The following is a 72089-nucleotide window of genomic DNA, read 5'->3' as shown; positions in this document are numbered from 1 at the left end:
TACCTTTTGTCTGCTAAATCGATCCTTGCTAGTCCAATTCCTTAGGGTTGTGGTTCTTACCACTCTATCAACATTTCGTTTCGTATCTTTAATGAATTTGGTGAGGATAATATGGTATGAACAACATAGAAACATATCCGAGAATTCTTGTTAATAGAGTTTCTTCTCTTGGTTTTGGTAGCTATCCTTTATATAAAGCTTAATGTAAAACAAATCCAGATTGTGTCGTTCTTTTATTTTCCTTTTATCAAATTTTTATACGAGCATAAATGCAGATAAAACACTAAATTTATCCGCAGAAGAGGTAACAAGTACAGCGGCAATCAAATTGGTGGTTTCTGCGTTTTCAAAACAAAAGAGCACCACCAACTTGCTACGTTCTAAGTTGTCCAGAACTGCCCCCTCCCCCCAAAAAAAAAAAAATCCCAATTAAACAAACAAGTCATATGTTGATTTTTTTTCAGTTTCATTTTGTTACTGTTAAGCTTGCCATTCATTAACAATTCTCTTACAGAAATGGAGCATCTAATTAAAGTTAATGTATTCATCTAGAATTTCTTGATCTCAAAAACTCTAGGAGAGTGCATAGAGTGCTAAGAAGTTGGACAATGATTCAATCAAGGAAGATGAAAAAATTGAACTCGTTGATTGGTGTTTTAGTTAACAAACTCACGTCAGATGAGATGGCCACCAGGTAGAGCATCAAATGTAATCCTTGCAAATTAAGAGTTTGAACCTCCGGGAGGGTACTCTTCTAATCTAGAGGTTGTAGTTTTCCTCCCTCCAACCAAAAATGTTGTCCTTCTGATTCAAAGGTAGGTTTCTCTTTCTCTAATTCCCTTGAAAGTAACGTGAATGTTGATCAAAGAATCACCGTGCCAATACTAAAAGCATTGGATTGCATGATTAAACCAATTTTAAGCAAGTTATCATTACACTGAGCTCCCAAATAAGCAAACAAATAAAAACTTATATATATATATATATATATATTTTTTTTTTTTTTTTTTTTTTGGTTGCCCGCCCGGTATCCGAAACTTTGCCTCGACTAATCCGGACCCGACCCGCGTCGCGCACCTTGCTATGGTGGGTGAGTCTCCCAACAGGGGTGTCTGCATACACTAGTGTCTAATAAATCTTTGTTACACTGATAGTATATATATTAGCGGGTCTGAATGATGTTACACATACAAAATTTAAAATTCAAATTTAAATTGAGATGAGGTAACATGCATCCAAATCCAATAGCTTATGCGCTGTCAGTATAACAGAGATTAATTTAAAATTTTATCTAGAAAAAAAAATTGTCATTTGCTGATTCTAAATCTGTGTAACTCTTACATTATAGACACAAATTCGTTGGATGAACCTGAAAGATCTAATTTCAATTTAACTACTAATAAACAACTTCTTCGAGTACTGTTGGTCTACACTATTGATGGTCTGTAGTGTGTAGATGTGTGCCAACAGAATTTGAGTTACACGACATTCACTTGTTACAGAAAAGAATGGACCGCTCGATATTATAGAGGCAATACCGCAAACATCTCCATAACCAGACCACCACAAGTAACAAACAGCCAGTATAATCTCTCATAAGCACCACCAAGAGAAATAATCCTCGGTTGGTTAATTCTGTACGATAAATTAAGTAAATTCTTCACTAATTCTATGTCATACGTTGCTTGTTATACAATTTATACGCAGAAAGAAAATCAATTTCCACCATTAACAATGCAAAGTAGCTTAGCTGACACTCGTTTCAAAATGTACAAACATACTCAACTATAAAAGCACCCCTTCTTCCCTCATTCTTTCACCATCTCATTCTTTCAACATCGCCCCAAAAAATAAAAAAAAAAGACAAAATAAAAAAAAAATTTGTTGCTGATTCTCCGAAAATCCCATGTCTGAGATGTCCTTGCTAGTGGTGTTGCTAGGCATCGTGGTCCTAGCCACTCCCTCAACTTCTACTCGGCTGCTGTCTAACAGCCCCGAATTGAGTCCTGTTGAACAACTATATGTGGAAGCTCAGGCTGTAATTGATACCTTGAAAGAAGAGGCAATCAAGCGCCATCTCGCCCCATTAGCTTCCAAAGTAGGGGAAGGTCAGGCCGCTGAGATACAAGAAGACGTAAAGAACTATATCGATGAAGCCCTATCTCCTTCAGGATTGCTGGAAATTGACAATGAGGTGCAGAGACTTTTTGATGCAGGCCTGCCACCTTCAGAAATGTGGGACACGGAAGAGAAGCCAGAGAACTATGGCGATTTCGCCGCATCACCTTTAGGCAAGATGGATGCCGAAGAAATAAAGTCCATCGATGAATTGGCGGAGAAGTCTTCTGGTTCCGCCCTGTCACCTTCCGGAGGCGAAGAGAACCAAGATGAAAACTCCCTGGCACCTTCAAGAACAGGGAATTTTGACGTAGATCAAGAAGTAGAAAACTATCACAATTTCGCCCTATCACCTTCAGATAGATTAGAAGAAATAGCCGTTGAGATGTCGAACGAGGTGCAGGAAACTTATAGCACCACCCCATAATCATCTGCACTCTGCAGAAATTAGCATGGAAGGTCGAGGAAGAGGCGTAGAACTAAGAGGAAGAGGCAAAAGCCTTGTACCTCAGCAATTTTTACATGATCAATGTAGCTGGATGATTCATTGCTGCTTTTGGGGTCTTTCTTACATATGTAGTCATAATTGAAGAAAATACTCAATTTCTTTCGTATGTATACGAAATCCTTGTTTGGGGGTATTTTCAAGATTTTGCAAAATAATCCTTATCTCAATAGCTCTTAAATAATGTATTTTATCTTTAGAAAATATTCATATTCCTTCCTTTGAGGATAGACCTTTATCTCCAACTCATCAAATTTCATATTGAGTTTATTGAGACTAACGTAATGTAGTATTAAGGAAAAACATGTAATGTAGTACCATATTATCCTGAATTAGTGTGAATGTCGGCATTGTTTTTTCCTATTATATTCTTGGTTATCCTCCCAAATACCAACGAACGCATTTCATTGCCAAATTTTCCAAATTGTCTCTATGATCTTTAGTTTTGTGGATGGTTGTAATGGGGGTAATTGATATAGGAGACCAATAGTTCCTTTCCGTTACTTATCTTTGAAATGAGGTAAAAGGATTTACCATCCACATTGTAACTTAACAAAAAAAAAAGTTAAAAAAGTTACCCTTTATAATTTGGCATTTTTCCACATGATCGTAGGAGAAAAATTATAAAAATAGAAAAAAGAAAACACATGTGCTAATATAGAAAAAAAATTTGAAAAAAAAAAGAAATTAAGGAAATAAAGAAAAAGTCAAGTAAGAATGCCATTTGTCAAATATACCCTTTTTTATAGTTAACTTTAGCAGAAGGGGCAACAATGTATTTAGAGGTGTAAATGAATCTAATCAAACGAACACCCTAGTGTTCAAACTTGTTTGATTATTTTAACGTGTTTGAAATTTCGTTCAAACTTGGCTCGATTATTTGTTGAATCGAATTTAAATGAAATTTTTTTTATCAAACTTGAATGTTATTGAACATAAAACATTGTTCAAGTTTGAATTGACTAGTTAGCAAATCAAGTTTGAACGAGTTTTTACCAAACCCAACTCGATTCGAGTATGGAGTAGCTTAGTTCATCTTTCAACCCTAAATATACTTTAGCTCAAAATTCGAGGGTGATGTATAATTTTTATAATTATATGTATATCCGAGACTTATGTGGAAAAATTCTAAACCACAAGGGAATAAAATATAATTTATCCTTAAAAAGACACCAAGTTAATGTTAAAATTTTCCAGACAGTAAAACTAACATGCAGTGTTATTTTAAAAAAAAAAAGTTATTCCAAAAAAATTTTCAAAATAATCTCCCATCCAAGCACACTGTTTTCACTGCTTTTTTGTAGCTGCAATGATTATGGCTTTTTCCGGTCTTTTAACATATTAATTAGCCCGCCCTTAGCACGCAAGGCATATTGATCTTGATCGTTCTTGGAGCTACTTGAGCTTCTTATACCTGTATTCATACATATATGATTTGCCAAAATCATTTTAAGCTTGAAGCCTATTCATTTTCCATGCTCATAGCACAATGCTCTTCCAAACGATTGTGTCACCTTTGCAGCTGCAAGGATGATTTAATTAAAATTAAAAATAATAACCAAATCGGCTGAGTCTAATTCTCTCATCTCTTTGAAATTCAGTTCTAGGCTTGGCAATTCAAATTATCGGGGCATAATTGTAGTTCCAATTGCAATTTTGGTTTGTCAGTCTTGTCTCATGTGCAAAGGTGCTGTTGAATTAGATACTTGACATCCTCTTCGATCATTTTCAAAATACTTCTGATTTTGCATTTGGATTCACCGAAAATTGGAAGCAAGTTACATGGCATTTAAGCTGCACCTAACCATTAGTTACAAAAAACCAAAATCTATAATGGTAAATTAAATCAATTAACTTTTTCTTGGATTATTCTAAGATTTACAGACAAATATGATGTTTTGAGTATGCCATCACAATTTGAAGCGTTACAACAAATTTCTTCAAAAAAGAAAAAAGAAAAAATATACTCGACTTTCTCCACTATAAATCCATCGCCTTTCCTTCTGCAATCTCCACCACCAAACATTCACTAGAAATCAACAAGCCATGTCTGCTAAATTCCTGCTAGTGTTCTGCTTTGCACTTGTATTTTTGACCATTGATTGCTTGGCTGCTCGACCTGAGCCAAGGGATCAAGAAAACGATGGTGATCTGTTTGTTCCGTTTTGTGTTGGCCAAGATTGGCTACAACCCTTAAAAAGAAGCGATCATAATATGCCAAATGTCAACTGCCTCCCTCACAAGCGCCCTAAACCACCACCCCAACCACCTAAAGCACCATCTCCCTCACAAGCTCCGCGACAACCGGAACCACCAGAATCAATACCTCCTCTCGCAGTTGTGATACCACCAATTTCGTCATCACCACCACCTTTGTTCGGAGCAAAACCACCGCAAGGAGAAGATAAACCAGGGTCTCCTGGCAGGCAGCCCGGCGAAAGCTCGGGAGCACCATCTCCATCACAGGCTCCACGACAATCGGAAACATCGGTATCATTTGCTCCTGTCCCAGTTGTGATACCGCCAATTTCGTCATTACCACCAACTTCGCTAGGAGCAAAACCACCACAAGGAGAAAAACTAGTGTTTACGGGCCAGCGGCCTGACAAAAGATAGAGAGCACCTCCGAAATATGCACCAATAACATCACCTATCAGCGTTGAGCATTTTCGAGTGTTTTAGAGTTGTATGACAATTTCTATCCGTGGTTACATTCAAATATAAATGTCAAAATATTCGCGGAATTATATAATCTTATTGTTTTTCGTTTTATAATGTTCAACTTAATTGCAAGATAAAACTTGATTAATTGTCTGATATCCTCCTATCTCTTGAACCAGGTTTCAATATTTTCCTCTTACTTTTATAATTTTCACATAATAGTCTACTATGTCTTCCACAGACCATATGGCTAAGGTTAACCACATCATCCAATTGTACTTCCAAATTAGAGATAAAATTTTACATCTGAGGATGTGATTATTTTGTGATCGCATAGTCAACGGATGATTGATAAATTAAGCTTACATAACTACAATACTAATCTAACTTTCAATGGTTGATCAATCCTGGACGATTATCTACTACTTTATAAGAGATCAAGGATTCGACTATAGAGACATATTTAAAAATATATTAAAAAAGACAAGGAAGAAATTCAGAGACGACAACAATTGAGAAAATGTTGGGGGATAGTTTAGTAATTGTGCAAATGAAATCACAATTTATTAAAAAAAAAAGAAAAAAAACTCAGGTGGTCATAAATACTAACTCAATAACGTGTCGAATAATTCGGACACTATTTTGTCTAAACTAAAATCACATTTAGAATTTACTTTACAATTCAAAATCACAATGATGGATTTATATAGAGTTGCGCTTTTACCCAAACTTGGTCTTATAAGTTATAATATTGCCTATGGGCACTCGCTAAAATATATTTCAAATGTTATATTTTTGAAAATATAATATTAATTAAGTAAAGTGAATAAATACAGGTAGGCAAGATTAAATAAGAAAAGTATATAAATGCAAAAGAGGATAATAATTATTAGTATATGTATGTATATAGTAAATTAGGTAAATATTAGGTGTGTTAATTGTTAGGTGAATATTAGGATAATAGTGGTTAGGTGAATAACCGTTGGAAAAACCCATTAATTAAATTGACCGCCCAAAAAAAAGGAAAGGAATAAAAAAGCTTTATTACTTTCTTTTCTTTTTTGTTGATACGATAGATTATCCTACACTAGGGGGAGGGGAAGGATCTGAAAAGATCTAAGGGTAATTCGGAGGGGATCGAACTACCACCGAATTAGACAGGTGCACTACACACCCGCCTAAATTTTTTAAACAAAACTGCGTTTTTTAATGTGACAAATTGGTGGGAGGCAAGGCACCAAGTTTTAATGCATTGGTGGTGGTCACCGACCTTTGACCCGGTGGTTTTTATTACTTTCCCTAAAGAAGCTTTCTACCATGGCAAGTAATTTCATAATTTTTTTCAAGCGCGTGGCATTTATTACTAAAAGATAAAGGGGAGGCTACAATTGTCAACCAAATCAATTAAATCCCTCCTGTTTTATTGTAGATTAATAAGGAAGGAAATCACTGGATACAAGGAGTTATAGCACAAAGGTCGAGAAATGAATGGGATTCCTGCCAATGTTTTACTATAAAACAATCTGCTCTCTTCAGTCTTGGATACACATTGACAAGAAATTCATCTGCAGCCATGTCTATCAGACACTTGCTAGTGTTCTTCTTAGTTGTGGCACTCATCACCAATTCAAAAGCTCGACCTGAGCCAAATACTGATTCCAAAAATTCACATGAATTTTCAGAATCTGATGATGAACTGTGGCTAGATCCTTCAGAAGAAGGGTCTAATGACGAGCAGTTTAATCTTGATTCATCAGAGCCACCAGCCGCAGATGCACCGAGACCACAACACCACCACCACCATGGCCGCCGCCACCACCACCACGGCCACCGCCATCACGGTCACAAACACCACGGTCACAAAGGCCACCCTCCAAAACCTTCACCATCACCCGTAACAACACCAGTGCCTCCATCAGTACAAGGACCATCAGGTCCATCACCCTGGGGGGTCCAGCCACCGACTCCGGTGGGAGGATCAGATGCAGCACCATCTCCTTATGCAGCAATAGCAAATCCGCCGGCGGAGCACCGTCACAAGGACCAGCAGAATCATTCATTTTCGGATGATCAAATATTTAGCGCTGTAACTGTACAACGTTGTTATCATGTCTAAATAAATTCTAGTCTCAAAATAACAGAGAACTTTTTTGACCAGACAGGTTTTACTATAAATTCTAAATTTGCATGGGAAAAATTTTTTATTTCAAGATTCAATTTGTTGAAGTGTTGAACCGCATATTTATTGATTAAAGTGTCCTTTCCCGTTGCAATTTTCATCATGTTAATGGATTGAAAATACTAGTATTTATTTATATACGACCTCCATAAAATGAGAAAAACAAAATACACAATGGCAAGTTAATTTAACATATGCTTCTTCACAACGGTGTGATCTTTCACAAATACAGGAATTAATTGTTCGATAAATGTGTAATCAAGTGCAGCTCTTTTAATGACTATTGCGTTAAAAAAGAAATTGAATATTTAATGCAGGCCCCAATTACATATGCTTAATTTCTCCTTCTTTAATTGATCCGCGCAGTTCCTTTACAAATTAGCAGAAACACAATCACATATTCACTCCACCTCCGATCAAGTGCACTCACAAACAAATTTATTAACCTGGAAATATAAGGTGGCGCTTAATCAGAGGAGAAAGGGAAGAAAAACGATTCTTATGGTTGGAGCATTAAAGAAAGCCAATTTAGAGGACGGTATCAGTACTATTGTGATGTACATATGTACACTCTAGAGAAGGAGAAAAATTAAATGTGTATGAAAGAATTGATTCCACTTTGCACCCCAAATTTACAATTTATTTCTATTTGTACCTTAAAATTTGATTTTAGACGCTTTACAACCTAACTTCTCATATTTGTTCCACTTAAATTCAATCGATAACAATTGTTAGAAAGCCAAAAGCAATAAAAGACTATGACACTACACTTTATTATTATTATTTTTTGCATGACTGATAGAGATTGTGAGATAATGGACTGAAGAGAAACTCTTTTTCATGTTACGGGATATGAGAGCATTAGCCTCTTTACAATTAAATCTTTACAAATTTGCAATATCCTATGCTATGCTACAGAACATAATTGCCGGTCATGAGAATAGTACGGATTTGTACAGAACCTTTAGTAATCCACAACTATTCTACTTTCCCGTGAACTATTTTTGTGTGTTTTTTTTAAAATATTATTGCATTTTGAAATAAAAAAGTTTAGCCAATCTACCGTAGGTTAGAAAATATTTTATCCATCTTTTTTTAATATATATGTCTGTGTTTATATATATATATATATATATATATATAGACGTGCGCGCACACATATACATATATATGTGTGTGCGTGTGCATGAAAAAGAGAGAGAATAAAATAATAATCCTCAATTGAAGTGACACTACGTTACCTATTGAAAAATCACTACATTAGATGTAAAATTTGACCAATTATTAGACACATTTACGCTGGTCGGGTCAACTCCTCCTTCCCTGAAAACTTTAAACATAAGCGTGATGTGTTATACAAGTGGAAGTTATATAATGGTGTTGTCTTCGTTGATGGTGTAATTTAGTCTGCATTCAGATGAAATTAACATCCAAAAATTCTACGTTTGATATTTTCTAAGTTAAGATTTGGTCTGTCAGTTTTTCCATCCTTTTTTTCTCAAAGATTTGCACGGATTTATAGTTAATCACGGATTTGAGCCTCGCTTACTTATCGATTTCATTCCTCGTATCGTGATTACATGTTAAAGCAGTATTTGCTTATTGTGATTTGAAAACAAATGCATAATTAAACTACGAATCCCAAAGAAACAATTCTGCAACTGCAAGAAGATATGACTTGCAAGAGAAGTACAGATTTCAAATTGGATCAATTCAAATCGTCAATGGATTGAACAATTCATTACGGACCATTTGCGATTAATTGTTAAAACCCTTGTTGCCAATTTCAACTCCCACGGACCCCAAATTCTAATAACTATATGTTGATCAAACTTAAGATACATCCTCAGCCTACGAGCCGGGATCCTCTGTCCAATATTTTGTGTCCACTTTCCTATCCAGTGCAAAACTACGTAGTTCCACTTATTGTATATGCTGATGTAACACATAAAAAAAAAAAAGGCTGTTTGGCTGCACTTTCATTTGCTGATTAGTGATGATTTACACTTGCATTTTCAGCAGTACTAGTACTTTTCTTGCTATATATTTCAATGCGTATGTGTGAAATATGAAGTGTCAAGTTTGTAGCTATGAATAAGAGCTCATATTCCTGCGTGATCAGAGTTTGGTGTAATCTATCTATCATTAAATAATATCGTTCTAATGAGAATAATTCGGATGTAATTGTACGCTTTCCTGGTTGATTAATAAAAATTCATCAGTTTGCTCAAAAAAGAGAATCATGTCCAGGCAGCTAAAGCAATGACAGAAAGAAAGAAATATAGGCTCCTGTTTATATATTGGTAGTCAGTGTATGAGCAAATCATTGAGGTTCCTGATGATTGCCAATATGCTGATTTTTATCAATGACCATGTGAAGCTTTTGTGGTACACAACGGGCCTCTCCAGTTTGGTACACCACTATCTGAAAAGGATCAGAGTCTCTCCAGTTGATTATACCCAGTTCAATTCAGTTGTTATAATACTTACAATTTTTGACTTAAATAATGTAATTGAACCATTCCTTTCTCGAAGTAAAATATACACAAACTAGCTCATCAAGTTTACGCTTCGTTCCTGATAAAAGAGATGCATTTTTTTTTGGATTTTAGACAAATAGACTGCTTTGTAGATTGCTGTTCAATTAACATTAAGGTGTTCCATCTTTTCCCCCCTTTTTGGTTTTGGTAGAAATAGTTATATTATTGGTTTATTCATTATTATGTATGTAGGGAGGAAGATAGTTTTCATGTGACAAATGCAGGGTCTTGGCTAGCCCAAAAGGGGGCAGGTTTATGCTAGGAAGTTTTTTTTATTTGATAATCCTTGTTAAGATGGTGCCACATGCACCAAATATTGAAGGACATGGATTCCAGCCTAAATACAAAAGCTTTGCGAAAAGGCCCACAATATTATCTATACCAAGGGATATAATTAATCAGATACTCAACATGATGGCCAACAAAAGGCTGCTTGCAGGTTTAAGTTTGAAAACCTTTAGCCCTTCTACAAGAAGCAATTGTGTAGTTTTTACTGTTTTTGTGTGTCATTTTCGATTGCATTTTACCAATGTTTCATCTACTTGTTTCAATGTCATAACTTGCGCAAAACACTACATGACCTCAAGTTTCCCTTTGCGTGGACTTAATTTTCTTCCCTGATCAGCTGCAAAATCTCCAAATTGTCAACTGATATAAAACTAACAAGCTTGTTTGTATTAGCACCTGTGCGCAAAACAAATGGAAATCATCAACTTTTTCAACCTTTTTAACTTTGTCAACGTCAGCTTTTTATCCTTTTGTTCAGTGGGCAGCACAATGGTTGTGGTTGACTGGTTTAATTGATGTTCTATTTTCCGTATTTAGTCCTGATACCGTCCTCTAAATTGACTTTGTTTAAAGCACTAACCACATAGAAATCGTTTTTCTTCCAATTTGTTGAAGATCTCTCTTTCTTTCTTTTTTTTAGCGGCAAAGAAGGAGAAATTTAGCATATGTAATTGGGGCCTGCATTAAATATTGGGTAAAATACAAAAAGACCCATGTGGTTAAACTAATTTACAAAAAAATCTCTTATGGTTTTAAATTATACATTTTGGACCTTCATGGTTTGAACTAATTTGAAACATCAACAAAAATCGTCAAAACTAACCGATGCGGACGAAATGACACAATTACCCTAATATATATATATATATATATATATATATATATATATAAGCAATAAAAGATTTTCTAACAACCATCCTATTAAACAAACTTATGGAAATCCCCTGTGGTTAAGCCAACCTACAGAAAATCCCCCTATGGTTACATGTTTCTTTTATTTATTTATGTTGTACATAGGAATAAGATAACTTGTATTTTAAAGTTTTTATTTATTTATTTTATGTATAGAGATAAGGTGATTTTATTTGGGAATTTTTATCTATTTATTTTATGTATAGAAATAAGGTGAGTTGTATTTGGGAGTTTTGGGTTGTTTTTGAAAATTTTATGAGTTTTAAGAGGTTTAATACGTATATCAGCTAAAAATTTGATTTAAAAAATTATTTTCCATGTCAAGCAACCTCAAACTTGTTAATATAAATGATTTTTGTCAAATTTTCACATTAGTTCAAACCACAAGGTATTGAAATACTGGATTGTATGATTTGAAATCATAAGGGACTTTTGTAGGTTTGCCCAATCATAGGGGGCTTTTCTATATTATAAATCTAAAAGTATAATAAGTCTATCAACTAAAAATTTATTTGTTTAAATACTCTTAAAAGAAGCGCGTGTATTTTAAACCTGTTAATTCAGACGATTTCCATTGTTTTTTTAAATTAGTTCAAACCATAAGGTATCTGAGTGTATGTTTTGAAACTATAGGGGGTTTTTCTATATTTTACCCTTAAATATTCAATTTCTTTTTTAACGCAATAGTCATTAAAAGAGCTGCACTTGATTACACATTCATCGAACAATTAATTCCTGTATTTGTGAAAGATCACACCATTGTGAAGAAGCATATGTTAAATTAACTTGCCATTGTGTACTTTGTTTTTCTCATTTTATGGAGGTCGTATATAAATAAATACTAGTATTTTCAATCCATTAACATGATGAAAATTGCAACGGGAAAGGACACTTTAATCGATAAATATGCGGTTCAACACTTCAACAAATTGAATCTTGAAATAAAAAATTTTTCCCATGCAAATTTAGAATTCATAGTAAAACCTGTCTGGTCAAAAAAGTTCTCTGTTATTTTGAGACTAGAATTTATTTAGACATGCGATCAACCAGTGACGGAGCCAGGATTTTTTTTTTGGGGGGGCCAAAATTTTATCCTAATAAAATTATCTTAATATATTATGTTCAAAATAATTTTCTTCTATTTAAATATATAACATCTAAAAATATCAAATATTAAATTTAATTATAAAGGCATGTCTATTCATAAATATACCGTACAGTCATAACAAAAATTAACAAAAAAGATACCCTTTGATTAAATATCTTATAACATCACAAACCATCCAATTTGCACATTATGAGAAGATGCTCTCCAATATGTCACCTATGCAATATATATATATATATATATATATATAACCTTGTAATATAAATGTAACTATTTTCAATTAAAAAAAGATAAAAGTTATGTTAGCATACTTTGAAATTTCAACATCTTTTCTTAGAAGTAAATTGAGCTCTAAGCTCTTTCATAAAACTAAATTCATCTATGATTGAATCACTGCTAAATTTTTCAGCAACCTTCTTTTCTATATACACAGTTAGACAATCATTCAAGAAATTATCTTCCATCTTGTTTTGGAGCTTTGTCTTGATTATTTTCATAATTGAAAATGTCCGCTCTGAAGTTGCAGTTGATACAGGAAGAGTAAGAACAAGTCGAATCAATCTATCAATAACAAGATATATCACTGATTTTCTTGTCTTCACCAAGCCTTGACATAACTCATTAATACCAGATAATTTTGCAATTCAGGATGATTTGGAATGTCGAGCTCAAAATGTTGAAGTTCTATTCTTAGACGTACTAGTTCTTGCTCCATAAAATCATTCGGATAGAACTTCTCTGCAAGTTTACAAATATCATCAATCTTGAACAGCATAAATCCATTTCTAGGATCTAAAGCAGTGCTCAAAATAAGCAATTCCACGGTATGATCATTAAACCTGCTATGTAACTCTTACAATTGATAATCAATTGTTGCAAGAAATATATCCACTCGATAATAATGCCCCACACAGATCTCATCATGATGACTTCGAGATCTACCACGTCTTGCAATATATTGAGCATTCATACATGGGATATCAATTTGATGTTGCTCACAAAATAATTTAACTTTCACCAAGAAATCATCCCATCCCGAATCTCGAAAAGTCTTCAGTAGCTTTGTTGTGCTTGAGACAAGATGCATTGCATTCAAAATATCTTGAGATTTATGTTGTAATGCTATATAAAGAAGATGAGTAATTTCCATAATGTCTTTCATAAGATGCAAAGTGAAAACAAACTTAAAGGATAACAACTGATTCAAAGCAAAATTTGCATCTCCACGTTAAGAGTATGAACCTCCATCTACTGCAATGTTACTTAAAACCACACAAGTAGCATTGAACATTTTCAGTAAACTAGAAATAGAATCCAAATGAGAACCCCAACGAGTATCTCCAGTTCGTTTTAAAGTGCCAATTTGATTAAGCTCCCTTCCAGTTTCAAGTTCACCATTAGCAATCTTAGTAGCAACTTCAATTGCTTGAGCCTCCTTTAATTCATCATTACGTTTGTTAGATGCAGTAACAATGTTGATAATGAAAACTAAATTGGAGAAGAATTGGTGAACAGAAACTACTTCTCTAGAAACTGCAACTAAAGCAAGTTGAAGCCTATGAGCCAAACAATGAATGTAATAGGCATATGGACATTCATGGCAAATTAAAGCTTGCAGGCCATTCCATTCAAAGATGACTAATTCATATATATATATATATATATATATATATATATATATATATCAACTGTCATAATATAAACTAAAATTGAAAAAATTTAGGGGGGGGCCAATTTTATTTTACACACATATTTACATATTATGAATTAAAATTCTCAAAACTTAGGGGGGGCCATGGCCCCTCTGCCCCCCTTTGGCTCCGTCATTGCGATCAACGTTGTACAATTACAGCGCTAAATATTTGATCATCCGAAGATGAATGATTCTGCTGGTCCATGTGATGACGGTGCTCCCGCCGGGGGATTTGCTATTGCTGCATAAGGAGATGGTGCTGCATCTGATCCTCCCACCGGAGTCGGTGGCTGGACCCCCCAGGGTGATGGACCTGATGGTCCTTGTACTGATGGAGGCACTGGTGTTGTTACGGGTGATGGTGAAGGTTTTGGAGGGTGGCCTTTGTGGCCGTGGTGTTTGTGACCATGATGGCGGTGGCCGTGGTGGTGATGGCGGTGTTGTGGTCTCGGTGCATTTGCGGCTGGTGGCTCTGATGAATCAAGATTAAACTGCTCATCATTAGACCCTTCGTCTGAAGGATCTAGCCACAGTTCATCATCAGATTCTGAAAATTCATGTGAATTTTCGGAATCAGTATTTGGCTCAGGTCGAGCTTTTGAATAGGTGATGAGTGCCACAACTAAGAAGAACACTAGCAAGTGTCTGATAGACATGGCTGCAGGTGAATTTCTTGTCAATGTGCATCCAAGACTGAAAAGAGCAGATTGTTTTATAGTAAAACATCGGTAGGAATAATGTTCATTTCTCTTGACTTCTGTGCTGTAACTCCTTGTATGAGTTGTATCCAGTGATTTCCTTCCTTATTAATCTACAGTAAAACAAGAGGGATTTAATTGATTTGGTTGCCAATTGGCAATTGCGGCCTCCCTTTTATCTTTTAGCAATAAATGCTACGCGCTTGAAAAAAAATTATGAAATTACTTGCCATGGTAAAAAGCTTCTTTAGTGAAAGCAATAAAGCTTTTTTATTCCTTTCCTTTTTTTTTTGGGGGTCAATTTAATTAATTGACTCAATTTCACATTACAAGCATAAGAGAATTATTTAAGGATGTCGTCATTGTTGTAGCCTAGGAAGCCATACACTTGGTGACTCTTTATCACTGTTTTAGGGTTAAAATACAAAAAAGAACCTGTGGTTAAGCTAACCTACAAAAAAATTCCTTATGGTTTCAAATCATACATTTTGAACATTCATGATTTGAATTTATTTGAAACATAAACAGAAATCAAAACTAACAGATGAGGACGAAATGACACAATTACCCTAATATATGTGTGTGTGTATATATATATATATATATATAAGCAATAAAAGATCTTCTCGCAACCATCCTATTAAGCAAACTTACGTAAAAACCCCCTGTGGTTAAGCCAACCTACAAAAAAGCCCCTTATGGTTATATGTTTCTTCTATTTATTTATTTTGTGAACAGGAATAAGGTAACTTGAATTTGGAAGTTTTTATTTATTTATTTTATGTATAGAGATAAGGTGAGTTTTATTTGAGAATTTTTATTTATTTATTTTATGTATAGAAATAAGGTAAGTTGTATTTGGGAGTTTTGGGTTGTTTTTAAAAATTTTATGAGTTCTAAGAGGTTTAATATGTATATCAGCTAAAATTTTGAATTAAAAAATTATTTTCCACATCATGCAACCTCAAACTTGTTAATTTAAATGATTTTGTTGATTTTTCATATTAGTTTAAATCACGAGGTTGTGAATTGTATGATTTGAAATTATAAGGAACTTTTTCTGTAGGTTTGCTTAACTAGAGGGGATTTTTCTATATGATATCTCTAAGGGTATAATACTTATATCAATTGAAAATTTGTTTGTTTCCAATACAAATACTCACAAAAGAAGCACATGTATTTCAAACTTGTTAATTTAGATGATTTTTGTCGCCTTTTTAAATTAGTCCAAACCATGAGATATCAGAATATAGGTTTTAAAACTATAGGAGATTTTTCTATATAAGCTCAAGGGGTTTTTCTATATTTTACCCTTATTTTAGAGACCTTCGCATCCTAGGATTAACACTGCAGGTGTAATTGATTTTACATGTGACATAATGAGAGCACCCTAGCAGCATTATGGGAATTTTTGAACGGGTATCCTATGAGCATTGGTTAAGTTAACACGTATATTTTATCCAACCTACACACTTTTTTAAATTAATCTCCTTGCATTTATACTCTTTTGCTAATTAATCATATATTTCTAAAAATCTAACACCTGAAGTACATATTAACGACATCTGTTAGACCGATGTATAATTCCTACATGAATATGATTAATGATTTCACATCAATTCCTTCTTTTTCCTTGTTTCTTTGAAAATTCTTTATTTCAAAACAATTTTGTAGTACAAACATGCGAGTGATAATTTCATGTACCTCCTTCAATGTTTCTAACAATTGCAGTTAAATGCCCTCTAAAATTAAAAGTTACACTCACCTCCCTTTGATGGACACATTTGATAAATATTGTAGCCCCTACCTTTAAAAGAAAGTTTAAAAAGTGGGAAAAGGTATAGAAACATGAATTTTTGCTAATTTTAACCTCTTTATATTCTGAACGAAACATTTGCCACTTTGTTTATAAAAATTAATTAAAAAAAGAGAAAAAAGATATGAAAGTAGTAAGAACCCTCTCAGTACAACAAAGAGTGCATATACAATCCTGCACTTTTGACTGTTAGAAGCAAGAAGAAGTGGACAGGTTGCAACGGCTCTATCTTGGCAGCATATAAATTGGATAAAGTGTAAAAAATGCACCCTATTTAAAACTCTTAGCATTATTCCTCTCTATAGCAATTGAGGAATAATAAAATTAATTTTTCTTTTCAAGATAACAGTTGAGAAATAACAAAATCAATTTTGCTTTTCAGATGCTCGCACCAAGAAGTAAATAAATAAAACATTATCCTTGTAGGCAATTTTTTTTCTCACATTTTTGCAATAATATTAGCCGCAACATTTTGAGGGCAAATTGGTCATTAGGAGGCTTTTGGTGCTGACATGTTGTCACATCCATCACGGGGGGAGGCAAGTGTAATTTTTAATTTTAGAGGATAGTTAAGTGCAATTTTCAAAACCTCGAGGGAGGTATTTGAAATTATCCCTATTTTCTTCCCTGATCAAACAGATTTTACTATAAATTCTAAATTTGCATGGGAATTTTTTTTTTTTTTTTTTAACTTCAAGATTCAATTTGTTGAAGTGTTGAACCGCATATTTATTGATTAAAGTGTCCTTTCCCGTTGCAATTTTCATCATGTTAATGGATTGAAAATACTAGTATTTATTTATATAACGACCTCCATAAAATGAGAAAAACAAAGTACATAATGGCAAGTTAATTTAACACATGCTTCTTCACAAACGGTTTCATCTTTCAAGAATACAGGAATTAATTGTTCGATGAATATGTAATCAAGTGCAGCTCTTTTAATGACTATTGCGTTAAAAAAGAAATTGAATATTTAATGCAGGCCCCACTTACATATGCTTAATTTCTCATTCTTTACCCCTAAAAAAAAAAAAATATAGAGATCCTCAACAAATTGGAAGAAAGGGAAGAAAAACGATTTGTATGTGGTTAGTGCTTTGAACAAAGTCAATTTAGAGGACAGTATCAGGACTAAATACGGAAAATCTAGCATCAATTAAACCAGTCAACCAGAACCATTGTGATGCCCACTCTACAAAAGGAGAAAAATTAAATGTATATGAAAGGATTGATTCCACTTTGCACCTGAGTTTATAATTTATTTTTATCTTATACCTTAAAAGATTTTTTCTTTTTTAAGATCCAATGTTTTGAATACTTGAACTGTATAAAAATTCAAATGTCCTGTCCCATTGCAATTTTGAATTTTCATCATGTTAATTAAACAGGAAGGACTATTTATTCGCATAAACTGAATACAAACGTAATCACTAACAACAAAAAGTAAATAATGGCAAGTTAATCTAACAATAATCAAAGTTTCATGTTCTTTCTTTTTAATCAGGCAATAAATGTTAACAATTTTTTTTTCCCATTTTTGAGAAGACTTCTTCTCCTTTTTTTTTTTTTAATATTAATTCGTACAGTATCTTGTCAAGCAAAAATTGGGCTGGTCATCAAGAGACGGGCCAGTGGTATTGGGTTATCCTCTTGTCAGGCCAACACCTAGGAATGGGCTATCTAAATTGGCTGAGCTATTGACAGTGAAATATCTTCCTGAGAAACCAACACCACCAAGTGAGGGCCATCAAAGCGGGATCCAAGAAAATCCCAGGCTTCAGCAATTGGCTACTTACAGGCCAGCTTCACTTTATAATGAACCCCAATGCAGCCAATTTGAGTTGAGTCAACTTGCTCTATGAGCCCAGTTAGCAGTTCCTTTTTTTTTTTTTTGGATAAGCGAAAAGTTTTGAGTTTAGAATATTGTACTTATAATTTCTTCCATCCCACTGCTCAACCCAACTCTCTTCCAATAGATTTGATTAGTTACTTTCTTCTATCAAGCATATGTCTGTATGATTTGCTTTATCGGATTTATTAGTCAAAAAGTTTCTAATGGGAATGATTGCCATTATGAGATTAATCAGTACCCAATTACTTGAGGTTTTAGTGGAGCATATCGTTGCAATTTACAGAATTCCATGATCACCTAGCTTTGGAATATCGTTGACAATGGTGTTAGATGAATTTGGAAGTGACGACAGACCAGGTTCCAGGAGAAGGGGCGCTAGAAAAGTGCTTTGTTTGTTAGTCTTCGACAAATGATGATTAGCATGGAAGTCGAAAATGATAATTAAATGAACTATAGATCTCTGATTGCATTCTCTTTCTATGAATCTATAGATTTTACTTTCCTAGACAATGTATATAACTAGCATGTTTAAATACATGTCACAGTAACGTAACACTTTGAATTAAAAACAAATAAGTTAGTATAGACACTGATAATGTAAAGGGTTAATTTCACATGCCTCCCGTGAGGTTTTTGACAATTGTAGAAAGCTTCGTTCAAGTTCTAAAAATTACACATATCTCTCCTATTCTCACTTAAGTAACATTCTAGGATCAAAAGGCTATCCTTTTTCTCAAAATTCCTATAATGCCCTTGAGTTATAATTCACAACAAAAATATAAAGGAAAAAAATGGTTCACAGTTTCTATTTTATTTATCTTTACTTGCTATCACTATTACCTACACATCAATATCCTAATCACCATTAAATAAATACTTATTTTTGTTTTAATATTTTTCTTTTACCTAAAAATTTCTAATGCAGATCATTGTATCAACTATAAACGCTACATCAGATATCCAAAAACTTACCTACAATCTCATAACAATATTAGATTTTACTTAATACATTCATCAATATCCCTAAATTTCAATTCCACGGCTGCAATATTTTTAATGCAAAATAATCTAAATCATCACTACTAATATCAATATCCAATATACTCCATCGGCGGAGAGTTCAAAATCAATCAAATTCGCTCTATAGGAATAATATTAATAATTGTAAATAAAAAATATAAACACAATGCAACTATAAATATATACTAAGAACACTTTTTTTCATGGCAATCATAACATTATAACCTATATTTAGTTCCTATTCCATTTTCTATCCTTAATTTTTATTTTTGATCACTGTCACTATCTTCATTCCATCTAGTTTGATAATGAAATTAGCACTCAATTTGTCATTTGATAATTTCAATTTGCTAATGCCTATCAAAATTGAGAAACAAAAATGGGCGCAAGAAAACTATTTAATAATAATGAAAAATCGTGAAATGGGAATAGATACCAAGATATATAAGTATTGGTGGTTTGGTGTGTATGGTAATTTTATTAGTGGCCACAGTACACATTTGGTTGATAATAATAAATAAATAAGTTTGAAAGGAAAATAAATATAGGAGGAAGAAGCTAGATAGTTAGATGGGAAAGACTGTAGTTTGAATTATTGATTAATAATAGATGAAAGAGATTTAATATTTGATAGAATTTTTCAATGAGTTGACAATTAATGAAGGGTATTGTTGTCTTTTTATCACACTAAAGGAGGTCTCCGTAATTATGTAAATCTCAAGGGAGCAGAGTGAAATTATCGAAAACCTCAGGGAAGGTTCCTAAAATTATCCCTAATGTAAATGTTCATGTAAGAAAGACTAATCCTAAATTTATACCAGGGGGAGGGATGTGTTGAGTGGTACGGAAGGGGTAGTGTAAGTGAGAGGTCCTGGGTTTGAGACCTCCTACTTACACTAAAAAAAAAAAAATTTAAAAAAATCTTAAATTTATATCGTATTCCAAAAAACCGCATAATTTGTGAGCCATTACTTTGGGTAGAAGTAAGAATCAATCAGTTAATTAGTCAATCAAGTTTAAGCATAAGAATAAATAATACATGTGATTTAAAAGAAATTAAATTTGGTTAATTGGTTAAATATTGCTCACCCAATATTTTGGGGTGTGATGTGTTTATGAACACATAAATAAGGAACCAAAATAATTGAAGCATTCCTTTCTCAAAGTAAAATATACACAAACTAGCTCATCAAGTTTACACTTTGTTCAAGATAAAAGATATGCGCCTTGTAGACTGCTGTTCAATTAACATTAAGGTGTTCTATCTTTTCCCCCCTTTTTGGGCCAGCCAAGGGCAAAATCTCACATCATCAATCAACCCTTCTTCTTGATTGATGAGGGATATTATAATCATTTTAATTCGAAATTGATATGACAATAAAGTCAAATATGTGGCAATATCATCAGCCTTTTTTTTTTTTAATCTTATCCATACTCTTATTTTATATTATTTTGCAAGACTCAATAATTCAAGCTTAAAAGACTCTGTTTTAGCAAGGTTATAATAACAGCTATCCCTATCTCACCGGTGGCTAAATTATGCTGGTTAGAGCAGGAATTAATGTGCCGGATCTCTATATCAAGGTGCAAGGCATGTAACTCAAACAAAATCATATGAAAGACCCCATCTGTTGTGACAGTGACTACAACACAGAGGAAAAGAACAAATTAGCACTGTCTCTGATTTGAGGGCAAGCTTTGTCGGTTTATTTGGACTGTCTTAGCCGAATTCAACACGTCTGTTTGACAATTTATAATTTACAAATGTCGGCTGAAAACGTGTTTTTTTTTTTACCATGCAAAATGAATCCGGACGTTCTTCAAAAGTTAAAGTGCTGATATAATGTAGATTTCCCCCGATATAATGTAGCTTTCCCCTAAAGTTACTCAGCCAAATTCCTGCATCAAAACTTCCACGTCAATAATAGTGTGTCTATCATTTCTTTAGTTTCATCCATGCAGACCTATTTTTGCCTCAATGTCAAGCTTTTCCCACCAAAAGGGCCCCAAGTTAATGAAGTCCATCAAACATGAGACGGATCTTCAGCTAACGCATTCCATCACATTTAATTTAAATGTTGATATGGCCATATGAATAGTAGCCCAAAATCCAGTATAAAATGCCATGCAAATCCCATCACAAATTGCATCAAGTATTGCAAACTCGATCATGTCATCTCTTGCATACTTCTGGGCATTCTTGATTGGGGTGGTGCTTCTCACCACTCCCTCTTTGGCTGATTACTCCGGAGCACCCTCGTATGAGCATCACCATCCTCCACCGTTCAAGAAGCCTCCAGAGCCAATCCACTGTCCACCTCCAGTCGTGAAGCCTCCGGTCGAGCCCAAGCCACCAATTCACCACAAACCACCACCGTATGGCCACTACCCACCTCACGAGCCGCCACCTTATGTTCCCCAGCCACCAAAGTTGCCACCAACTCCGCCACCAATTCACAAGGAGCCACCACCTTACGGTCACTACCCACATCACAAGCCACCACCTTATGGTCACTACCCACCAATTCACAAGAAGCCACCAATTCACAAGAAGCCACCACCTTATGGTCACAACCCACCTCACGAGCCGCCACATTATGTTCCCCAGCCACCAAAGCTGCCACCAATACACAAGAAGCCACCACCTTATGGTCACTACCCACCTCACGAGCCGCCACATTATGTTCCCCAGCCACCAAAGTTGCCACCAACTCCGCCACCGATTCACAAGGAGCCACCACCTTACGGTCACTACCCACCTCACAAGCCGCCACACTATGTTCCCCATCCACCAAAGCTGCCACCAATTCACAAGAAGCCACCACCTTATGGTCACTACCCACCTCACAAGCCGCCACCTTATGTTCCCCAGCCACCAAAGCTGCCTCCCATTATCATCAGGCCACCAATTAAGCCACCAACTCTGCCACCAATTCACAAGAAGCCACCACCTTATGGTCACTACCCACCTCACAAGCCACCACCTTATGGTCACTACCCGCCGCCACCTTATGGTCACTACCCACCACCTTATGTTCCCCAGCCACCAAAGTTGCCACCAATTCACAAGAAGCCACCACCTTATGGTCACTACCCGCCACCACCTTACTGAGTTGCCTTTGCAGCTTCATCAACATGTGTAATAAGATTAGTTACTAGAATAAGAGCTGATGTTGGCAATATGCGTTTCATGAGATGTATTTACTTTCCACTTGATCCACCGTTATAATACTAATACATATGTCTATGGCATTACTGAGTTGTTTCTCATTCTATCTATTACTGAAGCTGCCTACGAACAATTTCACATCGAGCATTGATGAGAAATTAATATTGAGTTTATGACGAATTTTGGTGTCACTAATAGTTGAGGGCTTACGGTCTACTGTGAGATGGTCCATGCAGCACGGGTTCATAGAAGAACCTTCAACAATTTTACAGCTGTGATTTTTTGGTTTTCGTGCAAATAGCTATATTATTGGTTCATTCATTATTGTGTAAGTGGGGATAAAGATGGTTTTCAATCTACCATGCATGTGACAAATGTAGGGTCTTGGCTGGCCAAAAAGCGGGTAGGTTTATGCTAGGAAGTTTTTTTCAATTGATAACCCTCGTTAAGATGGTGCCACATGCACCAAATATTGAAGGACATGGATTCCAGCCTGAATACAAATAGCTTTGCGAAAAGGCCCACAATATTATCTATACCAAGGGATATAATTAATCAGATACTCAACGTGATGGCCAACAAAAGGCTGCTTGCAGGTTTAAGTTTGGAAACCTTTAGCCCTTCTACAAGAAGCAATTGTAGTTTTTACTGTTTTTGTGTGTCATTTTCGACCCCTTTGTTGCATTTTACTTATGCTTCTTCTACTTATGTCAATGTCATAAGTTGTACAAAATACCATACAACCTCAAGTTTCCCTTGGACGCCTGTCGCGAGATTTGCATGGACTTATTTTCTTCTCGATCTGATCAGCTTCAAACTCTCCAAATTGTCAACTGATATAAAACTAACAAGCTTGTTTGTACTTTCACCTATGCGCATAACAAACGGAAATCATCAACTTTTTCAACTCATGGGACCAATCAATTCTACCTAAAACTCTTGCTACTCGTCACCTGGGGCAGGGTGGCACCTATCAATTACAAACATTTATAACTAGAATATATGATTGTTTTCTTTCCCGTGTAGTCATGTTACAGTAGTGTCTTGAACGATTAATTGTATCACTTGCTCCATGAACTATGTCGCTAAATTAGATGACCCCCAGCAATGATATTCCCATGCATGACAATTTTACCAAATCAAACATCCAGTTAATGTGTATTATGATTTAGAAGGTATGAATGCCTGCTTTTTGAGCAATCGGTAGTGAAGGCATGCTTAACTTGGAATATTCATTGTAGAAAATGTAGAGTCACAAGTTTGAAGGTTTTTTTTTTCTTTTTTTACTCAGTTGATAGTCAGAGGCTATTGTTAGAACTAACTATATATACCAAAGTAATGGACGTACCTAGGAAGTAATTATATATTCTTTCTAGTAAAATTAAACCAAAATTATTATTGTAACAGACTTGTGAATCATATTACGTTTTTAGAGTACAACTTTTGTGAATAAATAAAGGGTGATAGAACTTAGAGGTGAGGTAGTTTATTTTCGATATCAATAAAGCAGAATGTTTTTAAGACGATGATTTAAATGAAGAAACTTTTAGATATATATTGGATTTTGTTAGCAGAAGTGAGATTAATGACATATTTACAAGTACACAATCTAGTGAGTCTTGACTGGTTGGTTTTTACTAGAATGGTTGCCTGGTGGGAAATCATGTATCTGCCTCGAATGATTATAATCGTCCATCAGAGAGTACGATGATATTTAACTACTTGGAAAGTTTGTGGCATACTTTCTTGTCCCCTTTTCGCCCGACTTTTTCTCCAAAAATAGCATAGTTCTTTCTACCCTTTGAATTTATCTTAATTTGATTTTTAGCGTCATCAGTGTTATCAATTTGTCGATAAAAAATTAATTTCATGCTTTAACCATATGTAACAATATTGTAACATAAATGTATCTTTTTCATACCCATATGAAGTAATATGCCATAGGTGTAATTTTTGTTTCCCTTGCTGCCTAGATAAAATAATCTATTTCATTCAATGAGTTTATATATTTGCAACCATAATTTGAAGTAATAAAATATAAATTCTTACTTCTTAATTAAAGTACAAAGAAAGAACTATAAATTTTATATTGTAGAATATGAATCTTTTATCCCCAAAATTGTCCCCTCACCCTCCCCCCTCTCCCCAAAAAAATACTTGTAACAATCTTCAGAAAAAAAAAAAGTGATGCAAACGAGGAAGTTTTGTTTCGATTCAAGGAATTGGACGGAATTGTTTTTCAAAAACTAGTTTTTCAAATATAATAAAAATTTGTAAAAAGTACTCTAAAAGATAATCTAAAAATTAGTTTAAATCTTTTTAAAATTTTAAAAAATATCTCAAAATATATTCTAAAAACTCTTCTACTCTTAAATATTCCAAAATATTTTTTGAAAATATTCTAAAATATAATTTAAAAACTCTGTTAGAGCAAAATTTTTCAAAAACACCCCTTAAAATAGCTAATTCAAACGGAGCCAACTTGGATATCTACCGGATTTTGTTAGCAGCATAGAGACTGACATATTTACTAGTAGACATTGACACAAAATCTAATACAAAATCTAGTGGAGTCTTGACTAGTTGGTATTTACTGGACTGGTCCCCTGGTGGGAAATCATATAAAGTAGATAGGGACGTATCCTGCAGCAAATGATAACCGAGGCATAATTTTCCATGACAGATGATGATGATATTTACCCACTTTGAAAGTTTGTGGAAAAAGCCAAAAAGGTTGGGAAAAAAGTGATTTGATTTTGCATGGAATCTGGTTTAAACATTCAACACGTATTTTGCCTTTTCACTAAGAGCTGTGTACAAGGGAGGTTTGTTTTGGACTAAAAAGTTAATCTTAGATATTAAAAAAAAATAATCAATAGTGTTCTAAGCAGTTTGGTCACCATCATAAAAATTTCTAAAGCACAACATATAGGAAAGCCCCAACCAATATTAAAAAAAAAAAAAGAAGAAGCTTAAATGTTCTTCCTTTGATTTTACTGTATTCACTGCAAGGTATGTTGTAAATATCATCTAGCAGAATTGCGGCTAATTCCTTAGATGATCGATGAAAAAGGAAAAAAATTCAATCAATTATTGATCTGACAAGAGGATTTTGTAAAACTATGCCAGAGTCAGTACGACAGGGAGAAGTGTGTGTATATATATATTCGTAAAAGATGCTCCAAAAACAAGGCCTGACAACGTTTCTTTTCAAAAAACAAATCTTGTCCCCTGCCGGTGTGATCCAGCGCAGCAGGGGTGATTCTTTTGGAAAAAAAAAAAAACCTGAAGCATTTTTTTTTAAAAAATTTTTCAGAATGCTGCCTCCTGCCGGGCTAAGGTGATTCTTTTAGGGAAAAAAAAAAAGAAAAGTGCACCTGAACCAGGGATCGGCTAATCAAAGCCGAAATAAGGACCAGTAGTTTCACATGCATATGTTCATTGCTCAAAATGTTGTGTTCATTGCTCAAAATGGTTGTGTTCAAAATCATTGCTCAAAAAGTTTCTCTAAAATCACTTGTAATTGGATTCTCTTCTCTTATTCATCTTACTATAGGAGTATGGGATTGTTGATATTCTTCAAGTTTGATGGAGTTTTAAGCATCTTTTGCCTAAACCAAGGACTTGTACAATTGTGCTTCTTTTTTTTGTTTTAAAGTACAATAATGTTATATATTTCAAAATACAACAGTATAACTGATTAGATGAATAATTTTAGTTATGCAACTATATATATATATATAAATACAATTTTATTTGCACTACAATATATATATTTCAAAAATTCAACTCATATAATAATTTTATTTGTTACATGAGTTTTACTTTGGAATATAAATACAATTTTATTTGTACTATAATATATATATTTCAAAAATTCAACTCATATAATAATTTTATTTATTACATGAGTTTTACTTTGGAATATATATTTTATATATATAGTTGCATAACTAAAATTATTCATCTAATTAGTTATATTGTAGTATTTTGAAATATATAACATTATTGTACTTTAAAACAAAAAAATAAAAGGCAAAAAATAGAAAATTTTATATGCTACTACGGGCTCTTTATTGTTATGAGAGTTATTGTGAGTTCTAATTTTCTACCTCTCTTACCTATCTTTTTCTTCAATTAGATAATTCTGCAAATTGATATAGATTAATTGTAAAAGTTAGGGTTCTACGATTGACACTGGGAGAAAAAAAGGGACTTATTAGTAATTGAATATGTCAAACTCAGGCGTGTTATGATTTCACAATTACAACTCTAATTCAATAGGTTAATAATTTTTTAGCATGAATAATAGGTGATACACAAGTACAGATGCTTTGCAAAATTCAAAGGGCAGCACTAATTGGAATTTTGATCCGCATTATAATGCAAAAATGTAGTTTGGTTTAAGGGAATTGAAGAAGCACAACTGCACAAGTCCTTGGTTTGGCCAAAAGATGCTTAAAGATCCTTTTTTTTTGTGTCAAAGCTTAAAGATGCTTAAAGTTCCATCAAGCTAAAAGATGCACAAGTCTTTCGTTCAGGCGCACCATTTAAAAAAAAAAAAAAATCATCCCTAGCAGGCTGGCTCAGCCCGACAGGAGACAACTTTATAAAATTTTAAAAAAAAAAGCTTCAGGTTACTTATTAAAAAAAAAACCTAGAGACAGAGAGAATCACCGAGCCCGACAGGGGATGAGATTTGTATCCAAAAAAAAATGCTGTCATGGCTATTTTTTTTTTCAGAATCTAACATTACCAAAAAAAAAAATTATACCTCTCCCTGTCGTACTGAATCAGCAAGGCAGGCATAATTTTGTAAAACCCCCCCTATCAGACCAATAATTGATCAATTTTTTTTTCATTGATAATCTGAGGAATTAGCCCAGAATTGCTAGTATTTTCCCTAACCAAAAGGGGAAAAAGAGGATAGTAAAACCAGAATGTGGTCCATCATCTGCAGTTAATACCTACGACTAAAACCCATAAAGGTTAAAGCCCTAAAGATGACCAGAGTATAGCAGCCGGAAAAGAGATCTCATTCTCACTCTTTCGCACTTAGGGGCCAAAGTTTATGCTCTTACGTAATGTAAAACATATTGGTTAAGAGTCTGTTTGATAACATAAAAAAGTGTTGAAATTGAACATTTTCAGACATTCAGATGTTTTGAGTGTTTGATAAACGAAAATCCATCTACTGAATTTGTTAAGCAGTGTTGAATTTGTGTGTATTTTTTTCAGTACAAAATCCTAATTGAATGCTTAATTCTGATAAGAATCAATAGAATTACTTCAAGTATCTTATCTTATTTACTAAATCTACCCTTGTTTGTTAATTATATTCAAAATTCTTATCTAATTAAACAATCTGATATTCTCTATCTAACGATTTTCTGTTTCTCTTTTCTTCCTTTTTAATAACTTTCACAGCTTTTCCATACTCCTCATAAAATATATTTCATCTTTTATATTAATTTGATTTAAAAATAAATATTGTTATTTTCATACCACAATTTTAAGCTAATTAAATCATAGGTTCTATTTCTCTTTTGAATGAAAAGATATAAGAGCAAAATTGTTAAATTAAACTTATTAAGCATTTAGTTATAAATATCTATCAAACAATATAAATAGGTTTAGTATTAAAATTCAGACATTCATATATTTCTTTTCAGTGCTTAAAATTCAGCAAAGTAATTGTTTCAGTATTCAGATTTCAGAATTCAGATTCAGTTTTATCAAACGGGACCTAAGTCTTTATTCCTATTTGATAATTCAACTTAATGTTGAAAATTAATTCATTTAAAAATTTTTGAATACAGTATGTTTGATAACTGAAATGTCTAACTACTTTATATATTAAGTACTGCTTATTTGGTATACAAAATTTTAAGTGAAAATTTTTTACAAAATCTTTTGAATAAATCATATATATTACAGCTCTTACACATATAACACTCTCATACACACTCTCGCATAAATTATACAATTGCTCTCGCTAGACTCAACACACACATATATACATGCATGCAGAGATACATACAAATACACACACTTAAGTACTATCTCTTAATTATTTAACTATTTTTTCTCACACAAAACATTCTTTTTTCTCCAAATATGCAAAAAAGGTAATTTTTTAAAATGGTGTAAGTATAATATTTGTGCGATATTTCAATTTAGTGCTATAATTCAGTTAGTTATCAAGAAGATGTAACTTTATCAATTCAGCAATTTAATACATTCAACACTTAATTTTCAGATTTCAGAATTTAAATTTCAAACTTCAGTTTTATCAAATGGGGCCTCAGTCAAATTTAATATTTTCGATCATACAATTATAAGAAAATTGTTAACAGGACCTTTTAAAGGGAGATTCTATATATATATTTTTTGAATATCAAACTTTTAAGTTAAATTCACCGTTGAATGATAAAATAAGTATTTTTGACCCTTTACATTGTAACAATTTCAATCATTTAAATTATAAAATAATATGATCATCGAAAATGCAAATTGAGGGAATATTTACTGAGCCCATAAAACTTTAAGTAAATCTTATATACACTGATAGTGCATACACTATCACCGTTGGATCTATGACATATGTGCAAAAATTAAATTTCAAATTTAAATTTTACATAATTATCATTTATCTAATGCTGATAGTGTATACACTGTCAGCGTATCAAAGATTAATCCTAAAACTTCAATTCAATTATAACATTTAAATCTTTTGAGATTAAGCACAACTGTATAAATTCTATAACAAATTTAAAAGTAAAAACACAGTATTAACTCTTGGAAAATCCAATCCAGATTTCAAAATATAAAATATTCCATTGAAGAAAATTCGGAAACATCTCACGGATCTTAGATGAAGATGGGTCTCAGTCCAGGTAGAGTCGAAGGCTGGAAGTCAGGCTTTTGTACAACACATTTTGTTGAGCATTTTACAAGCCCAACGCGATTTTGCGGCTGATGAGGTGAACTGATGTCGACCTCCAAATTTTGGGCCCAAACGGAAGTCTGGCCACCAATGCAATAGAAAGTCTGCTATTTCCTTTTGGAGGATTGGGCTACACCAAAATCTGTTAAAAGTACTCCTCAACTTCCGACTATTTGCCAGCTGATTCAGCTATGCATACCAGAAACTTACAAATGCATACCATATTCAAGTGCTTACCTCTTCTTTGCTAGGGAATCAACAGTATATTCTTATTAATGTTATGTATCTTTTGAACTAGGGAGGCCAGGAGGGGGGGAAGGGAGAATTGAGCCCAGTATTTTCTTGAGCTTAGAAAAGTTTTTCTGCCATTATTTGATTTCAGAAAAGGACTTCCACCATTCTTCAGCTTCCAGGAATAAGTGTTCATTTATGGAGATAAAGACATTCAATTGCTTCATTTTATCATCTACCGTAAAATCATTAACAAAGACCAGCATTTCAAGCAAACAGTCACATGCTAGTTAACATGATACTGTAAATAGATGAACTTAACAAGAAACCGAAACCAAAGTAGTACAATGGAAAACCATATAAATTTGCATTTTCATTGAGAAGTTGAGAACAGCTCCAAAGATAACCATAACCAAAGCCTCCCGTAAGTTGTTAACAATTATCTAAGTACCAACCACAAGACAAGGCCATCAGGCAGCTACAACAAAGGCAAAATCAAACTAATTTATAAGTTAAATTCAACATGTCAATCAAAAACAGCTAGTTTCTTGTATTCTTCACCAGCAATAGCCAGCTCCATGACCTCTTCAGGGTTCACCACTCCACCGCCCTCCAGAAACATAGTCAACAGATTCTTGGAAAAGCCACTCACTAGCGCCACACCACTCTGATTGGCCAAAACTGGGGTGGACCTTGAATCTCTAAGGTTCCAAAACACAACCTCTGGCACATTCTGGTAGCCATTTTCCCTGAATTTCCTCTGTATGGCTTGATAATCCGTCTCCCAAGGATTCATTGATGCTTCATTAAACTCCATATCACTAAATACAAACACTCTCTTAATCAACTGTTCCTGACTCAGTTTTCCCTCAACTGCAACCTCCAAAATCCTATCAAATACTCCCTGAAAATTTGTGCTCCCACCCCAGTCCATCTCTCTCACAAACTTAGTCTTCTCTAGAAGGGTCTCTCCCTCCACCTTCTGAAGTTGAGGATCGTCACTGAATGTGATCAATTTACCTTTCCATGGTTCTTCACTCAATTCTGATACTAATACTCCTAAGGCCACAGACACCTCCATTGGTATCCCATACATGCTACCAGAAACATCACAAACAGCTATACAATTACTCAATTTCCCCTTCTTAACCATATCATCAACCAATCTTTTCCACTGAAGCTCCGCGACTTCCCCACCAACCCCATCTTCCAAAGCCCCAATAATCTCATGGGGAAGCAATGCACCAGCGGCGATTTTCGCCTTTCCACTCTTCACATCCTCAAGATATCCCTTAAACCTTTCCTCATCATGCTTAAAAAACACCTTCGTGTAGTTCTTCATCGCCACGGAGGCAACCCTTTTGTATGGAAGCGAATTCCATTGGTTTGCGCTCATATACACCTCAGGCAATTCCAATGCCTTATGCAGTGGTACAAGCACTTCTTTCCTCAACCTATCCCTCACCCTATAAGCATAGTGACTCTCCTCAATTCCTTCATACTCCGGAAACTTTTCCTTGGGATACATTCTTCTAGCAATACTTTCACACGTCAGAGTGGCCTTATCATAAGAAGAATCAACAGTCGGACACCATTTAGCAGCCAAGCTAATGTTACCAAGTTTCCCTGCATTCAAATTCTCAAAATCGGCCCTCAAAAGCTCAGCAAAGAAATCAGAGATTGTATCATGCAAGAGCCTATATTTTTCATCAGCATTATACTTCTCCAAACCCTTTTTCGCTTTGATAAACTCCTTTTCCCTCCTCAAAACCCTTGCATTTTCTTGCTCCTCTTTAATCTCCTCCTGAGTCTTACCTTTTTTCTCCTTTTTCTCCTCCTTTTCTTTCTGAGTCCTATTTCGATTACCCCTCCTGAATCTTCCCCCTCTTCTCCCACAATACATCCCCATACTTTCCACATCATTTTCCCTTCTTTTCACCATCATCCTCTCATGTTTCTCAATCTTTCTAATCAAAGGTCCTTCTAGAATCCTATAAAGAATTTCAAAGAAATCCTTAAAGTAACCAAACTCAGCAATGGCCCTCAGATTACAAGCCAAAGTTTTAGGATGAAAGCAATGGAGCCAGTAAGTTGCCATGTAAAATCCTTCCTTATCAGATTTCCCAGTTCCCCTAACACCCCTGAGATTACAAATCAATTTCAAGGTGGTCAACGGGTTATGTGCCCAGGCCAATTGAAGCCGTCCGATCAGATCTTCCGGCTTGGTGTCGGGGACCACATGGAAAAAGAAATCCAAACATGGGTTTCCAGAAGAGAGAAAGGTTGGGGACATATTCTCAGTAAAACCCATAAATGGATGACGATCAATATTTAGGTCTTTGTACTGGGTGTTGATCATGTCGATTAGACCCTGTGGGGTTGGATTCTGGTTTTCAGTAGGGAATTTAAAAGGGTTTTCTGGAGACATAACACTGGCTGAGTTGGCGGTTTCGACGCCGTCCGAGGAGGAGACCGACGATTGTGCATGGCGGAGCTCCGGTGGACCAAGGAGGCGCAAGGCGGCAGGCATGGTTGATTGGGGGCTTTGTTGGATGCGCGATGGGGAGATGAGGAGAATGACCGTTAGCGTAGAGATTTAATATACTAATCGCGAAAGAGTAGCGAGCAAGGAAAATCGGAGAGGTTTTCAATACTCTACACCTAGTGTACAAGAACCGACCATGCCACGTTTCGGATACAATCTTGGAGAATAACTGTAATTGGTTCTTTTTCTAGACCTCGTGTGCGCGGATCTATTCTGCAAAAGCTTCAAACCGACTTAAAGCCTCAGCAATTGACACGTGGTGGCTGACTCGGAAGAGTTTTATCCAGGTGCCTGACAAAACCAAGAAAAGGACAAAATGTAAAAACACTTCAACAACGACTTTTTTTTTTTTTTTTTTTTTTGGCATTTTTACTTAACTTTCAAATTTTCATTTTATATTGTATTTTTGGCAAATAAAATTAGTGGCCAATAACCAAAATAGCTTCACGAGAAAACAAGGTTGCGTTGCATCTCATACTTTTTACTACATCATATACACATAACATGTTTGATCTTTTTTCTAATTAGACAATCCATGTTTGGAGGAGGTTGGTGTAGCCTTGAATTAACTGAGTATACAATCAAGCCATATGCACATTAGCATTGATGGTTCGTACAAGGCATGTGCAGTAACATGGACTGGTGGTATTTGGATTGAACATGGTTAATTTGGATTGAAGTACCAAGCAATATGGGTAACAGATGCTTTTTGTTTTACATCTTTGTAGCATTGGATTGATAAAGCACTTGGATTAGCACCAACGAACTTAGCAGGATGGTGAGAAGTAATGAATCATATATACTACAAAGTTGCAACAAAAATTCAAAACCAAAGCTGAAATGAATTGTTCCTATTGATTCCCAGCAAAAAACTTGATCATCTTTCAGCAAACAAAGTATAATTTCTATTTCTCAGTCATAGATAACAAGTTTCTGGTACTCTCCGCCTGAGATAGCATGTAGCATCACAGCTTCCGGGTTTAAAATCCCACCTTCCTCCAGAAACAGGGTTACGAGATTCTTGGAGAATCCGCTGACAAGAGCCACACCTTCTTGGTCACTAGGCACAGGAGTTGCAACCGAGTTCCTAAGGTTCCAGAAAACAATTTCAGGAACTTTTGGATAACCATTTTCCCTAAACTTCCTCCGTATCACTTGGTGGTCAGTTTCCCAAGGATGTGCTGATGCTTGATCAAACTCCATATCACTGAACACAATAGCCTCTTTATCATCTGGTCCTCCCTCAGTTTCCCTCTTACAGCAACTTCCAAGATTTTGTCAAACACCTTTTGAAAATCAGTGTTACATTCCCAGCCCATTGTTTGTATAAACCCGGTCTTTTGTTGAAGGCTTTCCCCTTGAATCGTCTGGAGTTGAGGTTGTTGACTGAATGTTATCAACTTTCCCTTCCATGTCTCGTCACTTAGTTCAGAAATTAGTAGCCCAAGAGCCACAGAAACATACATTGGGACCCTTCTCATACTCCCTGATACATCACAAATAGCCATACAATTGGTTAATTTCCCCTTCTGGGCTAGATCATCCACCATCCTTTTCCATTGAAGCTCTGCTACTTCTGGCCCTGTTGCATCATCCAACGATTTGATAATCTCGTGAGGAAGCAATGCTCCTGCAGCAATAGTCGTTTTCCCACTCTTTACATCTGCAAGATACCCTTCAAATCGTTCTCTGTCATGCTTGTAGAACAAATCCTTGTAAAGATTCAGCTCAACTGATGCCACCCTCTTATATGGAAGGGTTTTCCATTTCTTCGCGCAAATATAAACCTCCGGCAACTCCAGAGCCTTGTGGAGTGGAACAAGAACTTCCCTTCTTAGCCTATCTCGAACCCTGAAGGCATAATGAGCATCCTTCATGTCTTGGTATTCAACATAATCTTCAACATGGTTCAAAGTCGTGGTCGCGGTCACGGTCGCGGCCCGGAACGTTCCACATCGGTTTCGGCATATCGGTCGCGGTCTCGGTGAGACGCAAATTTTAAAGTATTTAATATTTTAAAAATTATTAATAATATAAAAAAAGTATGCTAAACAAAAATAATAAAAAATAGCAAAAGAAATGGCCAAGTCAATCCGTCACGATGTAACTCGACCGATTTCTTATCTTGACTCGGGATAACTCGGAGTGACTCGGCCGAGTCAATCCGTCGCGGTGACGTCTCGGCCGATTTTTCGGCGAGTCAAGTATCTCGGTATCGTTTCGTCACGGTATTGTATCGGTAAGGGTCGAGACGGTGACGACTCGGCCGAGTCGTCTCGGTCTCGGCCGAGACTTCGAATCATGATCTTCAACAGGGAAAAGCTTCCGTGCAATACTTTCACATATAAGTGTTGCTCTATCGTACGACGAATCAAGAGAAGGACACCATTTTGATGCAAGGCTGATCTTGTGCAGGTTTCCCTCATGATAAAATCCCAAATCTGCTCTCAACAGCTCCCCAACAAAATCAGAGATTTTGTCATACAAGAATTGGTAATCAGAATCGTGGTTATACTTGTCCAAGTTGGCAACGGTTTTCTTCAACCTCTCCATCCGGACTTTTTGCTTATCATCCCTGCCTAGTTTTCCTTTTTAACCATCTGCGGATCCCAACGTTTCATATCTTTTCTCGTCCCAATTTTTCCTCTGGAGTTTGCGAACGTCAGGGCCTTCAAGTATCCTATAAAGAATCTCCAGCATGTCTTTGAAGTACCCAAAATCTGCAATGGCCTTAACGTTGCATGCTAGGGTTCTAGGATGGTTTTCATGCAACCACAAGGCGGCAGTGTAAAAGCCTTCTTTGTCAGACTTGCCAGTGCCTCGAACACCCCTAAGATTGCATATAAGTTTGAGGGTTGTCAAGGGATTATATCTCCAAGACGATTGGAGACGGTCTATGAGTTGTTCTTTGGGTGTATCCGGTACTACGTGAAAGAAAAAGTCTAGACAAGGGTTTCCAGTAGATAAATATGTGGCTGAGTTGTTTTCTGTGAACCCCAGCCAAGGGATTACACGTGGTTTTGGTTCTGGGGTGACCTTGATGGTGGTGGTGGTGGTGGTAGGAGATGAGGAGAGGGTGATGGTGGTGCGGTGAATTTCAGGGGGGCCAAGGAGACCTTGCGAAGCCATTGCTGTTGTTTGAGGGAACCGGAGGAATTAGAGAGAATTGAACTAAGGGTATGTTTGGTTCCCTATAGAATTGGGATTTAGAATTGGAATTGGGGTCCCAATTCCAAATCTTCAGTTTGGACACCGCCAATGCCAGAGAATTAGAATTCAATTCGAATTCTATGGGCCACCAATTCCACAAATTCAATTCTTTGGTAAGACCTAAGAATCACAATTCTAATTCCATAATTTCACCTCCTATTTGGGTTAGTACGCGGATCCTAAGTGGATTAAATCAATAAAACGGATCTCTATATAATCAAAGAAAAAAAATGAAAATTAAAGTCCTCTCTCTCTCTCTCGTCACAGACCAACCATCGCTTCTTTTGCAGCTCCTTCTCCTCCGCATCTTCCTTCTCCGCCTCCTCCCATCCTTCCTCCTTTGCCTCCACCTATACTTCCATCGTTGACACCTCGTCTCTCCTCTTGCTCATCTTCCTCCTCTGCTTCTTCCCACCATTGAACATCTACTCTCATTTACGCATGCTAAGAGCGAAATTATAGGGTTTCTTTCTGTAAATTGGCTCAAATCTAGTGAATCCAATAGCTGTAGCTAAAGATGACCGCCAGAGATGGGTCTATACGCGGATCTAATATGGGTTAAAAATTAAAATCGGGTCAAGCGGAAATATGAAACACGGGCACTCTTTCTCTGTTCCGATCGCTCCTTCTCCACCGTCTTTCCAGCTCCAACCCTAACCCCTCCCACCACCATCTCCCTCTGCCTTCCGTTTCAGTGGATGATAGTCAACAATTTTGTTGGCGTGCACGACTTGAGGTAGGCGAACCTTCAGGAGTCAGAGAGACCGAGATCCGTTCTGCATATGCATCTTTTCGGGTTTACCTAAATTCTTCCCCATTAGCTTATCAAAATTATGCGACTGACTATGAGTTGGCCTTTCGGCCCCATAATCTTATTATCCTCTCTCTGGGCTCTCTCCTTCAGCTCTTCTGCTTTCCCCAAATTTCAGACACATTTAGGGCTTGTGAAAGGTAACTTTATCTTTGAAAATTTTCATTTAATCATTGGTTATGGGCTTTACATAGCTTTTTTTCATTGGACATATTGCAATGGTTTGTTCTGTTTTCATGTCTATTTTTTCTTATGATGAATGCTAATTGACTATCATCCTCTGTTATCTCTGTGTTTAAGAATAGAGATGGTAGTCTTGGAAGAAGGTGTATGTTTGTAGTGTTTTTTAGGTTTTTATTTCAATAATAGTGAGCAGGTACCACTTATGAATGTGATAGCCCGTTTCCCTACTTCTTTTCCTGTTGCAATGCGCTACACATCAATGATATCTGCTCTTTTTTTTGGGTTACAGAGGAGGGATTTAAGGCCCCTTGAGCAGGAATTAATGATATCTGCTCTTACATTAGTAGCTCTTTAAGTCCTAGTGGAGGCGCTTGCTTCCAAATGGGTTTTGACTGAGCTGTAGTTGAATATGAAATCATGTGAAGTCTGTATAGAAGAAATTTTAAAAGCTTAATAGCCAAATACATCAAAAGTTAATTTATTTCAAAAAGATTGTAGTGTTTTCTGTGTCTAATAATATATTGTGGCATTAATTTAAATATTAATCACTTCCCTGGTTGATTTATCATCTCATGTAAAATGTCGAGACGTTTGCTTCATGGTCTTTATTCCTATAAGCATGAGCTATTGTTGATTGGGATTCTTGATATCAATTAGTAATTATATATCCTGAATAATTACTAACTATCCAGTTATTAGTTTGGTACAATAAACTGAGATACTTTGTACGGTGGCAATGTTTATTGATTTAAGTGCGGGTTAATTGTTCCTGAAATGGTTGCTTGTCTTCAATTTTTGCACGCTTTATGTTAAGAGCATGCATCAGTTATTCACAAATATTCGGAATACCCTGAACACCCATCTGCTTATGCACTATAAGCTAGTATACTGGTTTTCTACTAAGTTAGAGAAGCTGAGTGGGCGAATTTTTGGACTGAAAAGCAAAGGAAGATTATTTCCTTTTTCTTTTTGTATTCTGCTCAACAGACTTGTGTCATTTTCACTTGTCTTGGACACCTATAAGAATGTACTGCATGCTACCGATATGTAACTTTGCATTGCCTCGTTGTGGCGGCTGGTGTTCCTGTTTTTAGGACTGCCCATGCGCATTTTGTTTTACCCCTAAGAAGTATCACACATAGATACTTTGTTGTGCCAATCAAGTTACTATTCAAGGCTAGCTCACTGCTGGTCAAGCAGGTGATGAACGTCCAATATGATCTATGATGTAGTGTTTTTCATTTTTTTTGTGAGAATCTGATGTAGTGTTTTTCATGACTGTCTAACATTATATGATTGTAAAGTAGATGTTCTAATTTCAATTTTGCATAACTTTTGAATGGTGAAAAATTTGTCAAGTTTATGGCAAGTTTTGTAAAAATTAGTCAAATTAATTTCACTTTTGTGTATAATAGTAGTTAAACTCGAGCAATGAAGTGTATATGTTATAAATGCCAAAGCTTAAACTTAATTTCGATGTTGGTGTATGATAAAATTAGCGACGAGGTATGTTATAAATGACTTTTACAAATAATCCAACGATTGAATTTATTACAGGGTTGTGGTTTTGCCTGAATGTCTCTGCTGGTTGTTGCTCTTGGGGCTTATCGAGGTTTTGGCTGGTATTTCGCGAAAAAGGAAGTATTTGGCTGTATCAATGTTTGCTTTTTTCAGACGCCAAGAGACTACTAATGGCTAGGACTAGTGTTGCTTCCAGAGGCCAAAAGTTTCGATTGCTAACAAACCATTTCAATGTTAAAGTAGCCAGAAATGAGGGCTACTTTTTCCACTACAGTGTATATAACCTCTATCTCTATGATGGTTGTTTAAGCAAGCAATTTAGCACAATAATTCTGTTCTTGAAATGCAAGTGTCGATTTATATTATCATTGTTGCAATATTTTCTATTTATATTGTCATTGTTGGTTGTAATTTTTCCCTGAATGTCTTAGCTGGTTTCGGGGTTTTGGCTGATATTTAGCCCAAAAAGGAAGTAATTTGCATTTTCATTAAAGCTTGAGTAACAATTAGCTAAATGCAAGAAAAAGTAAATTATTAAAGGTACAAATTGGTTTTTTCCTTTAAATTAAATTTTTAGTAAAAATTGGCTAAATGTAAGAAAAAAAGAAATTATTATATATAAAAAATAAAAAAAGAAAAAATTTATGTAAGCAAATGTTTCATGAAAACAATTCTAATTCCTAATGAATTCTTTTCTCATCCAAACAAAGAATTTGGAATTTCAAATAAATTCCATATCAATTCTATGCATTTTCCAAACGAAAGAATTGCAAGGATTTGGATTTCCAATTCATAGAATTCCAATTCTATAGAATTTCAATTCTAATTCAATTCTAAGTCTATAGAACCAAACGTACCCTAAAGAGAATTGAAGAATCGGGGTTTAAGGTTTATATGCAGGTAGGGTTATCAAAATTATGGTGGTGCAGGGGTGTCTTTACATAGAATTTCATTTTCTTGGAGGTTACACAAGTTATCTAATAAAAGCAACGATATAAAATCCCTTAAAAGATGCACCATTCACCAACGTGCTTGGGAGGGAAAAAATTCATATCTTTCTATACTAAACTCACACCTTGTACACTTACTAAACACTTATGCCCTTAGATTTTACGTTTATTTGATACTTTTGTAGTTTCAAGAAACATATATTCATATAATAAAAAAGAGAAAAAACAAATCAAATTACATTTTAAAAGAAAATATTTCCAAACATTTTACAAGAGATTAAGAATATTTACTAATTTAAAATTTAATTTAGCAATCCAAAATTTTCAAGTATTAATTAGCATGTAAATTGAAATTTTCACATATTTCAATTCCATAAAATTAAAATCGAGCAAGTTCCAAGGTGAAATATGCAATCATATTGACTTCATACTAATATTTACCATTTGGTTACATGTAAATTTTAAACAGAGTTTAATTTAAAAAAAGAGGGAGTAGGTCATAAGGAGAAGAGAAAAAGAATTAAAACAACTTTAGAAAAACATAAATTTTGGAACGACAGAAACAGGAAATGAAATGTCTATATGAGACTTAAATAAAAATTTCTGTGTGAAATTTTTTTTCTACAAAAAGATTAGGTGGTGGTAAGGCTCTGTTTGGATTAGTTGTTTTTTGGAGTGTTTTTGAAATATTTTACTGTAATAATTTATGTGAAAAACTGTTACTGTACATGTTTTTAATAGTATTTTTGAAAATAGATTTTGGATAATTTTAAGATTTAAAATTTTAATGAGATATTTTTAAAATTGCATCAAGAAAGAATCTTTGAAAAAAGACAGGGTATGGTAGACTTCTTCCCCAACTCTCCCTCTTGGGCAAAAAGTTTTCGTTCTCTCCTCTGGCGGTGGTGAAGTTTCTTTCCGCTGCCCTTTCTTCTTTGTCAATTCAATCCGGAATCAATCTTCAAATAACAGATGTCCAACTTGACAGTATGCGAACATACGTCGAGCTGGCTGCTATCGCTTCTTCCTACCATAAAAGTATTTGTCTCAAGGAGGAATCCTCGGATTTCGTCTGTCTTCTGGGTTTGGAGAAGTGTGGATTTTCAAGAACAAGAATCTTATGATTTCCACCACCCCTTCCCCCTCGCTCCTCTCTCCTCCTCCCTCTTTCCCTCCCCTATTTTTGGTGGTGTTTTAGAGGTATTTTTGAGGATATTTGGAATGTATTTTGGGGTATTTTTATAATTTAAAATATGTTTGGATACTTTTTAAAAAATTTGCCCACTCACCACCGCCACCAATCTCCACCACCGCCTCCTCCTTGTTCCCTCCTCTCTCTCTCTCCTCCTTTTTCCCTCTCTTTCTCCTTCATCCCCTCCCCTTTCCATTCTCCCCCTCTTCATCCTTCTTTTTCTCTTTCTTCCCTACCCCTCCTCCCTCCCTAGACCCACTCGGAGATTGCCAACCCAACCTACAATAGCGCAGCCTTTCTGGTCACGATCAGATCTAGTTGCGACCAGAAGGTCACGACTAGTGCAATCAAAAGATCGCAGCTGGAGTTGCTGCTGGTTCTTAGGGGAAGAGAGGAGAGGGAAGAGGAAGAAGAAGGAGAATGAGAAGGAGGAGGAGAGGAGGGAGAAAGGGAGAAAAAAGGAGGGGGAGGAGCAACGGTGGAGGTAATAGTGATGTTGGAGGAGGGAGTGGTAGATGGTTGTGGTGGGTGGTGGTGATTGGAGAAAGAAGAAAAGGTGATAGGATTTGTTTATATTTATATTTATTTTTTTAAAGTTGTATTTGAAATATAAAGAGTGTTATTTGATAATATTTTTGAAGTGTATTACTGTAGATATGTAGATGAAAAACAAGTATTTCAAAACTCTCAAATCAAAACGGATTCCCACTTCATTCTGTAGAAAGATAATTAAATAATATAAAAAGTGCTAATCCTTATACTATATAAGAATGAGTTTAGGGTAAAGATTTCTTTGGATTTCAACCGTAAGGGTAGGGCTATTTTAGGAATGTAAGAGTTTGAAATGCAATTGGAGTATTGAATACAAGTCATTATAACTAATTTAGTTTTGTTGTAATTACTTAGATGTCCTTTTAGACATTTAAAACTAGGGGTGAGATTGAACATTGGGTGTAACTAAATTCAGCTTGTGTTTTAGTGAAATAACATAAAAGCCCTTCTAATCATTTAATTGTATTAACATCCAAGTCTCTTAATTTCCTAAAGCATTTCTCATCAGTTATCTACAAACTTATGATATATAGATATTAAGACACAATTAATGCCAATTAGTAAAGAAGTTTGCTTTCTTGGTCGTTACCCCCATCTGTTCATATTCATTTCATTTACTTACAACTTTCTTTCACCACAATCATGTAGCCTATTAAATTTGAATATTGCTATATTAGCTACTCCTCTTCCCCATTTTGCAACACTTTTCTCAATAAGTATATTTTCTTTATCCAATCTACTTTTTGCTTGTAAGAAATCTCAATAGGTATGTTTTCTTTAACCAATCTACTTTTTGGTTGTAAGAAATCTGTAATCTTGAAGGTTGTATGTGTGATGATTTTTTAGTATTATAATTCAATTGTCCATATTAGATAGGCATGATAGGGAGGAGATCACATTTGTTAATTATTATTTGTGGTTTAAAGTAAGTTTATCATTATAAATTTTTTCATATGCAGATTGCATCTACTTTTGTTGTTTTAACTATTAGTTATGATAATTTTCAAATTGTTTGTTATTTTATTGATGATTCCATTTAGGCAAAATTTTCACTTCATTTGATTTGCCAATAGGTTTAACTATCTACTTAAAACTATTTGGCTGCAAATCTAAAGCATGTACTTCATTACTTTTAATTGTTTTCTTGAATTGAGTGGTCTAAGATGTTTTAGTACTTTATTTGACGTGGTTATTCCTCTAAATTAGCATTTTAGTTGTTGTTGATCTTGATCCCTATCTTTTGATGTTTATAAAATAAATGGATGTTACTAATGTCTCTTAAAAGATCTATTCAGTTATGAATCAAATTAGTTCCAAAGATCAAGTACAATTGAAAGATGACAAAGTATGCTGAAACTGTCGGACGCTCAAGAAGTCAGGATTGGACGTCCGATAATCATTGCACAACTTCGGACGCATGCTTCGGACGTCCGATAGGATCCTTCGAAGTCGACGAAACTATCGGACGCTAAATATGTCTCTACCGGACGTCCGATAGAAACAAGATAATTTCTCAAATCTGTTTGTTTGCTGTCGGATGCACAAAGAGCTTGCACCGGACGTCCGAAAGAATTGAAGAAAATCTCTGAAACTCACTGCCTGCTGTCCGACGCATAAAACAGGGCTATCGGACGTCCGACACTACCAACGGCTAGTTGACTGTTCAGCTACTTTCTATCCGTTGGAAGCATTAATGAGGCACTTTCTTGGTCCTATATAAATAGTGGTTGGTCAGACACTTCAAACAACTTTGGCACACTGAAGATACAAAAGATCTAGAGAGATTTTAGTGAGAAAATACTCTTCAAAGAAGATTTGTAGTCTTAGTGGTGTGAGGATCATTGTAAGCTTTTCATTTGTGAGTGAATACTTCATGAGTGTAGCTCTGTGAGGGTTGTCCTGAGGGATAGTAAAACGTCCTGGCTTGACCGAGGGAGTTCGGGGCAAGGAGGAGGTGAACCTTCCTTTGTACACAAGAGTGATTGTAATTCATCAATTTGAAGTAGCTTGTTTGAAGCTCAAGAGGAGCTGGGTAGTTAATTGGTTTGCAATTCTTTCCTTTTTACTTATTGTTACATTTATGATCTTTAAATTGTTTATCTCTTCTACTCACAAGCACTTGTGCTTTCTTATCAACTGCTCCATTGTGTGGTTGCCTAGAAAAGGGTTGTTTTCGGGCCTTACAATTGGTATCAAAACTTGGTCTCCTAGAGATTAAGCTCAATCGGCTTTGGAGTAAAGATGACAACCAATAATGCTATGTTTTTTGAAGGACATTCTGTTATTAGACCACCTGTGTTTAATGGGTCAAATTATATGAGTTGGAAAGAAAGAATGATTATCTTTTTGCAATCTATTGATATCGAATTGTGGTTTATTATTAGTGAAGGTCCATATGATGCCTCTCTTATAGATGAAAATACTCATGCATCTAGACCGAAAACAAGAAGTGAACTGACTGCTGTGGATAGAGCTCATCTTACCTTAAATGCAAAAGCCATGAATGTGTTATATTGTGCATTAGACTCAAATGAATCTATTCGAGTCAAGGGTTGCAAGTCAGCTAAAGAAATTTGGGACAAACTGAAAGAAATTCATGAAGGTAGTGAGAATGTTAGAGAACAAAAGAAGTCCATTCTAGTTACAAAGTATGAATCTTTCAAGATGGAACCTCATGAAAATGTTGATCAAATGTATTGTAGATTCAATGATCTCATTAAAGATTTAGAGGTGCTGGAAAAAGAATATTCTCTTGGTGAGAAAAATAGAAAAATCCTGAATGCCTTGTCCAATGATTGGGAAAATAAAGTGACTGCTATTGAGGAGGCTAGAGATTTGAATACTATGCCTATTGAATCTCTTATTAATCCTCTTATCTCTTATGAGCTGAAACTTAAGACTAAGGTGCAAGAGGAAGAGGATGCAAAAGTGCGAAAGAATATTGCTTTAAAAGCCTCACAAGATGAAGATGATTCTACCTCCCTCGATGAAGAAGATGTGGAAGGTGATGACAATGATATCGCTCTCATCACAAGAAGTTTCAAAAGAATACTCAACAAGAGGAGATTCAGAAAAGGTGGACCTAGCAATTCATTCCCAAATCAGTTCAACAACTCGAGAAACAAAGGGATGCTAGAGTTCAACAAAAAGCAAACTGATCAGTGCTTTGAATGCGGCCAACCTGGACACTATGCAAGTGACTGTCCAGTGATGAAGAAGAAAGAAGGAAGAAAACCAAGAATAAACAAATTTCAATTCACATGGAATGAATGCAATTCCGATGGTGAAATTGAAGAGGAAGATCAATCTGCTCAATTGACTTTCATGGCCATTGGAGATGATGAGGTAACATCTTCTAACTCTCAATCTGATTGTGATGATGAAACTGAAGATGATCTTGAACATTTCATTATAAAATTGCATGATAGTTTGAAAGAATCTTATGCTAGAAACAAGGAGTTAAAACAGAAAATTAGTTTTTTGTTTCGAGATAATGCAAATCTTTTTCAACAAAACAAAAAGTTGATTGCTGAAAATGATTACTTCAAAAAGAGTGAGACTGCTTTACATTTTGAGCTTGATAGAAAAGCAAAGCTTTGTGATTTGTTCAAAAAGGAACAAGGTGATTTGAAAAGAAGAATTGATGGTCTAAATGAGTTGCTTAAACACAAGAAACAAGTCTGTTTTCAAAAGAATAGGTTGAATTCTAATTCAAATGAGTTTGCTATCCATAGGAGAAGACAAGTAAGATTTATTAAACCTGTTCATGTAAATAACTCTTTGGTTATGTGTAATTTTTGTTGTCAAAAAGGTCACATGAATAGTGATTGTTATGTGAGAAAGAATATGAGAAGAGACATGAAATGCATGTGGATAGTTAGACATGATGCTAATTTTAACAAGTAGGAGGTTTTGTCTAATCATTGCAGTGATTCTTGTTCATAACATTTTTTCTTTTGATACTTTGTTCTGAGTTTTCGCTGATATCTTTGAATACTACTGAATCTATATGATGTCAAAAAGAGTGATAAAAGAATAATGTTGATCTCATGATGATTTGCTGTGATTGCTGTGAATGCTGATACAGTAGTTGATTTTTACTCTTATGATGACAAAAAGGAAGAGAAATGGATGCAATGTGTAAGGGGGAGTTATTCTGAGATTATGAGTTTGGCTCTTAAAAGTTCTGGTTGCAATGATTGAGGGGGAGCTTATACTTATTTTTGTTTCTTTCCATCCATTGTTTTGTTATCATCAAAAAGGGGGAGATTGTTGATCTTGATCCCTATCTTTTGATGTTTATAAAATAAATGGATGTTACTAATGTCTCTTAAAAGATCTATTCAGTTATGAATCAAATTAGTTCCAAAGATCAAGTACAATTGAAAGATGACAAAGTATGCTGAAACTGTCGGACGCTCAAGAAGTTAGGATCGGACATCCGATAATCATTGCACAACTTCGGACGCATGCTTCGGACGTCCGATAGGATCCTTCGAAGTCGACGAAACTATCGGACGCTAAATATGTCTCTACCGGACGTCCGATAGAAACAAGATAATTTCTCAAATCTGTTTGTTTGCTGTCGGATGCACAAAGAGCTTGCACCGGACGTCCGAAAGAATTGAAGAAAATCTCTGAAACTCACTGCCTGCTGTCCGACGCATAAAACAGGGCTATCGGACGTCCGACACTACCAACGGCTAGTTGACTGTTCAGCTACTTTCTATCCGTTGGAAGCATTAATGAGGCACTTTCTTGGTCCTATATAAATAGTGGTTGGTCAGACACTTCAAACAACTTTGGCACACTGAAGATACAAAAGATCTAGAGAGATTTTAGTGAGAAAATACTCTTCAAAGAAGATTTGTAGTCTTAGTGGTGTGAGGATCATTGTAAGCTTTTCATTTGTGAGTGAATACTTCATGAGTGTAGCTCTGTGAGGGTTGTCCTGAGGGATAGTAAAACGTCCTGGCTTGACCGAGGGAGTTCGGGGCAAGGAGGAGGTGAACCTTCCTTTGTACACAAGAGTGATTGTAATTCATCAATTTGAAGTAGCTTGTTTGAAGCTCAAGAGGAGCTGGGTAGTTAATTGGTTTGCAATTCTTTCCTTTTTACTTATTGTTACATTTATGATCTTTAAATTGTTTATCTCTTCTACTCACAAGTACTTGTGCTTTCTTATCAACTGCTCCATTGTGTGGTTGCCTAGAAAAGGGTTGTTTTCGGGCCTTACAGTTGTTGTATAAAAAACTGATGTTTAGTGATTGTAATCCCTATCCAGAAGGAGATGCTTTACTATATGTTCTAAATCATACAATAAATCATAATTGATGTATTGGTGAATGTGGAGATTTCATGATGATATGTCCTTGGAATCAATATAAATTCAAGAATTTGGCTTGCAAGAACCGAAATTCCACTAGCAGTGATTTTCTTCAAATATGCTAATTGTTCAAATCTCACTTATATGACAAGATAATGTGGCGGATTGCCCTTATATTAAGATCAAATTCAAACTAAACAATAGATTTTAATATCCATAAAGTGCATGAGCAGATATAAATAGGTCTTTTATTTTATTAGGTTAGATGCAAAATAGTTGATCGTATCTTATAATTTTGTTTCATTGCATATTAGTATATTTTTTAACTCAATATGTAACTTATGATTTTTCTATTTAATATCATATATTAAAATTGTCATACTTCAATTCTTATACTACAAAATACCAAATAATAATTATTAACCATCTTTAATTATAAGCATAAAACTCCCACGCGTCGCGTGGGCTTTTCCTCCTAGTTTAATGTATAAAAGCTAAAGACATGATTGTCTAATAAGTGTATAAGATGTGGATTTAATATATATGGGTGTGGATTCAGCACCTCCCTATATTCACACACACATATATTTACAGATACATATATATAATACAGAATTCCAAATAGATTTATATTATATACACATATATACACACACACACACATATATATATATATACATTAATTTTTTTTTTCAAATAGACTTGTATTGGTCACTATGTGGAATATCTGTCACTTCTGTTTGGAGCCTAAATACAACCCAATTTTGGTTTCTTCTAAGCCACCTTTTTCTTGGCAAAACATTTATCAAATGCTCCCCTGACGTTAATCTCCGTTATAAAATGTTGCTTGCATCAGTAAAACGTAAATCTGATTGCCCCAAAATACTCTTTTGTAAATTGGGTAGGTTACATTTATTTCTCTTGAGTTTTGTCCAAATTACATTGACTTCCCTAAGGTTTGTCTGAATAACAAAGTGAACCCTATAATTTGTGCAAAACAATCCGAATGTTTTAAATAGTCATATGTTTATTAAATAAGCATTTCCCACCGGTCAATTGCATCAATTAAAGCAAGAATGTTTTAAAAAATTCTGAAAATTCCTATTACTTACTAATCCAATTCTTTGCCCATTCTTTTTATGACAAAATTAACAATGGTGCTTTGTTCACTAGTGTAATTTATTTAGCTGCCTATTGTAATTTGATATTAGGAACCATTTCCATGTTAATGTACGAAAATCAAACTTCATTATCCAAAACATAAAATAAACTATTAATTTTAAATCTATCTCTGCACATTGAATGTTAATTTTTATTGATAGAGATATCCACTAAGAAATTAAAAGTATAAGACAAATAAAGCAACATATTCAGGGGTCAAAAGTATAATACTATATCATGCCTAAAAGAATAAATAGTTCAACTAAATTATTCTCCCATGCCAAATCATACCTTTTATATCTAATAGATTTTTGTTAGATGGAAAAAATTGTATTAGAAAGTGTGGTACCATCTAAAATAAGTTTTAGGCAAAAATAAAAAGGAGAAAGGAAGAGGCTCTCTCTCTCTCTCTCTCTCTTGCTTACCATTTCGTGCTAGTTTGGTGATTGATAGTTTTCTTTCAATTTGCATTTTATTTTTTCTTGCATAGCATTAGGGGATTTCTCATTGATAGAAAGCTATTCAAGCGGTTGAACTGCATTCTGGTCAAATTCTAGGGTCTTTTTGTAATTTGATCAAACTTCAAGGAAGGTAAATATAATTTTTTTTCCAGAGGGCAGCTTTATCATCATTTGTTTGCTTCCGTTAGTTTAATTTGAACACTACCACTCATAAGGGGCTTGTGAGGGGTAAATCTAATTTGGTCAACCCACAGGTTTGGTTTTGTTTTGTAATTTGACCAAACCACATAGGAGGTAGATGTAATTAACACAAGAAATAATGAAGGGATCCTCGGATGATGAATTTTCACTCAGTAATGTCGCTAGTTCTTATCTGATCATCTGAATTCTGAAAAATCCTTTCTTCATAAAGTTCCTACACACGAATTTGGCTGAAGAACCCCTTTTTTTTGTCGTGTTTGGATTGTAAATTATTTGAGATAATTTTGTGAAAATGTACTGTAGCACTTTTTTGATATGATGTATGTAAGATAAAAAGGTGATTGAAAAATGTGTTGATGATGCAAGCAAATTAGTGTGTGTAAATAAGGTGTAAATAAAGTGGAATAATTGGTAATCCAAACACAGAATTAAGTCTTGTGTACATATCAATGGGTAGATCCTTACAGCTCTTAGTCTTGTGTACTTAAGTACTCAAACTGATTTGGATACCTTTCTAGACTAAAAGAATTAAACAACCGAAAGAAAAAAGGCAAGAATTTCATTGAAAACAATTAAAAATTGTAAACTGAGCAAGAATATTTCTCCAATCAATATGCACTATGGTGGAGATTGAAGAAACAAAGAACCCGTCTTCAGAGTTCAGTGAATGCTAAGAATGCAACAGTTATCTAAGGGAACTCATCATATATTTGTTGAAAAAGAAAGAAGGAAGCAAATCAGGTGTGAAGACGTGCTGCTTCTGATTGATCAAGATCAACATTTTCTACTAGATCTCCAAGATAACGTTCTTTTACAAGGTATTTGAGTACCCCAGAAAGCGTAAGAGTGCTGGGGCAGAGTGGAAAACCTGAACCTGGACGTTTGTGGCAGCATCAATTGAAGAATACTTAACCAAATTATCATGATTTTTGTAGACGAATGACCCGGATTATGCATCTAGACGTTTGATAGTGTTCAAGGATTCTGCAAACTGTTCAATTAATCCAGAAACCTTCCTTCTAAGTAGCCAACGTGGAGAACACAGGATTAACAGAAACATCTGTCTCTGATTAATTAGTCCCTCGCATTAATTAAATACCATGATTATGACTTAAATTGATTGAAGCACTATCCCTCCACTAGTCTACTTCCAAAGAAAGTGAAGCATAGCCTCCATTGTTGCCCATTAAGGTACACGGGAAAATCTTACCAACCATAGGGATCGAGGACAAGTGTATTAAATAGCCGAAAGATGCTTTTTTCCACAGCTGATGGGGAATCTCTCTGTTAACTCTTCTGAGACCTCGGACATGTTAAAGAAAATTCACCAATCATGACTTTTGCACAGTGCATTTTTTACATCAGAAGTTAGTTAGCTGTCTCATTTCTCTTTACTAGAGTTTGGCTGTCTCTGTTCTTCTGCATCTCTCTTTAGTTTGTCCCTATGCACGAAGAATTTCTAAGGCCTGGAATCAAATTTAGCTAAACCTATTTCCGACCAAAATCCAGGCATAATAATTTAGTCCATAGTGAATATAGCTAACAAGAAACTAACCGAGCCAGTGATATCAAAACTTTTCTATTGCATTGTCAAATAAGCCGGTGAAGTAGTTAACATAGAGACCCAATTAAATTTGGGCAAATTATATTTTACCCCCCTGTGGTTTAGCTTTTTTTTATATAACCGCCTTATGGTTTCAAAAGCTATACATAACCCCCTCATGGTTTTGAATTAAAGTGTCAAGGTGATGGAAATAGCATTCGTTAACGGAACTTCTAAAAATATCGAAATTACCCTTATGAATACATGACACACTAACCCCTTATGTTTAATAACTTTTCCATATAACCTTATGATTTTCAAAATAATACACATAACCCTCTTGGTTAATAAATAATTTTTAACTTTACATAAGGGTATTTTATGACATTTTAGGTGACTCATTACGAATGATCCATTCCCGTCACTTTGACAACTTTAATCCAAATCATGAGGGGGTTATATATAGCTTTTGAAACCATAGGGGGGTTATGTAGAAAAATGCTAAACCATATGGGGCTAAAGTGGAATTTGCCCATTAAATTTCTTTGACCATCATTTTGCTGTTCAATGCCCAGAGAGGATCAAATTAGAAAATGTTCAAGAACAGATGTAAACGATTTCTTATTGGTTACATGGTCTTAGAGCTAATGAAATTATTCAAGTTCAATGAGACAAAACAATTTGAGAATTGTTACGTCTTAGTCTCAGTGCCAGTTCACTAGCGCATGCTTCCACCGTAGAATTCAGAGATCGATTGGTCTATAAGAATGACACTACCTCAGCAGGAAAAGTGGTCTTTGGCCATTACACGACTGGATTCACTTAACCATCCATCAGTAACTAGTGATCACAATTTCATCTTTAGTGGACAAAGCAAGATTATGACAAGGTGCTGTATTCTTTAACTTAAACCAGTGGAAAAAATTTAATGCAAATGCCCTTTTATTAATTAGGATGGTGACTGTTAAGACTTTGAATTTGAATGAACTTTGACCAAGAATATTGAGAATGCAGTAATAAACTTGAACTTTACCATGCAAATAGGAAAATTTTGTGAAACACAAATGAATCACGAGAACTCTCCTTCACCTTGCGTCCTTTTACGTGGTTCCTCTTATGTTCGCCAATAATTCCTTTTCCAATTTCCAATAATAGTCGTTCATAAAAGTCTACATCAGCATATATCCCAAGGCCTACCAACTCATATCTGAAAACTTAACTGGTTTTACGGCACGTTCGATCAAACTGAAATTTGAAAATTGAAATTTAAAATCTGAACTCTGAAATCTGAATAAGTAATAATTTGATTCACTTAGAGTGTATATCACGTTAAGTGATAAGTGAATAGTTTATTACTCATTTTTGGAACCAAGTTTTACCTAATAAATTCAGTGCCACTTAATTAATTCAGGGGTTCCATTTTTGGTTATTAAACGCAATTGAGCATATTAAAATTCGAATCCATTAAATTTAAGTACTGAATTGAATTATCAAACAGGACCTAATCCGAAAAATGTTTCTTGGTTTTGTTAATTTTCTGATTTTCTGATCAATCTGCTTCATCTGACTTCACCCGTCTGCTTTCCTGATGAATTTACTTAATACAATTTCATCTTTGCGGTACATGTCTCTTAAATACATCTTTGCTAATGCATGTACTTTTCTACTAAATTGTACATCTTAGCTACTGCATGTAAAAAAAAAATGATGAATATATCTTTCAACCAAGGTTACCTTTTGCTAGCGAGAGACGGTGAGCTGAAAAGTAAAAAAGCATGTGAGATTATCAGCCTGAGTCATGCATGATTTTCAGTCTGACTCATACTTCAAGAAGAAATTGAATAAATACACATTAACATATTGGTTATTCTAATTAATTTGTTTTAATGAAAAGATAAATGCGTGGCACTCTACCTAATACCATGGCCCTACTGCAAAAGCAGATTAATTTATCTAATAAGTAATATGTGTTGCTCTACGTAATGCATATGACCCAATTGCAGGGAGAAGATTCTGAGTCTATTTTTTTTTGGCCCTTCTGACATTAGACCAAAATAGTTTTTCTAATGAATGGATCTGTTTGTACATTCATGACCAAGAAGGAGCACGTACTGCATCATGCATACATCTATGTTTCTGATTTATAAATAATTCTGGCCCACTGGATGACACTCTCTGCCTCTCCTCTGCAATTTAAGGAAAGATAAGGACAGCATCTTATCAAAATTGCTTATTGAGAAAAGAAATTGTTGATTCTTGCAGAAACAGACCAGGTTAAGTTAATTAAGGCTTTGAATCATCATTTCTTTTGTCATTTGAACCAAATAAAAATTGGGTTAATCCTTTCCTTGCGGTTTAATCCTTTCCTTGCGGTTTCTGGAGAAAGTAAAAGTGCATTGAATCCGGTTTGACCAAGAATATGAGCTAAGCCTCAACAGATTATCATGAATCTGGTATATAAAACAAAAAAAATAGAAAGCTGAGATAAAAGTGTCAATTTTTTTATTTTTTATTTTATTGAACCCACCCGAGAGCCGGAATATTGGCAATATGTGAGGTTGAATTCAAACTTCATCTCCTCACCCCTTCAGAAAAGATTGAGCGAAAAAGGAAATACTGAAGTATTTACAACAGCCTGACTCTTCCTCCAATTCAGAATAGGACCTCTTTTATTTAGAGTAATAAATCGTGATGTAAGGAATCCATGAGAAATTTAATAAGGTTAAGAGGGAGATTGGATGATTGGATAACCCTCTGCGTAAAAAGTGTTATTACATACTGTATAAAAAGGTTGGTTTCTAGTCTGCATGTTGCAATATTTAATATTTTGGCCTTCTGGTTTTTAACTTTATTTGGCTGGAAGATAGAAACAAGAGAGATATTGGTAGCCGCCTTTACTTGAAAGTTTCAAAAGTAGGAACAAAATAGCCTTGGGAAAACAATCTAACACAAGTAGAATTAAAGAAACATTTTTACAAAAATATCACACAGGATATCATCTGCAACCAAATAAACTAACGAAGAAGAGAAGAATCAGAAAGGAGATTAAAATGAATAACTAGCTCAGAATCTTTTGATTCTCCATGGACTAGCCTTTAACTTGTACTCAAAAGTTCTTCCAAGTAATCATTCCCCAAGTCCTCGAACACCACTAAATTTTCTACCTTGACTTCTCTTGCTTTACTTTTTCTGATCACATTTCTTCTCCTCATGGAGTGTTTTCTCTTCAATGCAACGACAGGGGAGCATCCGTCTTCCATAGTTGCCTTCATCTCCATGAGTGATTCGCGAACTCTATCAACTGGAAAATTAAGGATTGCTGCTTGACCTCGCATCGAAAAAGCAGCTTGATCATAAGCTAAAGCTGCGGCTTCTGCACTGTCAAATGTGCCCAGCCAGACTCTTATACCATTCCTAGTTGAATCCCTTATCTCTGCCGCGAATTTGCCCCACGGGCGCCTTCTTACTCCTCTATAAGCTTTCTCCTTCTTGGGTTTTTCTTCGGGCTTCGAACTAACTTCTTCTTCCTTAATTTGATCAGAAGAATTGATTTCGGATGTTTCTTGAACAGCCTGTGCTTGTGCCAGGAGACCATAGAGAAGCATTTCTTCAGAGTCATTTTCATTAAATGGTAACGAATTGTGGAAATTTTGGCTATCCCATGGAAAAGAATCGACTGATCCAAATGATGAATCAGAAGAGAAGTCAGAAATCCTAGAGAAGAAAACTGATGAATCCATTTCGTGTTCCGTGGGAATGAGGATGCTCTGCTTGGAATGTTGTAAAAGTTTGGTGACCTCTATGTGGAGGACTAGTCTCCTATATATACCCCCCGGAGAGGGGCAGTTGGGAACTTGGGCTGCCCGGGGGGGGGGGGGGAGGGGATGGAGGTGAGAAGGGGGTTGAACATCAGTGAAATTATGAAAGCAACAGTTGAATGCAAAAATTGGACGAAGAATAAGAGGGGCAGAAAAGGGCAAAATGGAAGAGAGTGATGTTGTGGCCTGATTCAGTGTCCAAGGAGGATGTCTTTGGTTTTTGTGAGTAATATTTTATTATCTTGGACCAATTAGAGAATGCTACACGTGGGTCAAATGAATAAGCTAGGCGGCCAGGTCAGACTAACAGTTTATGACATCATCTGATAAGATTTTCTGACCTCAATTTTCCTTGGCTCCTTTACTCTGGATAGAATAGAATGGAACTTCAGTATGGCAAATGTCCATGTTGCCATGTCCGTATATAGAGCCCAGGATGTAGGAATGTAAAATTGCCATTCTTGTGACACGATGCTGTCCAGATGTCGATGATACAGGATTGTTTCATGAGAAAGACAATCATATGGAAGAAGGGTGTTCAAGGGATTCTCATGCTGCTTTCTTCTTGTCCTTGAAATACTACTAGAGTTAAACAGCTGTGGCTTTAGCTCCAACGCAAGAAAACCAATCAGTCCCCTGCCCTGGACATCAGTGGACTGCACCAGTAGTAGTTTCTGAGACTTTGACGATGTATATGGCGGACGTTTGAATTGCTATTTTTTGAAGTTTTTTTTTAAAATAAATTTTGTCAAATAAATTTTGTTCTTGCTGAAATGATTTGAAAAAAAAAAAGAAAAAAGAGTGTGCACATTGTGACAAATAAATGTCATTTGTAGTAGTGTTAATTAACTAATTAGTATATGATTTGCTCACTTAATTGGAATCACAATCCAACCTGACATCAGGGACATAATAACTATTAGAATCCAAATCTAAATGAAAAATTTGGTCAGCCTTGAGGAGGGCATAAAGCGTTAACACTATAGCCTAGCCTATAAGCTTTCTAGCATCAATGGTGCCAAGCAAATAGCTCTGTCATTGATAGCATAGCATGACACCCACTAGTTGCCTTATCTTTGGCTCTGACTGTGGATATTGCCCTTTCCCACAGCAACTTGTCAATTGTGATGGGGACGTAAGAATCAAAGAACATTCAAACAGTAACCTAAAACTTTTCTAAGTAAAATTAAATATAAATCCTCCTTTTCTATGGGCAATGTATTCTTAAATTCTAAATTCTCCTTGTTATGAAGGCCCTTTTCTCCTCAATCCATTTCCTGGAAGTAGCCTCGTTTTTGTCTTCACTACTAACAAAAATAATATGATCTAATTCCCACCGTTTATGATTGGTTGAAATGCACTTCTTCGGTCAATTAACCATACAGACATCTATTGTCGTAAAATCTTTTGCTTCATATTATACGGTGGTTCAGCTCTCAAGCACATTTATCTATGAGTATTTTGACCAATTTGCATTAAACGCTTGTACTGTTAGGGAAAATGGTTCTAGAATGGTCACAACTCGCAAATCCTATACCAGTAGCATAAGAAATTTCAACATCGATTTCAAGAAATAAAAGTAAACAAGAGGAATTAAATTAATTAAGCTAATGCCACTTGTTAATCTAGAAAAGCCCATGTGCTCCCTCCAAAAAAAAAAAAGAAAAGAAAACCCTATGTGCCTAGGTAACACAACCCTAGATAAATGAAAAAAAAAAGAAAGAAAAAGAAGAGGAGTAGTTTTTCCAGTCTTTTTTTTTTTTTCAGTCTTGCTAAGTTCTTTTTGTCATAGTTCCTGTCGTACTTGAAAATCAAATCAGTTTTTACTTTAAAGGAATGACTAAGGTATCATCATCATCTATCCGAATCAGTTGCGTGTTTTATCAGAATTTTCTTTCTGATCCTCAGCTTCTTTCCTTAATTTGCTGTTCTAAACATCGGGATTCATGTGAACTTACACAGAGCCATAATCGCATAATGCTGCCAACTTCCCATACGCAACTCTGCTCGCTGGCAAAGCCAACGCACGCTTTGATAACAACACCTTTTACAAATGATGATTTACAGACATGAGACGCCCCTTCCTTGTTTTCCTCTTCTATCCTTCATTAACATCACCTATTTAGGAAATCTCCTCTGCATTCAATCAACATGGTGATAGAGAGAAAGATGCATTTGTTTTAGATTAATTATTTTGGTTTAAGGGAAATTCTGAACTTTGCAAGAGATAAACGAGAGGGCTTGAGAATTAAATTACGAACTGAGCTTCACTTTACGGTCATTTGACTAATATCTCTGTCAACTGAGTTAGTGCTCGGGAACATTTATATTTGGTTCTAATCAGTTTTGTTAATATGATTAGTAACTAAGAAAGAAGCCACATATTGCATGAGCGACTTCACTAGTCTGCTCTAGATGCATATTGATACCTAACATTCGAGTTGAAAGATGTTGAAACTCAAATTAGGAGCGATTGTAGGCTTGAACCCAGAACTGGGGAATTTTGGGTTCCACCCTATTGGAGAAACACATATATTGGTTTCTTGAGAGCATTAACGGTTGTGATTTTATATTATATCGTTATCCTTGGACCAAAAAAGCCAAGCTATGATGGTCATTGAAACAGACGGATAACTGGCTAGATACAGACCCCTTGGAAGCACCCTCTTGGAGAAAGGTTAATAAAGTCATCAAGACCGTGAGAGAGATAGAGAGAGAGAGACTTGCATTTTGAGAGGTTTGAAAGTCCTCTAACAAGAATGCACACCATAGCTATAGACAGTGACCTCTCGATCGAGCGTGAGACCCCCACCTGGTGGCCATGAAATTCAACACTTTCCACAGAAATTTCTAGGAACCCGGATTTAAGGATTGTTACTTTTCTTGGCGTCTCTTGTAATTTGAATATATATATATATATATATTTATACTAACGTAATCCAATCATAACCCTTTCAATTGAGACAAAAACCATCACTCATCTCTTGGCCTTTTCTCGCTGCGGAGGAGGGGCTGGAACGGTTGTCTCAGACAACCGTTTCGGAAGATTCACGGTCATGATTAGATCAAAAAAATTTGTGCGGTTTAAATCACTTCTTGTAACTTGATTTTCACGCCGTGTGGGATCCATAAAAATGTTGTTCTAGTGTTACTCGTTATTGTTCTATTATTACATTTTGTACAGATGATGCTACACCGTGTGCAAATGATGTTACACCTTTCGGAATGGTTGCTCTGACAACCGTTCCAGCCCCGGATCCTCTCGTTGCTTTGGACCGTTCTGATACGTTAACAATGTACGGAGGAGTTATGTTTAGGCAATTTGCGAAAAAAAATTTGGCTCCTTTAGTTTTTGAGTTAATACACTTTGCATCCTCCAAGTATTGCTGTTTTGACACCCTGGCCCTCAACATCTATTTCTAGCATTTTAGAGCAATAAACCTTTTTTATTTTCTTGTCACCTCGACCTAGTTCGTATTTTCAACTCATATCAACGTGGAAAAGACGATGTTCAATTTATTATTATTATTATTATTATTTTACCCATTTTGGTTATTGAATCAGCAAGGAACTGATAATTTGACCAAATTGGCAAGAAGCTTAAGTGCCAATACAAATAGATGGTGGTTTACAAGCTTGATGTTTCTAAATTTCACTAGGACTATTAAGGATTAATCCATGCCCTAAACGTTTATCTTGCTAGCATACTCTACCCTATAACCTACTTTGTCTGATAAAGCCAGGTGGAAGTAGGAAAAAGGATTGCATGCAAATTTACCTGAAGTTTCTGTTTTTCTTCCCAATTAAGGACAAAATCATCGGCTATGTGTGTGCATAGAAACGTGTACATGCAAATATTTATTTGTGCACAAACACACAGGTAGATCATATATGCACAGTTACAGACACAGGTGCGCGGGTGTTCGCAGGGTATAATAAACTGATGACCTTTTTACAATTATTATATTTTGCAATTTTCATTTCTTTTTTTAAAATGATTTTACACATTTTTCCGTTAAAAGTGTTGGAAAAGACAATTTCTATATATCCCTTTATATATAAAGTCTCGGTGTCTTCGTTTACTATTTCAATTTGACCCCTGCATGATACAGTACTATACAATCACATAATCTTTCATACCTCACGTTTGAGCATCGTTAATACATTATTGTCTTTCCCCACTTTTAATGTTTTACAGCTTGAACTAGAATAGAACTTCCAAAAAGTACTAATAAATAGCCTCTTTGTTTTTTCAAAGAATTAAAAAATGCACTCCCATGTATAAGCCTCATAAAAATTTTAAATAATCACCAATAAATTAATGTCTTTTTTAAATTTTTTTTTTTTTTTTTTGCATTAAGCATTTTTGTTTCCCAGTGGTTTCGATCAAGAAGTCATAAATTAAAGAATTTCATGTGTTACTTGTCTCCATATATCAGATTGATTTTTAATCCGAGGCACCCTTAGTGGGTGACACGTTACTTGTCTCCACCATCAGCAATCTCCGATGAAATTACATTTGGCATTCTACATGTCAAAATCCAAATTACAGTAACTCATGGCATGGGTTTTTTTTTTTTTTTTTTTTTTTTTTTTACATCTTTTTTCCTTCAATAGAAAGAAAGCGCACATTTTTTCACTAAGATGAAAAGCATTGAAATGTTTTGATTTGCTTTCCACGTTTGTCTAAGTAATCTACATTGTGAAAGACAATTACAACACCCCTCCTCCTCCCTTGTCTTTGCATGGGCAAATGCCTTATTGGATACTCTTCCCAGATGTTTTCAGCTCTTGAGATATTGTTAACAAAATATCTTCCTTTTCTGACTAGTGTTTTTGGTAACTATTGAGGCTAAACGGTATCAATCATTGAAAACTTTTTTTAATAAAAAAAGATCATTGAATTCAATATTTGTTTAAAGAAAAATAATTTCATTCAATAAATTAGTACTAATGGCAAAAATACATCAAATCAAACATGATATAAATACGTACTGATCTGAAATTAATAGATACAACAGATTTGAAAAATCAATATAAATAAAAAGACAAGTTCCACCATATCTTTCATCCAATGAATCATTGTAGACTCATAGATTTGTGCATATCTTCTAATGGTTAGATTTAATTAAAAGTTGGTTCAAATCCAAAGAGATGTTTAGACTTAACAATAATAAACGGAGAAATTACACATTTGAGAAACTAGATTTATAAAATCTCAAATTTCACAGAAAAAGATAAAACTGAAACAAAACTCTCACAAGGAAGAACCCTAAGAGAGTATAAAACTTTCATTAGAACGATGTAGGAGAGAATAAATTATCTCTAAAAGATCCCTTCTCCTAAAAAATAAGAATCTCTCACTAGAAAATCCTAATGAAAATTAATTAAATTAAAAATATTAGTTAAGTTGTCCCCCAATAAAAGCTTTGTTTGCCGCAGGCAAATCATATCTAGATAGATAGAATATAAATACTCAGTTTAATATTTGATTTACTCTCTCTCTCTACTCCGTTAGAAGTAAACATGCGATTTAATCTTCTTTGAAAAGTTATTTTCTTTCAAAAAATTTTTATACTTTTCATAAAAGTAATTTTTAATCACCCTTTTATTTTACATTTATCAAATCATTACAGTACATTTTTTTAATAAAAACTCGAGAAGGTAGCAATACCACTCTGATTCTTCCTCTCTCTCCTCTGTCGCAAAATTTCCAGTCACGTTCGTCAAGGTGACTAGTCTAATAACTAATCTAATTTGATACAAACGGCCTACAGTTTTGTCCTTATATGACCAAACCTGACGATGGATAGCGGCGCTTCTACCGAAAAAAAAAAAAGAAAAAAGAAAAAAATGGATAGCGCCGCATTTTGCTGTCTCTGCCAAACGGGTTCCTTTCCAATCCAGTTTAATATTAGGATTTTTTCGACAAGTGTCCATTGACATTACCCCATCCTGTTTGCCACTTGAGTTTTTTGCCAAATTTATCTGCTACAAATTTTTTAAAAACTTTAACTATAGTAATCTCAAAAGACTTTTCAAGATTTTTAAACTATACGTTTCAAAATATTCAAAAAATTTACACATTTCAAAAATTTTTTAAATAACTTCTACAGTAAGTTACAGTAAAGTTTTAGACAAACACCCGAAAAATCACTTACCAAACGGGACCATAGATCGTAGTAGTTCACCAATCTAACTAATAACATATGACACAATATCATTTCATGACACTGCCAAAAAAAGGAGTTTCACTCGATTGGCCTTCCTACACCGATGAATGCCTACTTTATCTTATTTAAATTATATTTAATTTATCATGCATAAATATATATAATCATAATTATTATAATCCTTGCATTTAAATATTTTTCAAATTAATACTACTGTTTTTCAAATTAATAGTGTAGGAGTAATGTCAAAATTTTTCAGTAGTCAGACTTCCTCCCTATATTTTTTTTAATGCTTATTCGGTGCCCTTAATGCCAAAAAAAAATTAATCTAATTATGGTTTAATTTAAGAACTGGCGAATGTTAATCCTACAAATTTAATCTTACATACTATGATGAGCTTAAAAATCATTCACCCCGTAAAGTCAAATTGTTTTACCATATACCATTGTCTTGTGTTACGGTTAACGAAGTAGCTCTAATTTATCCACAACACATTTAATTGCAAAACTAACTTATGTGAAGATATTAGGAAAAGAGGGAAAACAAGGTCTCCTGTTAGGAGAGGGATGAATTGAACGATTCAGAAGGAAAAATGTAAGTGAAAGGTTCGAGATTCGAGCCCTCCTGTATATATTTAAAAAAAAAAAAAAAAAAGGTCTCCTGTCAATCTAAGGTGTTTCTTTTACTATTGCAGGTTTAAGCGTGGCCACGCCACCAAAAGCGCACGAGGGAAAATCGCACGGTACAAGTCAGAGCCTGGATTTTGTCCTAATGTCTGGCATGATTCTACTTTTGTTACAATGGATAAATCCTTTTCTTTTGAAAGGGATAATTTCATCTTAATATCTACACTAATGGCATCAAATACACCAATGATCCTGATACAATAGATCAAAGAAATAGTAAACTTGATCATAATATTAAAACTCCAAGAATATCTTCCATTATATAAATATCACCGCAACCTAATAAATCTGTGTATGCCTTTGAATAATAAAAACTACTTCAAATGCAGACCCCAAACCCTAAGACAACTTTATACCTGATTTTCATATTTTGTTTCTGAAATTTATCAAACCCGTAATCTAATTCACTAAAAAAAGACCCAAAAAAAAAACTCTCATTAGGATATTCTATGAGAGAATAAAACTCCCATTAAAATAATTTAGAGAAGACGAATCGCTCATTAGAAACTCTTCTAAGAGAGAATAACTTCTTACTACGGAACCGAATTTATTCAAACAAAGGAAATAAATCTAGGAAAAGGATCCCTACTTATAGAAAAAGATCAGATGTCTCTCTCCCACCAGATTTGGACTCTCTCCCGCTGAGGCAGTGACTGAGGAATTTTAAAGAGAGCGAAAAGAGAATGAGTTCTAGAGAGAGATGTAAGAGATCGCAAACACAATCTAACAAGGAATAATCCTATTCAATTGAAATATAGTAGTATACCTAGTGGGGCTTTCTTAGGCCTATCAACAGGCCGGGTCCGGTCCGGAATTCATTATTCCGGACCCCGCTCCGATCCGTTTATCCGACAGGTCTTCTACTCTATGTTTCGGATCTGGATCCGGATCCGGGTCGGGCCTACTCGAAAAAATTATCAAAACTTACAATTTTTAATAAAAATGAGAAAAAAAATATATTTGTAAACTAATTTCTAACTAATACAAAAAAAAACTAACTAAGAAAAGAAATCAAATTGACTTTACTCAAATACATCACCCTAATATAATTATATTGATAAATATATATTTTTTAAATTATTAATCCATTTATATCCAGATCCGGATCTAATACGGGCTGGAATACTATATTCCGTATCCGATCCGTTTTTTTGTTTGAGAAAACAGATCCGGATCCGGATCCGAATAACGGAATTAAATCCCTATCCGTACCCGTAAAAATTTCACGGATCCGATCCGGATCCGGATCTAGATTCGGACCGTTGACAGGCTTCAGGCTTTCTTGCGTTTAACTTACAAATTCCATTCTAGGAAGGCGGTAGGAAGCAGAGGGGGTTGAAGGTTGCCGAAAAGGACTGTTGAATAAACAACTCACGAATTTTATTCGTCCACCTATCATTGTCCTTTTAGTTAGACAGAAAGAAAAACGATTGACAAACCAAACATCGTTGCATGCTTGTTTACTTTTTCACGGATTTAGATGAAGTTATTTGTCTAGGACATACTTCCACAAAACTCCAATTGTACATTTTTAAGGGCAAATTACACTTTACCCCCTATGGTATAATTAATTTTTACATAATTTCTTGTAGTTTTAAAAACTATATATAACCCTCTCATAGTTTGGATTAAAGTATCAAAGTGATGGAAATGATCATTTGTAACAGAACCTATAAAAATGTTGAAATTACCTTTATTTAAAAACTAAAATGGTTGAAATGACCAAAATATATAAATATAATGTGCATGATACTCTAACCCCATATAATTTTATATTTTACTATATAACCCCCTTATTATTTAGTGTTTTACCATATAACCTCCTTATAATTTTTAAAATATATACATAACCCCCCTGTGATTAATAAATAAATTTCAACTTTACATAGAGGTATTTTTGATATTTTAGTTGACTCTGTTATGGATTACAAATTTCGCCACCTTAACACTTTAATTCACATCATGAGGGAATTATGTATAGTTTTTGAAACCATAGGAGGTTATGTAAAAATACTAAACTATAGGGGGTAAAGTGTAATTTGCCCTTTTTTAATTACTCTTTCGTCACACATAAAACATTTACTCAAAAACACCCCCAAAAATACCGATTCAAAAGAAGGCAACTCAATTTGTTAGTTAATTTTATATTTATTTTAACATGAAACGTGATAATTCTATGTTAGTGGCAGAATTTGTAGCTGTGTTTTACAAGTTAGTGTAGTATCTAACTTTTAATAAAATTCATTTCTGACACATGTTACTTTAGATGAATAAAAAGCATATATAATTTCACTACATTTCCAACCCTCAAATCCGTTGAACAATAAACAGTGTCCCAAGCCCCTAAACTCATTGAAACCAATTAAATTGAGGTTAGCTGATGTTGCCATAGGTAAATACACTGATTGTTTCTTTCTTACTTCTTCAATCCAAACTCGGAAGGTGCCCAGCAACTTCAATGTGGTTAGCAAATTCAGCTTATCCAAAATCAGCAGTATTCTACTGCAAATCATCACGTTTCAAAAACTTGAGTCCTCAAGCTTTTGTGGATAATGTGAGTTCTTCGTGCCATTGAGTTGGTAGTTGGTACAGACGCAGCCTAACCAAAAAGGAGCTAAAACAAATTGGAATTAAAAAAGAAAATAAAATAAGCTATCAAAGCCAGGGAGGGGGGACCAAACAAGAAAGATGTAGCACAGCCACACAACGACAACTAATTTTGACGAATAACTAAAACATACGTGAACGTTAAGTGCTAAACAACGTCACTTCAACTAGACCAAAAACAAGTTGATTAGTTTTTCATTCCTCAAAATCTTCAAAAATTTCAAATTAAGTCATAAGTTCTAGTCTCACTATATTTCAGTTTTTGCCAACTTATATTGGTAGTCATCTCACCATTTGTTCTAACTTCTCGAATCTAAATTAGGAAGCTAAGTGACCAGCAGCTTCATTTTGTGTATCATCACGAGGTTCAGTTAAAGTTTCAAGCTAAGTAATACTATAGTACCTTTTTAATATGATGTATGTGAGATAAAAAAAAAAGTCAATAAACTGCAGTACCTTGATAATATGATGTATGTAACATTAAAAAATATTTGGAAAATGTTTGTTAGGTAGAAACGTCTCAAGAGAAGCTATTAAACAGTTCAATATATGAGTCAGGAACCCAACTTTAATCCAAAAATTTAAACTGTTAGGTCTCGAACCTTAACTTACATATTAATTGCTCTTTTTCTATCTATCGAATCAATGTGGAACATAATCCTTTACTCATGAATTTAGCAATGTTTATAATGAAAGCAGATAAATTTGTGTAAACAATTTGCTATTCGAAAGCACTCATTATTTTATTGCCACGTTTCTTAAGAAATTTCTTCTTGTGGAAATTATGAGTTTCCAGTTTCCACATTCATAATGAATGTAATCTACAAAGCAGTGCCCAAGCTGGATTATGATATATGGAGCAACTTCCCAAATTCTAATTAACAAAGCACCTAAACTTTATTCTTGTGGAAATTATGAGTTTCCACATTCATAGTGCACGTAATCTACAAAACAGTGCCCAAGCTGGATTATGATATATGGAACAACCTCCCAAATTGTAATTAACAAAGCACCTAATCTTTTTGAGAAACACGAGGGCGTGAGGGGACCTCAAAATAAAACATATACCGCAGCCACTTGACGATAACTAAACACAATTAATAATCGCAAGAGGCTAATTACATCCATCAATCTTTAGACAAGAAAGCTAGCTAGTAGTCATTATCATATCTTTAACTGGTTAGGCAGGCTAGGATGCTTACAGATTCAGAGAACATGGTCTGTTTCTTCTCCATTTCACGTGTGTATTGCTACTGTTAAATGGTTCCAATTAAAACATCTTCTTCTCTAATTTATTTTTTGTAGCTTCTTTTTTGTTTTTTAGTTTTTTGTTCTGTTCTTTTTGGTCAATCTTTTTCCTTTTTCAGCAGCTTATTTTTAACAGTCAACTTCGTCCCCCCCCCCGGCCCCACAAAAACAAACCACCGATTGCCATCTTGATTTTCTCTGCTGATGCTCCATTTTTACTTTTTTCTGAGAGACTGATGCTACATTTGCAACAACGTATCACTTACTGTTGTCACACTCAAGCATATAATGATCCGGATATTCATTTATCTTATCACAGTGTCCTTTTCAGTTTTCTGGCTGTCCTTTTTGTGCAATTATAAGTAGGGTAAAATCCACTTTTTCTATGATTTCAAAAACTATACATAACTCCTCATAATTTGGAGTAAAGTATCAAACTAACAGAAATAATCCTCTATAACGAAACCCACAGAAATATCGAGATTACCCTTGTTTAAAAACTAAAATGATTGAAATAACTAAAATATATAAACATAATATGCATAATACTTTAACCTCTTATGAATTGTGTTTTACCGCATAACCTCTTTATAATTTTCAGAATATATACACAACTCTCCTGTTATTAATAAATAATTTTCAACTTTATATAATAATACTTTAGTTGACTCCATTATGGAATGCATATTCCATCAGTTTGATACTTTAATCCAAATCAAGAGGAGGTTATGTATAATTTTTAAAATTATAGGAACATTATGTAAAAAGCACTAAATCACAGGGAATAAAGTATAATTTACCATTAAAAGTATGCATTGATAAGTTTTAACAGTAGAGATAAACTAAATTTCTAAGCTGGGCTAATTTTGCCATTTACGTGGGTTCTTCAATTCACAAAAGGTCGGTTCGTTGTTTTATTGTCTACCTACTTTAGGGGCGGAATTTGAAAATAATGTCAAAATTTTATAATAGGCCCGCATTTTGTTTCTATTTTCTGTTTTCATTTTGTGATTATCATCCGCATTAAGGCGTAGAATTTTTTTTTTAAAAAAATAAACTATCTACACCTTGCTGTTATACTATTAGATAATATTTTTTTTTTATAAAATATAATATTCATCCCATGGAATCTGCACTAATGGTAAATAATACATTGAACATATCAGCGACACAACTAATTTGATTTTAAATCTGAAAAATCACAAGATTTAAAAGATCTAGAAAATAACAAAATTACACTACAAAACTCCAACAGATTAGACAAATTACGAACAATCCAATGAATATCTTTACATGTCAACACTACCAAATCTCCTAGCCAACTGATTCAATCTCAAAGTCGATCTTGAGATTTGACGAAATAATCCCAGAAACCCGAGATGTGACATACAAATCATACAAATTTGGAACAATTTTTAGATCTAATAAAGAAACAACAAAAAAAAAACTAAACAAAAATGCCACCAAGATATCCTAGGAGAGACTCTCTAAGAAACTCTAGAAGAGAGTAAGACTCATACGAATAAATATTAGGAGAGAAAAAACTCTCATTAGAATACTCTAAGAAAGATTTTATTGAACATAAAATAAAATCGAAAGAGAGAGACCTTGATTTGAGACCAAGACCTCTCTTATGGGCGAAACCTTAACTTGAGACCAAGATCTCTCTTCGTGGAGGAAAAAACTATTGGAAGAACTCTTGCAAAAGAGAAGACAGAGAAACTTTGGTGGAGAGAGAAAGAGGTCAATTGGATAATACTTAATAGATCCAAATAATAGCAAAATGCGGTAAAAAAAATTTTATCTCCAGCTTTTCAGACTCCACCTAGGCAGTTGAAACTGATTTACTGAGTGAGTTGACCCAATTATTAAGCCCACAGGAAGGACAAGAAGTCCACCTACTCACACACACGGGCCAAGCAACAGGTCCAGTATGTTAAATCAAGACAAAATAAACAGAAATAGGACAAGTGGAAGATGGTTTAATTATTATTAAATAGGGTAATTATTAAAATACTGCACTTTTTGGTTCATACACTCCTATTTTCGTTTGTTAGACTAGAAAGCCCTTTTCATTCGAATTCACTATTTTCGTATGAAATCTTGAAGTGTTACAACACATGGGTACATTAGTCTTTTCACCACACAAAAGAAAATGGAAGTGTAAACATAGAACAGTGAAGAATATAAATCATTTCTCGAGTACAGGGAAAAATCCAGGTGTTAACCTGCTTATACCCATTTGTGAGGAAAGGTAAGTAACCACATTTGAGGGTATACCTTGTATCAGCCAGCAAAACATCCTGCATGGGACCTCTAACCATTAGACTTTTGGCTGGCGAATCAAACCCGCCCGGACTAGTAAAAATGAACTGTAATTTTTATTGTCATAATTCGTTTGCATTTTTTATTAAACACGCCCGGGCTAGCAAAAAAGAACTATGATATTTGAACTTAGAACTTCTTATTTTTGAAGTCTCAACTTTAGTCATTAGATTAAACTCTTATCGAAAAGTTTATCTATTAATTTTTTTTTGATAAAATAGAAGCCAATATTATTAATAAACTAGTTAAAAATTGTCCAATACAATTTGTTTGACAAAAGAAAGCACTGCAGTAATGATAGAAAATACATAAAATAAAATATATCTATCTAACTTTAAAAAATAATTAAATTTTGCTACAAAATAAACAAGATTATACTTCTAGATCTAACATATTTATCTATTAAACTAACTTCTTTATTCCCATGTCCCATGGAATTTTTGGACTTGATAGCTTACCAAATTTATTTTTAGGAGCTTTAAAGTTGAGGAGCCTATGGAGGCCTTCTGGCGTTTAACAGTCTATGGCAGGAAGGAGAGCCGGAGAGGGTGGAATAATAATATTCAGGAATTTTGAACATGGATACACCAAACGTACATTTGCTTGTTTTACTATTTCACGAATTCAGATGAAGGAACATAGGGATGGGATGGACGCTCTAATTTTACTGACCATTCCTAGCCATTAACTTTTTTTGAAGTACCATCTATCGTTATCCTATTTTCTTTATCGCTATATTTTAGGTACTCTCCCCCTAATTATTAAAACTTTCCTAAATGAAAATAACGATTCGAACTGAGGTGACTCATTTGACGTTGTATGTGATTTGACATGCAACGTGATAATTCCATGGTAGCGGCAGAATTTGTAGGTTGGTTTTACAAGTAACTTTGACAATTTCGACACCGGTTACTTTAGATGAACAGAAAAGACAGATTCAACAGATCTCCATTCCTTAAATTCGTTGAACAATGTCCCTTGATCAAATGGACTTGATGTTCACTGATGTTGCAACAGGTGAATAGACTGATAGGCGGTTCTTACTTTTTTTTTTTTTTTTTTTGCTGACGGAGTGGGTGTCCGGGTCAATCCTTATGGGGCCCGACTAATCCCACTCCGGTCCGGGAGGAGAGGCCCCATCCCCCTGAACACGATAACCACGGGACTCGAACCCTTGAGGGCACTGGACACTAACTCCTAAGGAGGCTTGCTGAGACCAACCGAGCTATCCATGAGGGCAGGATTGTCAATGGGGTTGGGCCAACCCAAGCTCGGCTCGCTCGGCCCGACAGAAAGCCCGATGAGCCCGAGTCTAAAAATTAGGCCCGAATTAAATGTGAGTCGACCTTGAGCCTTATTAGGCTCAAACCCGATATAGGCCCAGCCCTTTAATTACCTATATATATAATATTTATATTTTGATATTATGTATAATTATATATCCAAATATATTATTACTAAATACTAAATATATACATAAATTACAAAACACAAAAATACATCTAAAAACTCTTTCATGAGCTTTCTTGAGAGTCAATATTGGTAATGCATAACTAAATCTCTAATTTTTCTTATTGATTGAGTAAATTTTTGTATTGGCATAATATTGGTTAATTTTTTTTTGGTCTACAAACACAAAAATCATCAAGCATATTTGGATTTAAATCACAAGATTATAAAAAAAAGTTTCAACTTTTAAAGATGTATTGGCTTATGATCGCATGTTTTATTACTATTTTTCATGCATTTTGAATGGATTAAATATAAATATTGTTGAAAATTTTTTTGTTTATATACGTTTTAAGAACTATTATTTGTTCATATTTAGTTTTAATATTATAGTCGTGTAAATATTAAATTAGTTTTACAACTTAATAGTTATAGTAATTATATTAAGAAAATTAAGGAGTAATAAGTGAGATTGGGCTAAACCTGATTAAGGCTCACAACCTGAATATTATGTGAGTTGAGTATGACCTTCACATTTACGAACCCGAAACTCATAACCCGAAACCCGAAAATGATTCAAATTAAATAAGCTGAGCTTAAACTCATCAAAGCTCGGCTCATTAGGCCCGATGGACAGGCCTAGGGACAGGCAATTTTGGTGGGAGGCAAGGGTTGAATCCCTAATCTCCCACCCTACCAAGAGAGGTGGTGGCCACTGAGCTAGAGCTCTGTGGTTGATAGGTGGTTCTTACTTACTAGTTACTCTTCTTACTTCTTAAGTCCCAATTCGGAAGGTAACCAGCAATTTCAACTTATCCAAAATCAGCAGAATTCTATTGCAAATCGTCGAGTTTCCAATGTTTACTCCTAAAGATTTGTCAATATTGTCAGTTCTTGCCACTGAGTTGGCACAACCTCAGCCTTAACCAAAAAAGGTGCTGAGTATTCAAATGATGTTGCAGGAGTTACTGCATGAGGACTAAAGATCAAACGTCCTAACTTATTGACCCCAAGTTAAGAAGCTAACCAGCAGCTTCAGTATTGTATCACAACGGGCTTCAAGTTCAAGGTCAGAAATATTTTGCTACTGCAAATTAGTATCACGTTTTGTAAGAAATTTTTCTCCTTCTAGAAACTGTATGATTTTGCACATCCACATACACGTAACCTACGAAATAAGGCTCAAGCTGGATTATGGTATTGATCTAGATCAACTTCACAAATTAAAATTGACAAAGTCCGTTCCTTCTTTATTTCATGTGGTATTGCTACTGTTAAATTGTTCCAATTAGTTAGTTATTGAAGATACCTTGATTTAGTGGTTAAAATTGAAGATCTATCTCATGAATTAGAGGTCCTTTCCCCCTACCCCTCCTCGCTTCTTCAATCCCTTCTTTGTGGAACATTTATTAAAAAAAAAAAAAAAAAAGGGTTCCAATTAAGGCTTCTTCTTCTCCTTCTCTAATTTGTATTTTGTGGCTTCTTTTTTGTTATTCTCTTTCGGTCAATCTTTCCAGCAGCTTATTTTTAACAGTCAACTTCATCCACAGCCGTTAGCCACCTTGATTTGTCTCTGCTGATACTACATTTGCAACAACATAACACTTGCTGTTGTCACACTCAAGCATATAATTATCCGGATATTCATTTAGCTTCTCACGGTATTGGTTTCAGTTTTCTTGAGTTCTTTTAGTTATGTTCGACTGTAAAATATGCCTACTTGCACTTATGAGCCAAGTGGACTCAGTTTTGGTTAAGGAGCAAATCCCTCAAATAGTCGTTCAAATTTTTTTACTAATCCATGTTTGGTCCTCCATCTTAACAATGGGACATAATAGTCCTCGAACAAATATTTTTGGACCAAATTGGTCCATATGTGGCAAAACAATCAAGAAAATTCAAATCTCACTACTCTTTTTGTCAAATTTTTTCTTGACTGCTCTACTAAGTAGGGACCAATTTGGCCCACAAAATTTCGCTAAAGGATCATTTTGTCCGTTTTTAAGATAATGGACCAAACGTAGATTAGTAAAAATGTTAAACAACTATTCGAGGAATTTGCTCTTTAGCCTGGCTTAATTGGTTGTAGAAAAATTTTTAGAAAGTTTTGATAGATATCGCCAGATCCATCTCAGTTAGCCTTCAAAAAAAAAAAGATTAATCTCATTATCACTATTAAATATATGATACGTAAACAAAATTTGAATTTGAATTTGAAATTCAAAATTTGCTTACGTATCATCCATCCAATTGTTATAGTGTATACACTATAGTATATATAAAATTTACTCTTAGAAAAACGAAAAAAAAAAATCTCAGCCAGCCTACTGTTTATTAAAAGTATAAGGGATAATTTCAGAAACCTCCCCTGAGGTTTCTGACATTTACACTTACCTCCCCTGTAGTTTGAACAATTACACTGACCTCCCCTGAGGTTACTAATCCTTTACAAATTCAATCCAAATGATTAAAATATTATTTTAGAGAGTGAAATTAGAATTTTGTACCTGATTTGTCCTTTGTGCCACATGTCTAATGAATGGCAAAGTATTACAAATTAATTAACAATTAATAAACTTTAACGAGCGTAGTTTATAGGCAAATACGTATTGTCTATTTAAAGTACCAGCTCTTTACATGAATTTTATTTTCAAACATTTACTTTATCACAAATATTTATTCTCAAATACAGATTTGTATTTACTCTCAAATATTTAATTTTTGTTAAATACAAAACCTACCAGTTTTTCTTCCGTAGAAATATTAATATAACATTTTTTCAATTTCAGTTACAAATATTTATGTATTTAATATAAATTAAATGATTCAGAATAAAATACTCATAAAGAGCTAATACTTTACTCATGTAATGGATGAAAGCCATAAAAAATTAACATTTTATAGGCCATTTCTTTTTTTAAAAAAAAAAATTTTAATTTATATTAAATAGATAACCTATCGATTTTCTTTTTACAAGAATATTATTGTAACACCTTTTAATTTTTAATTACAAATATTGATATATTTATTGTAAATTAAATATTTAAAAATAAAATACCTATAAAGAGCCGGTACTTTAAATAAGTTATGCGTATTTGCCTATAAACTACACTCCTTACTTAAATCAATAAACTACACTCCTTAACTTAAATCAATAAACTATATTCCTTACTTTAAATAGTGTAGTTTATAGGCAAATACGTATATTCTATTTAAAGTATCGGCTCTTTACAGATATTTTATTTTCAAATATTTAATTTATGATAAATATATTAACATTTGTAATTAAAAATTAAAAAGTGTTAAAGTGTTAAAGTAATATTCTTGCAAAAAAAATCAGTAGGTTATCTATTTAATATAAATTAAATATTTTTTAAAAAATAAATGGCCTCATAAACTATTAATTTTTTATGACTTTCATCCATTACATGAGTAAAGTATTGGCTCTTTATAGATATTTTATCCTGAATCATTTAATTTATGTTAAATACATAAATATTTTATAACTAAAATTGAAAAAGTGTTATATTAATATTTCTACGGAAGAAAAACTGGTAGGTTTTGTGTTTAACAAAAATTAAATATTTGAGAGTAAATACAAATCTGTATTTGAGAATAAATATTTGTGATAAAGTAAATGTTTGAAAGTAAAATACATGTAAAGAGCTGTACTTTAAATAGGCAATACGTATTTGCCTATAAACTACGCTCGTTAAAGTTTATTAATTGTTAATTAATTTGTAATACTTTGCCATTCATTGGACATGTGGCACAAAGGACAAATCAGGTACAAAATTCTAATTTCACTCTCTAAAATAATATTTTAATCATTTGGACTGAATTTGTAAAGGATTAGTAACTTCAGGGGAGGTCAGTGTAATTTTTCAAATCACAGGGGAGGTAAGTGTAAATGTCAGAAACCTCAGGGGAGGTTTCTGAAATTATCCCAAAGTATAATTATTATCCGTTGCGTTGTGCTTATCCTGTGTGGTTAAGGCAGGTAATACGAAAAGCTGCGGTAAGAAGTGAGAACGATGACCCAATAAGTAAGCCCACAGGAAGAAACAGATTCACAAACTGCCCTGCGTAGACCATTTACTCAAACAATGGGCCGACCAAAAGGCCCAGCTTGAGAATCATGACGGACAAGCTCTATTTGAATCTAGGAAAAGAAAATTGCAAGAAAGAGAGCCCACAGGAAGATGACAATTATTTTTCCACACGCATTTGGATATCAAGAAAAAGAATTGAAAGAAAAGGGGAAGATTATTGGTAGTGCTACAACTCATGGCCACACTAGTCTTTTCACAACACAAAAACAAAAGCAGCGTAATTAGGGATGGCAATGGATATGGTGCCAAGTTCTTACCCACTTAAATAAATTTTC

General features: G+C 34.5%; 4 protein-coding genes and 1 pseudogene across 5 annotated transcripts; 2 read left to right on the top strand and 3 right to left on the bottom strand.

Annotated features, from left to right (window-relative positions):
* The first annotated feature begins 21475 nt into the window (after positions 1-21475).
* On the top strand, positions 21476-22668 carry LOC113764945 (early nodulin-75-like). 2 transcript variants are annotated; one of them, XM_027308990.1, is made up of 2 exons: positions 21476-21832; positions 22073-22668. In XM_027308990.1, exons 1-2 carry the CDS (start codon positions 21519-21521, stop codon positions 22503-22505), a joined length of 747 nt encoding a protein of 248 aa, XP_027164791.1. In that variant the 5' UTR covers positions 21476-21518; the 3' UTR covers positions 22506-22668. The 2 variants fall into 2 exon arrangements, with proteins under 2 accessions (XP_027164791.1, XP_027164790.1); XM_027308989.1 differs by having other exon boundaries at positions 21479-22169; positions 22209-22668.
* Positions 22669-30082: 7414 nt separating this feature from the next.
* Positions 30083-32291, bottom strand: LOC113765519. The gene has a single exon (XM_027309733.1). It carries the CDS (start codon positions 32267-32269, stop codon positions 30266-30268), a length of 2004 nt encoding a protein of 667 aa, XP_027165534.1. The 5' UTR covers positions 32270-32291; the 3' UTR covers positions 30083-30265.
* Positions 32292-33196: 905 nt separating this feature from the next.
* LOC113765062 lies at positions 33197-35929 on the bottom strand (annotated as a pseudogene).
* Positions 35930-36011: 82 nt separating this feature from the next.
* Positions 36012-38351, top strand: LOC113765061. Its single transcript, XM_027309112.1, has 3 exons — positions 36012-36028; positions 36140-36445; positions 38046-38351. Exons 1-3 carry the CDS (start codon positions 36012-36014, stop codon positions 38185-38187), a joined length of 465 nt encoding a protein of 154 aa, XP_027164913.1. The 3' UTR covers positions 38188-38351.
* Positions 38352-52274: 13923 nt separating this feature from the next.
* LOC113766881 (ethylene-responsive transcription factor 1B) lies at positions 52275-53171 on the bottom strand. Its single transcript, XM_027311046.1, has one exon. It carries the CDS (start codon positions 53133-53135, stop codon positions 52491-52493), a length of 645 nt encoding a protein of 214 aa, XP_027166847.1. The 5' UTR covers positions 53136-53171; the 3' UTR covers positions 52275-52490.
* Positions 53172-72089: the final 18918 nt, after the last annotated feature.

This window comes from Coffea eugenioides, chromosome 3 (assembly GCF_003713205.1).
Source record: "Coffea eugenioides isolate CCC68of chromosome 3, Ceug_1.0, whole genome shotgun sequence".
Lineage (NCBI taxonomy): Eukaryota > Viridiplantae > Streptophyta > Magnoliopsida > Gentianales > Rubiaceae > Coffea > Coffea eugenioides.
Note: the sequence above shows the minus strand (reverse complement) of the source record. Positions and strands in the feature narration are given on the sequence as shown.

Bases quoted from the DNA above. Each gene is read 5' to 3' on its own strand.
- LOC113764945 (XM_027308989.1), top strand. From the start codon at position 21,519: ATGCAAATCCCATCACAAATTGCATCAAGTATTGCAAACTCGATCATG. The intron at 22,170-22,208 runs TATGTTCCCCAT...CCAATTCACAAG, and splicing joins CACCTCACAAGCCGCCACAC to AAGCCACCACCTTATGGTCA.
- LOC113765519 (XM_027309733.1), bottom strand. From the start codon at position 32,269: ATGCCTGCCGCCTTGCGCCTCCTTGGTCCACCGGAGCTCCGCCATGCA.
- LOC113765061 (XM_027309112.1), top strand. The intron at 36,446-38,045 runs GTAACTTTATCT...AATTTATTACAG, and splicing joins ACATTTAGGGCTTGTGAAAG to GGTTGTGGTTTTGCCTGAAT.
- LOC113766881 (XM_027311046.1), bottom strand. From the start codon at position 53,135: ATGGATTCATCAGTTTTCTTCTCTAGGATTTCTGACTTCTCTTCTGAT.